The 59,021-nt window shown below is 34.5% G+C and overlaps 2 protein-coding genes across 2 annotated transcripts; both read left to right on the forward strand.

The window, feature by feature from the left end:
- The first annotated feature begins 5,386 nt into the window (after positions 1-5,386).
- LOC148175241 (chymotrypsinogen A-like) lies at positions 5,387-6,875 on the forward strand. The gene is made up of 8 exons (XM_088036967.1): positions 5,387-5,415; positions 5,484-5,544; positions 5,590-5,606; positions 5,676-5,749; positions 5,803-6,014; positions 6,063-6,468; positions 6,518-6,663; positions 6,711-6,875. The coding sequence occupies exons 1-8, from the start codon at positions 5,387-5,389 to the stop codon at positions 6,873-6,875; spliced, it is 1,110 nt and encodes a 369-aa protein (XP_087893093.1).
- A 20,043-nt stretch (positions 6,876-26,918) lies between these two features.
- On the forward strand, positions 26,919-48,027 carry Sox21b (SRY-box transcription factor sox21b). Its single transcript, XM_088036749.1, has 5 exons — positions 26,919-27,155; positions 31,604-31,845; positions 37,076-37,270; positions 43,209-43,363; positions 46,867-48,027. Exons 2-5 carry the CDS (start codon positions 31,617-31,619, stop codon positions 47,425-47,427), a joined length of 1,140 nt encoding a protein of 379 aa, XP_087892875.1. The 5' UTR covers positions 26,919-27,155; positions 31,604-31,616; the 3' UTR covers positions 47,428-48,027.
- Positions 48,028-59,021: the final 10,994 nt, after the last annotated feature.

Genomic DNA, 59,021 nt, shown 5'->3' on the forward strand with positions numbered 1-59,021 from the left:
AGTGAACAATTGGTGGAGTTATGGTGTGCTATAAATTTTTTCAACTGTAGCTTTTACGAATTCGGGGTTTGAGATAAATCTACAATTTAGTTTAACAAAAAAGTCATAAATACACACAAAATTGAAAAGTAAAATATTCAAATGAGATTTCAAATAATTAATTACAAATTAACCAAAAGTTTGTCCGAGCCGCCTTTCTCATGGTCTTTAAAAAACTCTTAAAATAATGATTTCCAACGCTTTTGCTCCACCCGGATTCATTAAAAACTTATTTATTCTTGTACGTTAATTAATGAGAGTCAACTTCGCCACCTTCCTTTTATGCCAATTAACTCGGCAGCTTTGATTTTAAATCGCATTCCCTTCTCTCGCTAATTTTCCAGAAGTTCCAAACACCCTTCTCTCGCCCGTTTTCAATAAAACGATTTCGAAAAACAATACTACAAAAATAATTGGCTTGGTTTTATGCTCTCTAAAAGCACTCGAATCTCCAATCAATTATTTTCACGCCGAAATATCTCTAATTATAAGTTCTTTTCTAACATTTTGGTGTCCTTCCAGCACCTGTAAACAGGGCTTCAAGCAGAGTTGAAATATAATTTCCATTGAACGTTGTAATTGCAGGCACCTTTTATAAAGTGCCATGTGTAACGTAGTCATTTAGTTTACAATAGATGAGTAATTAGAAAATGGCCGCCGCTCAACTCGCCGTCGCTAATTATCCAGACTCGGTCGGTAATTAAGTAATCTGTTTTAACTTCTGAGGGATCAAAGAAATTCCGTTAGTGCGGCTTTCAATATCGGTTTATGTTTACGCTTTTAATTATGTTCTTACTCACTCTTAATTTAATTTAAAAATTCTAGACTAACGAACGACGAAATTTTGCTCACTGTGTTAACCCAATTTTTCGTACTAATGAATTGTGGGTTTTACTGTTTATCGGTATTATCTTACACGATAAATAGAGTTGTTCTACGGTAATTTCCAACTGTACATGTACACCCTTGACAAACCGAAATTTTCGTAGGCAAACATTTACATTTTTAATGCTTTTGAGAATCCCACTAAACTCTCTGTCAATAATTTTTTTGTATTCAGTGTAACGTTAAGCTTCCACACTTACTATTAGATGTTTTCGACAAATATTTAATTTGTGGTAAAACGGTAGGCATAAATACCTACAATAATCTCGAAACTGTACGAAACAAACACATTTCTTAGCTACAAAAAATATACGTGACTTGACAGACGTATTTAAAATCGTTTTCAAAAAGTCCACCTTTAAGCTCTCAGAAGAAAAATTAGATCTACTGGAAGCTGATATAACCTTTTATCTTGAGGGAGCGACACCGTTGGGTGAAGGCGGTTTTGCACTAGCTGAATTACTGCGGTTATTCGGCTTGAACGGTACAATAAATGTAATGCATTATAAATACGTTCCTTCGACACAAAACGCATTAATTCTGTACAAATATTTATGGTTTTATTGCAGCAGGTGAGAGAGAGTATTCGGCCGTAAAGCTGAACAGGGCTCGCGACTCTCACACCTCGAATATTAATATTTATTATGACTCGTTCGGAGCCCCAGGGGGCGCTTTTACGGCTACTGCCCCCCCTTATAACCTCCCCGCAACTTATTCACAATAGGAATTCCACGTATGGAAATTACCTTTTAATTTATCACTTATTTTTCTATTGTCCATTTACATCGGGGTGTTAATTTTATTTATCTCCGTGATGGTCATTCCTTCTGATAGAGCTTTAATTTAGTTTTTAAGCTGGGCACGGAATTTGCTCAGGTTTCTGCGAAGAAAATTGTGATTTATGCGTCTTAGTTTGAAATTTCTACGATTTGTGCGTCTTTGAAATAACTGTATCTTTCGATTATGATTTATGAAGAAATGCATAATTCATGGTATAATAGTGTAAACAGCGAACACGGACTTACACAGTTGTAACTCTATAAATTTCAAAGTAACAAGACCAAAGACATGAAACGGCTTAAGAGGGAAAATTAATGAAGATAAAAAATTGTTCCGGTTCAACTTACTCGACCGGAGCTGTTACTTAATCTTCAGAGCGAGTTATGTAATTTCCTGCTGGAAATGAGGACATATCTGTCAAAAGTTTTATCTTGTTAAATATTTTCTTTCAGAAAAATGTCTTTGGACTTCCAGTGCCAAAACAAGCCGCATTGTACCTTTGTGAGAATCTATTTTCCAGTGTTTTCGAAGAAATCCTTCCAGGTGGCATTTGAAATGAAGACAGTTGACATCCGAGGCGTTCCCGACATCCTATTTCAAACAAAAAACATACAATTACATAACAATGGGCCATCTACGCCTACTAACAGGGGATACTGATGTCCCTAACACGGTCCAAAGATAGCATCTCTTGTATCTCGGATCTCGCTTTGAGCGCCGAAACGAACACCTGAGCCACATGAAACTATGCATCAGCTAAGAAGAAGAGCGGTTGATGCACGGAAAAGAGAATCAGATATGTTTAAAGTCAATCCACCATTATGCGCCGTGAATTGATAGACAGGATTCTTAGTTTCGATCCAAAGATTGCTTGTTCATTTAGCGAGCTGCGGCTACTAAAAAACTTCCTGACGTTTAATAAAGAGCTCGAAGTGGACGGATTCTAATCGAGCTTTTCGGGACACACCACCTGTGGATCGGATTTCTGACGGACATCCATTTTGGCCTTGAGCGGTCAGGGGCCGAGGAATTTTTAATAGCCTGCTCGAGATAAATCGAAAGGACATTTGCAAAACGCACGAGTTGCTAAAATGAAACAATTATAGATGGATCTTTGATAAAAATTAACTACATGAGCTAAAATTTTTATGCTTTTTGACTACGAAATGCTGTCCGTATCAGTTTCAAATTTCTAACCATTGGCATAAAATGAGACTCAAAAAAGTGGTTTTGACTAGATTTAAATGAAGGTGGCTATGAAAGTTTTTTACACAAAATTCCTGTGTTGAAACGGTTCCACTTTTACGAGTATTTCAAAAGATTTTTTATTTGATTTGGCGCATCCACCATTTTTGCAACAATTTTTCAAAGTTTGCATTTTATGAATTCTACAGATTAGAATTGAAAAAAAATTAATTAATTTAGATCTTTAAATGTAGCCTACTAGGGCACTCAATCAACCACGTCTTTCAATAAACACTATGTATATAATTTTCCAAGCTTGAAAAAAATGAATTAGAGCAGTTTCATCCTTGTATGCAGTTCCTACTTACAGAAATTCATGTGAATGATCATTTAAAAATAAAGAGCCCGTCATTGAAGTATCATTTTTGGACTGTAGGTATGTAGAACGGGAGTGGTGCTGTCTTCTTGCATTAACGAATACACCCAAAGAGAATCCTATCAAGAAGCAATATCAAGAGATCCATTGTAAAAAACACAACTGTCATCGTGTTAATTGAAAATATAATATGCGGCAATTAGTGAGCATGATGATATCGGTTCGAGGAATGCGTAGACAATAGCGGCCCCATGCAGAGGTAGTGATTGCTACCGTGTGCTTCGCTCCGCCGCCGCCGAAGCGCTGCCATCAAGTTCCACGTGATGCAAAACCCACCATAATGATTTGGCGCGATCGAAGAATTAATTAAATTTCAGGCAAAGAAACGTGGACGACAAGAATCGACCGCAACTTGGTTACAGCAATTAATCGGGGAGCCCTCAAAGCCCCATTGAACCCCACTTGAACCGGCCCTCGCTTAATCAATTCACATTCATATTATATTAATCATATTAAGCTGAAGTAAGAGGGGTGGTCGTCATCAACGCCACCAGTTTTCAAGGGCTTCGTGAAGATGTCCTGTTTTTATGAATTTAATTAAAATAAATTTCAAGCGCGGATTTAGCGACAAAACAAATCGTATTTCACGCGGTCAAACCCTTCTGATTATTGTAGCGAAATTATTGGAGCCCTTCTCTCAGTGCTAGTTTTTAGTCGGCTCGTTTTTGTGTACGCCAGATTAAATTAAATCTGACCATTGTGATGTTAAAATATGTTTGCGCTATTGTGGTTATTGTACTCGGTTATAACCCTGTCCTTTATCAGCTCTACATATGTGGACCCTTTGTTTTCCCTCATAAATGCACCGCCCATTGAAAAGTATGAATAATTTTAAATGAATTATTAGTTGTTCTAAACGTAACGCCCTAACAGTGATCTGCACATTGTCCATTTCCACAACACCTCATGTGCCTTTTTTGTCAAACTATAAAATAATTTTAAACTGGGGTCAATCGTTTATGTCGACAACTCAAAAGGCGGATTACACTAAACTCTAATCCAGCAAAAAACCCATGAATGCGTTCGCCTTACTAAAATAAATAGCACACAAAAGGAGCTACTTGCACATTGCCAACCTAACAAAAGTAGACAACAAATAACCAACAATGAAATAAAACACGCTCAATAGACACTATTAATCCGACCAGTAAACATCCGACACGTTTTGTGATAGGGGAAAATGAACCCAATACACAGTCAATAAATGGGTCTCTTTTCTTAAAAAGATCCTATCGAAATTAAGCGTTATAATTCCGGACCATATGCAACCAACTTCAAGTTTAATTCGTTCGGACAGTGATATTACACCCTCGATAAAAATGAACCTTATGTAAAAGATATTTAAGGGGGATATTCTCGAAGGGTCCCCTGCAGATGATAGTACATGGTGTTTGCATGGCTATAGAATTAATGTGCCATCACTAATTTGGGGTGCTCGCCGATGAGACTTGCAATATGGATGAGAAAGATTAATTGTGTTTACCGAACGCGGTTACTACGCATGTTGTTCCGACATTTTTCAATCACCCCAGGGAATTTTTAATTTCGTCTTACACACATATCTACAGGGTGGACGGCAATATCAGCTATGCAAAGCTGACAGATTTTCTGTTACAACTATCAATAATATTTATGATTAAAAATATTTTATTTGTAATTAAGTTCCTCCTTATCGATGTCACGGCATTCAATTCCATTAATATTATTCTTTATTTCGAATAAAATCTTTTATATTATAAATAACATATAATTATATTTCATGACAGTGTCATTATAAGACAGAGATTTATATCATCATTAACACAAATACCGCTTCATTTATTAAAACCGCAAGCACTGAATAATTTCATAATGATGACTTTCTTACAAATCAAACGAAATAAATATTGAGTATTATTCTCAACACCACAGCACTAGCTTAATTTACCATATATTTTTATACAACTAACATTTTTAGACAAGCATGATTTTGTATTTAAATTGGAACAGCATTTGTTGAATAAATGCAACAATTACATCACATATTAAATAACTTTGCATAACAATACAGATTTCTTAAAAATGATGAGAGGAATAAATTCACAATCATTGTAGTTGTTGCGACTAGAAAGTGTAATTATTTTCAATTTTCAGTATACAAAAAATTGTTAAATATTAGTTTATTTCATTTTATATTAACAATGATGAAACAAATATCTTATAATTGTATAAGAGACATCGTAAGGCATCTTCACCATTTTAAACAGAGACACGGATTTGTTTAGATTTCTTGTGCCTCGCCGTATCACAAGAAGAGATAAGTATATCTCAGAAAAAACTATAAAGCAGCACCAAGACCATTTTTACTCAGTAAACAGTTCTGCGTGCTAGTGCCTAAAATGAAGCTAGTTTATTATTACTACATCATAAATTCAATATTTAATGGTAAAGTAGCTTACAACAAACTAACTAAATTTTTTCCGAAGATTTTCTTGCAGAACCGCTCACCAACTTCAATGACGTTTTATTTATACCAGATCGAGTAAAACGGGAAGTGGTAAATATGGCACCAGCAAAAGAGTACGAAACGTATGTGAACGCCTACAAAAAATTTTTGAACAACATCCACATCTGCAAAGTGGAAAGAAAAAGTGAACGAGTTTGTAAGAAATATCGTTTGATTTCAGATAGGACAATGTTAATTATTGCGGTAAGATTTACTTCGGAAAAAGAAAGTTGGGGTCTATGGTAATTCTAGGGTGGTAGAGAGGCGCAAGACGAAGAATTTCCCCACATGGTTGCTTTAGGTTTTCATACCGAAGAAGGCTACAAATTTGGTTGTGGTGGTAGCCTTATTTCACCAACTTACGTTTTAACAGCCGCTCATTGCGTTCAAAACACACAAAAAATGCGCTTAGATATTGTAAGGATAGGCACAACTTTTGTCCCTCAATTTGAGTCCAATCTTACCACATTTGATGTCAAAGTGAAGAAGACCATCTGCCATCCAGAATACAACAGAACTACAAAAATCCACGACATTGCTCTAATTGAGCTACATCAGAGTGTCAAATTTGGCAAAACTGTTAAACCCGTTTGTTTGTACCCGAGAGACGATGATCCACAATTCATGGAAATCGTTGGATGGGGTGAAAATAATTTTGGTAAATCCTGCTAACATTTTAATTCAATTTTAAATTTGCTTGATTTTAGCCGGTGAAATAACTCCAAGATTACGAAAAGCCGTGTTGCCACGAGTTCCTAAATGCGACTGTGAAAAATTGTATGCAAGGCGATTGAAATTAAAAATTCAGCCGTGTCACATTTGTGCAGGAAATCATAATGTTAATATTTGTAAAGTATGGATTTTATAAGTGTTGTTTTTGGTGTAAATAAAACTTTTCAGGGTGACTCTGGAGGACCTTTGCTCGTGAGAAATCAAGATGCTGTTTATCTAGTTGGTGTTGTTGTTCATGGAGAAAAATGTGGTACGAATACTCCTGGAGTTTTTGCCCGGGTTAGCAGTTATTTGGATTGGATTGAAAAGATCGTGTGGAATGATGAACACTAAATTTTTAAAGTGTTTAAAGAAATGAAGAAGTTTTAGAAATGTAAAATGTACGAAATTTTAATAAGATTGATCACGTTTTTTATATTTTTTTACATCAAAAGATGACATCTTTTTGCTTAATGACTTAACTAGAATCCTAAAGAAACTAAACTGAAATTGTCGATAAAACAAAGTTGCGGCTAAAACATTTTAAGTTTACTGGTAAGTGAAAAAAAAATAGTTTTGAGAATTTCTATGAACGGTATCAATTTTACAATTATGTGTGAAGTTAAAATGGAGTACAATTTATTCCATGCATGTTAAACTAACTGATTACAAGATTTAATTATAGCAACAATGCTATTTAATTTAAACCGTTAATATTTTCTGATTACTTTTCTTTTTCTGCAAACAATAAATTTAGCTAAGCAAATAAACATAGATATATGTATATGAATAGACTTAATTGTAAAGTTTTAGATAGGAACACCTGAGAATGTACCATTTAATTAACAATTAACCTACAAAACACATGCGAACTTCAACAAACAACTTGGCTTTTCTCTCGCCTTTCATTTTTAACGTCAATTAATTTGTAAATTAAAACCTTGATAGTTTTATTTAATTATTGGTATGGCACTCGCCCATTCCGAAACGAGTCGAGTTCAACATTCACCTTCTATTTTCTAAAGAAATTACGAGTTTTTCCCCATTTTTGTTGCTTAGAATCCGGTTTTTTACATACCTACCACAAATTAAAAAATTTAACTTTTTAGAAAAATATACGACCCAAACTATGTAAATTTAACTCAGTCAATATCTAACTAATTTGTGGAACAAACTTAAAGTTATGGACATAATCCAAAACTGTTTCAAACGTTGGGTTGTAGCCAAACAGCAAAATTTTTTATATCCCAAATTCGAAAATTCAATTTTACTCCTGTAATGCTGTTGTCAATTTTACCGTTATCTTTCCAGCAGAATCCCCTTAAATTTACCATGATAGGTCCATTCCCATAAATCCGTTAAGTCGCTCGTAAACAAAAAGCAGTATAAACATGTAAAAAGTAGTATTTAAAATGAGCGCCCTCTTGTTCTGCCAGATCAGTATTTACGTCGTTTTCTCTTCATTGTTAGCGCTGTCTAAAAACATTTAAACGAATGAAAATCCGAAAATTACGATCATCCATAAATAGAAGGTAAATGCATGTGTCAGGCTGAGCAGTAGATCAAGGCATAGGTGGCACAAAGCGAGAAGGGAACATGTGTAGTAAGTAAGTGGGCCCCGTAGAATGTAAAATGTCCACTCTCGAGAGTCATTGTAGTTGCTTTGGAATGTAAATTGAACAAGTCTTATCTGACTGGCAGCAGCACTTCACTAATAAACCATTGTTGGTTCAGTAACCGAAACCCCATTGTTCTGTCATAAATGCCAACTTACATGTGTCAAGTTTTAAGAGATGTGCGATGCTGCACGTGTCCGCGCCCGATCCAAAAAGCCAGATTTTAGCTACTCTCCGTAATCACACCTCAATTCAAAAATAAAACAGGAATTCATTATTCTTCAACAGCATCATTTTATCGAAGAACGGCAATTTGTATCAATTGATCGTGGGTTATTGCTCCTTTTCTTTCCCATAAGGACATCCATCAAACATGTCCCGTCAATCTCTTACCTTGTCCGTCGATAATAAATGAGACAGTGTATCCATGAATGAACCATCTTGAAGCATTATCATAAAAAACATTTCGGAATTTTTGGAGGGAAACGTTATTCACAGCCACCTGCATGTCATAAAGGAAAAGAGGGTGTTCCGAAAGGGCCTAGACATGTCGGCGCCCACAAATTCTGTCCGCCAGACTGCACGGCACCCGAAGCATTCCAAGAATATCCAAGATGATTTTATTGGCTCCGTTGCTTCCATCATAAAATAAGGTCCGTAATAAAAGGCAGTTGCTTGGCCACCGGCAGCTAATGAAGAATCTTAATTCAAAAATACCCAATTTAGCCTTAGAAATAATGTTCTTTATTAGCGATGTGCTGAATCACGCCACATTAGACACGGAAAGGATCCAAGTTGAGCATCAGCATTTATAAGCTAAACAATCCGCGGTAACAATGTTGTCGGTGAAGAATGCAACAACAATAAACCGGAAACCCTTAAAACGTGTGAGAGAAACCATTCGATGTTACAAAAGGTGTGGTCAGTTTTCACAGAAAACAAAATATCTCTCTTCAATGCGCGTCTCCTACCTGCTATAACATTCCATTGGGAGTTGCCATTGATACAGAATGTTCTTTTTTAGACTCGATTCAATGCCATTCTTCTAACACGGCTTACAGAATGGAACGCTCAGTATTTGTCACAGGTTGTAAGAGACCTCCATTCAGAAAAAGATCTGATTGTAGTGGGCTTTTATTTAATATTTTTCGGTACTTGGCGCGGACAACGAGGTCTTCCTCTTCCGACACAACGAGGAATTACGATAGAAAAGCTCCAAAACCACTTCAAGGAGCCGCCATCATGTTTATCACATTGGAAACGGAATTGTTTCTTCAATAAATGCCGACAGATTTCTACGAATCCAACAATAATTGAATGAATGCCATTCCTGATGTTACCAAGTATAATCACAGCGGTGTTATTTTCTATTTTCTATCTAAATTATCCGCGTTAATTCCAAAACCGTTGTATAACACTTAATTCTGGGATTTTCTCGAAAGAATTTTTTACACCGTCTTGCACAATTAAAATTTTATAGTGCGCAGGTGTTACTGTCAAAACGTGTCGACCATTGTGATTTTTCGCTCTTGGTTCCTTTTCAAAACATTTTAAATAATGGGGGCATCAACATAACAATTCTATGTAAAAATAGAACTAGATACTCGTCATCAAATCCTAAGTTATTACAAGCAACAAGTTATAACTAGAATGACTATCTCGTGTAAATAAAATTTTACCAATCACATAAGTTGTAGGATAAGTAGCATCAAACACATTTCTCTTAAAAAATTATCATAATTTAGTTCTTAAATTCTTCCTGACTGTATAAGTAAGTGTTTAAATAAATAGTGAATTATGACTATTAATCAAATGATTATGATAGATTGAACAACAAGTAAAAACGTCACTTGCCATTTTTACTTTTAAAAAATAATAATAAATTTCAAAAAATGTGAAAACACCACTAAAATAATATGAGAATAATCAAAAGTTAATTTTTCAAACATGTAGTGGTCAGAAATTACTCGGTGAAGTGACAAATGTGTGAAACTTACCTATTGTGAGAACCTGAAATGAATTGATTTTAAATGTTTCAAAAACCTAGAAGTTTTAAATAGGTGTGGTTTTCTAGTTGCTTTAAAAATATTTTGAAAACTGTTGAGCAATTTCTTAATAAGTACAAGGTGTTTATAAATGTTTCTAGCATCAAGAGTAGCTCTGGAATTCCTGTCGTACACTATTGTGCCGCTTTGTTTTCATTGTGAATATAACTATTAGGAAAATTATTTATAATAATACTTACTTCAATGACGTTTTAGTTACGGTTTTGTGTCCAAGTTTTTGATTTTTATGTTTTAAACCACAACTAGAACAGTTTATTTCCTAAAACTTACTTTGCTTCATGTTTGAGGTTAACTGCAAATGTCAGTTGACAAATCGAAACCCACATTTGTAATGACCAGCAAATTTCTTTGACATTTCATAGCCACCCTTGATGCTAGAAACATTTATAAACACGTTGTAGACACGATGTGGTCCGAAAGTGAAATTCTTTAAACATTTGCAGATTTTTCTATCAAAATTTTACAATTTTTGCCAAGTAAAGACATAAAAGAAAAAATATTATACAGTGAACATTCGATATAGTCACCTTCCATATAAGAAACATTTGATATAGTCAACTAATTTAATAATAATAATTTAATTAATAATTTTTTACCATTTTCCCTCTCTTTGCTTGTATAGATGCTGATTGGGTACCGCCAGAAATTCTTTTCTGATTCTTTCAGTTTATAGCTCTTTCGATATTGTTAATGCTCTTTACTTTGTCCCACATTTCATAATTATTTATTATTGATTTTTCGTTTCTGTTGGTAAATTCTGTGGTTATTTTGTGTATATCGGTGTATAAAGTGGCTATTTTTTATCTTTAGTTCATTGCCTAGGCAAGCTCTTTTGTCCTTTCTGTTCTGCATATACAAGGTGTTTATAAATGTTTCTAGCATCAAGGGTGGCTATGAAATGTCAAAGAAATTTGCCCCTCATTACAAATGTGGGTTTCGATTTTTCAACTGACATTTGTAGATAACCTCAAACATGGAACACAGTAAGTTTAGAGAAATAAACTGTTCTAGTTGTGGTTTAAAACCTGAAAATCAAAAACTTGGACACAAAACTGTTGTTGAAACTTCGTTGACCTAAGTAACATTGTAAATAATTTTTAAGACAGTTATATTCACTATGAAAACAATGCGGCAAAATAGTGCATGACAGGAATTCCAGAGCCACCCTTGATGCTAGAAACATTTATAAACACCTTGTACATAAAGATACTAGAATATTATTTTTAAAATATTGTCTACCTATTTCGATATAATCAACATTTTTGATAAAAGCAACTTTTAAAAAAAAATGTTTCCAGACAGGGTGACTATATCGAATGTTCACTGTAATTTGACAGAAGAACGAAAATTCTGTGATTTTTCGGTAATTTCAGCGGAATTATCGAGTTAAAGGAAATTAGGTCTAACTAATAACAACGCTACAAAAGATTGACTGAAACCAATATATTATGTTAATGTAAATATGTCTTTAAAATTTTATGGTAATTTGGTTCACAGCATTCATATGCATGCATAATTTTAAACATATTGTAAAACAATAATATACACATATTCTTCTAACGGTTATTACGACTATAATAGCACATTGCTTCTGTCACATTGTCAGGTCGAATATCCTTGCTTTGAGCAATACTCGGCCGGAACAAATCCCCCACGACCATTTTCTCAGCCACACACAGTCTCAGTGTTTACGATTTATTTTGAAAATTGCTCGTCATAATAATGCAAATTTGTTGCAGTATATTTCCCTTTCTTTTCTAAAAACGTATCCGATTGTCCAAGAAGAATACATCCCTCAAAGCAGCTTTCAAACAGGCTCCTTTGAATGGCCTTAATACGTATGGACATTTATAGCCCACTGCTTGACGCGGCAAATCACGAATTTGCTTTCTTTTGTTGGTCTTTTGTGAAGATAAACCCGTAACTGTTGGCATTTATAACGACTCTAATGGTTATAGTTCCTGTCATGTATATCCCCAAGCTCTTCGCTTTTTATTGCACGCAGTTTGCATCACAATAAATAAATTTTTATCTTCCCGAAACACTGCCCACGTAATTAATAAAAAAAACCGCGACGAAAATTCCTCACCCTTTCCCATCAAAGCAGCTTGCACCCTAAAGTTCGATAAAGCCCATCAATAGCTGTTTCTACCACTGAATCGGCAGGGATGCTGGGAATGTTTGCCACCATGGTTTTAATTCGTTTCGTTACGATTGCTAAAGGGGATGACCTATTCCTTTCATATCAAAAGTCAGGTAAAATGGCTGTTGTTTGCACGAAGGGTTGCTGTGTTATTTCACAATTAAAAACTTTTCAACGAGACTGCTGAGACTTATGGGTTCACGGCCATGACTACGAAGAACCCGAGCTCAGTGGGGGTGCTGAGACATTCTCAGGTGTTGGTATGTGGGGGCCCGTCGCCATATAGTCTGTCGTGAGGAGCGAGGTGAAACTATTTCATTCATCAAAGTCAGAGATTTTTGAACGCGGCCGAATTTTGAAACCTTGTCAAGATGAATTCACATTAAAAAGTTGGACTCAAGAATGGAAAGCGAGGACAATGCTTTCGGGGTCAAATTCAAGGATTGTAATAAATCTTCGATATGAAACTTGGTAGACAGCACCAAAGAAAAATTCTCGCTAAGTAAAGAACGTTACATTTCCAGTTTATTACCCCAAAACTGGAGGTCCTCGCATGAATGGCGGCTACCACGTTACCCATTGAATGAAGAATTACCATTACCACAAAAAACTCGTTATTATGTAAGAGTGCACATGAAAAGAGCCGAGAATTTCTTATCTCCATAGCATGGAGGCGACGTTCTGTGTTTTATTTTACATAAATAAAAAATGGAGTAAATTATCGGGACGTCATTTCAACTAAAGAACTAAACAGGTTGTGGTTCACTACAATATTTTATATTTTATTCGAATTATATATGCACATACATTTAGCCTTTGTAAGCTGCCGCTTTTAAAATTGGGCACACTATTCAAGACTAATGGAGAAATGGTAAGCTCAACAAAGCCGCACAAGCACAGACACAAACAACATTTCCATGCCAAGTGTGAATGAATTTTAATTATTTGCCAGGACTCGATCATTAATTCGTCTGTCGGATAAACAACTAGCGGTTATAAAATAGAAACTGTTTCCTGGAAAGTAATTTGCAGGAAAGTGATTCCGGTAGAAGATGACTATAAATTTAAAACAATTTTTAACTTTTTTAAACTAAATAGTTATTAGTTTAAGTTTAATTAAGTTGGTAAACGGTTAAAGACAATTTTTTGCAGCTTGTAATTTACATTTAACAACTCATCTCCGCCACGCATAATCCGTGTGTAACAAGCTCATATCTTTCCGTTTTATAAAGCTGCAAAAAACGGCCAAACAAATAATTAAGCGGATCTCCCCAACAACACACCGTCACATAAATTCCAACTTGCCCCCTTCACACAATGCGCAATTAGCGAACGCCGCAGGACTAAAAATAAATAATGACCTGCACCACTATATAAACGTAATTCATAAAATCCGAAAAAATGTCCGAAAGAGCACCGGTTAGTCAAATAACAATGGGCAGATTACAATAGACAAAGTACCATGCTTACTGTCACGTCACATTAGTTATGATTGATTGTGCTTTGCGGGTAGCAAAAGTGGTCCTTATCAGCATCAGACGTAAGATTCTCTCTTGATTGTGTCTTTGGGTTCGTGTGAAAAAGGACCACGCGGTTTGTGCTTTGAGACAGCGTGGCCCCTTGTTGCAATGAATTTTTAGGGTTTGATTTTTTGTAAACAGTCATTTTTATTACTGTATTTTAGTTTTATTGCAGTGAGGACTGTTGTTTTCTTTTTGTGCTTAAACAAGCTCATTGTCAATGATTGTAAGGGATGGTCGAGGTGGATTTTTTGCATTATGAATAACCAGTTGTTTTACTGGGTGCGTAGATATAATATAAATAAGATGAGCGGAAGATATGTCTCCCCTTTACAAAGTAACGACCACAGAGGATATTTTGATGCAGTCTAGTTGCCTAGTTTAGACAACCCAAAAAAATTAATAACTTTATTAAACATAGCGGTACCGATTCAAATAATATAACAAATAATATAATACGTATAATAATTTTGAACCCGGATTTAAAGAAATTCACTACCGATTATTGACTTGGCAAGCAGAGGTTAACTCCGGAGTCCAAACAAGTTCTCAAAAATTTATTGGGCAGTTTTTACACGTCGTACTTAATTCGTATTAAAAAACGTCAAAACGAAAATATTACCGGTAGTTTCGAAAAACTTAATAAGAATTCTAAACGTTAATTGCCACCTCGTAAATGTCCAAAAACAACTGTTAGGCTAAATGAATTTATGGTCCGTGAAAACTAACGTTTTCACTGGATGTTCAAATAAGCCGCTTCGTAATTATTTATTTTACATATTTACATCAATAATTCTTTTGGTGTTGGGTTTTTCAGTTTATCTTCCGTTTATTATATTGTAAATTTTTATTTGGCGGAAGAAGAGTTTAAACAAATATTCCATGAAAGGTTCGTTGGAAACTGAAAAGTTTGTAAAAGTTCCAAAGATATGTAACACAGCGCGTTATGTAACAAATTACCGAGTAGCAATGTCGTAATCTCATTTAAATTTTTACATCCGAAAAATGGCGTCTTCTAATTGATTTCTTATTATGTTATGTATCTAATCTTCTTTCTGGCACAAGCAATTTGCGTTCCTGTTGCCTTCCGGTGATTGGTATCATCTTTGAGAACCAACAATTCTTTGTTGTAACACCTGTCCACAATGCTTAATTTCATACGAATTTGCTCGGTTGAATGAAATTCGACGTAAATGGCAGCGACCTGAATGAAGTATCGTCTAACCATATCATTGGTTTTAATTGTTGTATAAATATCTCTTGATTCATTTGCAAACACAAAAGGATGATTTAATTGTGTGAAACCGGTGGGGTCTTAACGGTTTCAGTTCAAACTTTGTAAAAATCCCAAGTTTCAGTTAAATCGTAATTGATACTTTATTTGTCGATAATTCACGGCCATGTGTTCGGAACAAGGGCATAAATGAATATTTAATGCGGAAAGTCAAACGTTGAGGCCATCTAATTCGCATTACAGAGAAAAAAACATGCATGTGCGCACGCCCCTAAATCCTTTCATATTTTAAACCAAATCGAAACGGTCTGATTCGCAATTCAATCGCAAATATATCGATCAGTATTATGGTAATTGAGATTTGTTATGCCCTACAAGATCGTTTATGGGAATCTGTTCTTATAAATCATGAAGTAAGGGTCGGTGTGCCCCAAATGAATTTAAAATTGGGCCGCGAAACAGTTTCAGACGACAATACTTTTGTTACCCTTTAGGGTTATGACTTTATATCGACATTTTTTCTAACAATAGATTTTTTGATGCACTATTCATTGACGTTTTTTATGACGAAATCCTTTTCTGTTAGGTGTTGGGCGTACATTTTTAATATACGATTTCGGTGCATTGTCGTTTCGCAAGACTTTGAATGTGGTGTTAATGGTTGAATTGAGACGTTAAAATTTCAAGGTTCGGTGTGCTATTTCATATTTATGGCTAAATTGATGACAGAGGAAATGCATCTCCAGCAGCTGAATGATTTCATAAATTCCAACATGACTCTACTAAACGGTTTCTCTTTCGGAATTTACATCTGAATAACACATAATAAACAAACTTGTCTTTAGTGGGTGAGCTTCCACATAGGTGCCTAAAATTGTTTGCCTTAATTGACGTAATGCTTTCAATGTGAGCTTTTACCTCGCAGCTTTGTCGTAAACGTCTCATGAATATTTAAAATTAGGCGGTAAAGAAATTCTTGTAGGTTGTAACAATAAATTAGAGGTCCTGTATAATTTCAAACACTCTCCAGACGGCCATGGTTTATTGGAATTTTCACTTTTATGTTTACAACAGGGACGTGTTGAAAAAATACTCAGATTCTATACCTACCCGAACAGATGGTCTGATGAGGACAATCAGAAAATAAAAAGAATATTTTATTTGGATGATGGCATTTTTCTGAAGAATAAATGACACTAGTTTTAAAAACCGTACAGCTCAAATTTTTGTTTTAGAAAACCGCTTTCCCACGAGTGGAGATTAGCAATTCGCAGAAGCGAAGGGTTGGCGACAAGTAGTCTGTCCCAAAACGTCGGTATTCCCCAAAACAGCGTGTAAAACCGTGCTCCAGGTGCTATTGATTGGACACCTGCACCAGAACAATTGACTCACGTTGCTAGGAAACAGACCATTGCACGACAAATCCTCAGATTTGTCAAATCTGCATGCACAGCATGCTTTGAGTACGAATGCCGCTCATCTTTGCAAAAATTCTAGGAATTAAGACGGTCGATTGATTCTAATGTGGATGAGCAAATTCGACCATGATTAAGGCCGTTTTGTCCAGGTGGTCATCTAAGAATGTACCGAAATCGCGTTAGTTGACAGAGGACCGCACATGAGGACAATGGGAAAAAATATGGGCCTCTTTGTGGGGACACATTGTTAAGTGCGAATGGGCGACACAGTTCAGTTAGCGTGAAAAGTGATTCTCTACATTAGCATGGGCTGGACCGAGTGCCCTCCGATTTATTCACATTTTCCACTTTCCTTTTTCAACGGGTTGCAGAGTCACGGTATAAAAATCTTAAGTAAATCCTCGTATCTTTGGGAAGAATCAGACGAGGGTCAAGCGAGGGGAAATTCGAGACAAGTAAACCGACAATGTGACCATTTTTTGCACACCCTTCGTCATCTTCAAATTGCTTATCAGATCGGGATAGAATGGTAACATAATCCGCAAAATCCTCGAGAGTCCTTTGACTATAATCGAAAATAAATATCTCATTGATAATTGTGGGTATCGATACGCGGAAACCTTTTTATTCTTCTTGCATTGTGTGTGTGTAATAGGATTTTACACGCGATGGATCATTTCTTTCAAGACTGGTTTCGAAAAATAACAGTTTGTCTGCAAACCTGGCGGCGGAAGTAATGAGTATATTGAAAGATTAGGAAATCTATTATGCCATATTTTAAACCGTGGGCACCGTTTGATGTTCCTCAAGCTCAGCAAAAAACTCAACCGTCAAAGTACATACACAAGTTTCCAAATAAAATCTCCCAGTTTAAAAAGAAAATCCGTCTACTCCACCACTCAACGTCACTAGTGAAAAATCGGTGGCAATGTCCTGTTCCTTACATGTAGAGGGTCATAAAAAATGAATAATAAAACGGCAATAATCTGCAAGGGCCCCTCGCAATCCAGTGGGGACGCGTTGCCACCATTAGCATAGCTCGAATGCGGATTTAATAATTACCTTATAATGCTCATTGTGATGATAATTGTAACAATAACGTAATGATAATGTTGAATATGCGACACGCTTCGTCAATGGTGCCAATGCAACAAAAGTTCGTCTCACTACACTAGAGAGGTTAGAAAGAAAAAGTCTCTGCCTTTGTTGGATGAAATATCGACAAGTTAAATGATGCGATTTAATGGACGCGTGTAAGTAATATGTTTTGCTAATTTAATCATTACTGGAGAGGGATGCGATTATTTCGGTTTATAAAAGCAGAAATTTTCGTTGTTTGCATGGCACGCGATGACAATCCGTGTTATTTATGATGGGTTTTTCATGTGGAAGGAAGCAATTTACCATGGTGTCAATGTAAGGTCTAATAAGTCGTAAGTTATTGTATGTAAATACGTATTACACAAATGATAAAAAGTCAAATGACTTTCCTTGCAAGCCCACGCGAATAATTTGTAAAGTGTCTTGAGTGCATGAAATTTGATCGATGTCCAAAAAGGTTTTTAATCTATGTCCAATAATAATGCTTCGTTTAGATACACACCTCCACACTTACAATTCCAAAAAAAAATTCTATTCGATATCATAAATAGTTGGTTTTGTTGTCAGTTTTGAAATTTAAATCTTTTTCAAAATATTGGTGTACCTATTCTTCAAATTTTTCGTTTTTTTTTAGATCATTTAGATTCTCTATTTTTTTATTCAACTTTTTCAGATTCAGTTTTGTTCGCTCCTTTTGGAATCGTTTCTACTCTTTATTTATTTATTTCTTATTTTTATTCTAAAAAAATTGTTAGTTTTTTCCAGAATCCTCTACACTCACCAATATTTCTTTGGTAATTTCTTTTTGATAATTTTTTAGTTCTTCTTTCTTCAAATTCCTTAGATTTATTTGTTTAGACCCTGTAGATTTAGTGCTTTCTTTGGACCCGTTAATTTTTTTAAGACTATCTGATCTTTGTCAGCTTTCGAATTTATATTTAAGTTTTTAGACTCCCAAATTCTGAGGTTATCCTATGTGTATGCTGGTTACCAAAGGTTCAAATTAAAGACATAAAAATCTCGATCCGGGAATATAAACTCTCCAAAACTATTTATTTTATTTAAAAATTACAATGACAATATTATCATTGTAAAATAGATGCACGAATATCCATTAAAATAAAATTTTCATAAAATCCCTTTCCACCACAAGAATTTAATTAAAATTGTTACTAATTTTACGATTGCTGAAATTTGATTGATGGAAAAACGATCACATGTCACTTTCACATGATGAATTTATTCAAAATTAAAAATTTAACTCAGTTCAAAAATTATATTTTAAAAAATCGCGAAGTGAGAATTATAAGGTTCTAAGTGATTTTTTGTGAGAATTTAAATTGTTTTACGATTTTTTTTATCATTTTCTATCAAGTATAAAAAAGAAGAAAATGAATACTTTAACAAGCCAAAACGATCTTAATTGATCCTGTCTTTTTTTTTAATAAATACTTAATAAATTAAAGAGGTATTACTCTCGTGAACGCTGATCAATTTAATGCAAATGTTAGAGCCTTATAGTTCTCACGTCTCAGCGAAATATTAATAACATTTTAGTAAGACTTGCAGACATTCTTCCACAAGTGCCTCCAGCCCATGAAATTCGATCGACTTCCCCAACTCAATGTTTTTTATGCTTCGTCAATTGAGCGGTTTTGAATGATAATAGCCCATTTACCTGCACACACCTCCACATTGAGATTTCCCGAAAATACGTTTTGGTCGCCTATTTCGTACTTCCTTCTCAACAAAAACACTGAATGGGTCCAACACTGTTGAACAAAAGGACAAAACCTTTCGGCATTCGCAACGCGTGTATATTTTAGCAAGGCTTTTGTTGAAAATATTGAATAGAATAAAACTGTACAGCAGATTCAATACGTTGAATAGCTGATATAATACATTGTCATATGGTCTTTTCGTAGTGACAATACGTTTGTGTGTGGCATTAGAGAATAGGGTATTACTCGGACAAAGCACTGCCACCTTCCGATTTATGAGACCTTCTGACTACCTGGTATTAAGTCCAAATTCCGGTGCACGCCACTGATGGAATACTAGACATTTTTCTTGTTTTTTATTTGCATTTCTTAAATTAAAATGTTTCCAGCAACTTAGTGTGGCGGACAGATGTTTACGAGTGTAATGTGCGAAATGCACAGCTGATGTGCACTTTATTGCTAATATAAAATCTTATTGTCGCTGTAAATGGACGCTACGGTTGTAAAATTTTCAAATAAACTGCACAACAGAGCAAAATGTACCTTATGTTTTCAATAACTCTCCTCTTTATGGTACATCTATCTACAAGAGCTGCTTCCTGTATTTGGTGCTACATACCACAACCAAAGGTAAAATGTTCGTAATTAACACTCGAATTTTCACGCTTTCTCCAAAAATCGCCAAATTTTTTGAAAGTATGTAAACACATCGATTAGTCTCCACAACCAAATTATTACATAAAAATCTCCTCCAAGTGAACGGAACAATTTTTCTCTTGTTTTTACCACTCAAAATGTACCGTTTCAACCGTTACATTTTTGAGGGCAATTGTTTCACTTCGTTAAAATAACCCACCATGTAGAGAGATTTGGAAACGAATTTGTAAATCCGCAGCTAACAAAATTTGACAATCTTTTGTATTTATCTTTCTTATTTTGGAGTGTATCGTTTCAATTATCGTACCATTTACAAGTGATGGATATCACGCTACATACAAAAGGATGAAGGTGGAACATCCAACTCTTTTTTAAGTGTCACCGTGTATAGCTGGATGCATATCTCGTATATTGCTGGACTGCACCCACCAAAAACTAGAAATTATAGATGAGATCTTAATATTTTCGGTACTTTATTGTAAGATTTGAATGCATTGAAAATAATCTGACAATCAAAGAGTTCGTATTTAATGATTTTAGAAATGTTGGGTTACATTAAAGTACATTTTTAAGTTGATTAAAAATTGACCAGGTGTTAATGCAGTAACATCGAAGAAAATTTAAATTTCTCATCTAAATTTAATGTTTTTAGATTGTTTCTTTAAAATCAGTTGACGCTAATAACTTCATGTCTTCATGTTAAGCTTATTATCGCGTATTTAATTGCTGTATAGTACCTGCATCTGATCAAAGTGATAAATGAAAGTAAATTAACAGGTAACAGATTATTGTCACAGTGATTAATTGTAAACATGCAGACTTATATGCAATCAGAAAGTAAGTGGGTAATGTAGATTGAATTTTAGATTACTTTATATGCTCATGAACATGTCAAAAACAGCAGATTTTATTTAGAGTCGTCGTATTAGTGTCTTGATGTATGTAGGTTAAAAGAAACGATAAGAATGTCTGTATAAGCTGTACATAATTACGAGACTGGTTTTCAAGGTTTTACAAAATTTTGTGACTATAGAAATACATGTTAACGATTGAGGGTCTTCAAAAATCTCTTATTATGACAGAAACAGTTTAAACCATTCAAACATCAACTTTTCAGAAGATCCTCTAGAAACCATCTCGAAAAATCGCCCTCCGACAGGTGCATCATCTATAACGCGAGAGCGGGTGCATTAGTGTTGAATGGCAGCCAATGAAGCTGTTATTGACCAGTGGTCGAGAGTGGTTTTTTATTCCGACAAATCATTGTTTGCGACGGCCTGGGTTTTGATTGAAATATTATCAAACTTGGAAAAATACACAGCCGCTCCATCGCTTGCTTATCACAATAAATCGCTAATGTGCTTTGATGAAACGTCCATAATGGTTTTTTACCTTTTGTAACAACATTTTTCGATCAAAAATGATTTATTTCTCGTTTTATCAGAAATCTGTTTGGAAGGTAATGTAATAAATGAAATCTATTACTCACAGTATTTGCTTTCAGGACAATAATAACAGATTTATTAAGGTAAAAGCGGACATAACAAGACGTGGTTAAATGGAGTTTGTTTATAATGCACATACATTTTTGAATTTTTTACCTAAAAATCTGTTTTCCTGAGCACCCAGACAGCAAGAGTGGAATTCTCTGATCTGGAGAATCCTCCAATTGTGGCTGTGCTCTCAAACTTTCGAACTTGTCATTGATTAGGCGTTGAATTCGCTCCATTTTCGCATGAAAACGAAGAGAGATGTCACTTACGCGCCAGGGTTTCGCGTGCTAATGACCGTCCTCAGGGCGTGCGCCATGTCACTTACATCCATGCCACACTTTGCTCTGTTATTTACATGAATAAAGACTCCGCAAAGCGATAATAGGGATTTTTACTATCGCATAAGTGTCTGCAAGTGGATTTATTTGAATAGAACGAAGGGTACACATAGGGGAGATGTGTAATCACCATCACCGACAAGATGCATGTTTGTTGTCTTCTTACTTATGAGGTGTTGGCAAAGAGATTAAGTCGAGTGAATGCTGCGCTGTTTTACAATTGTCCCATTCTCTGTTTGTGATTTTGATTATCTTGCGAGTGGTTATGAAATGTTTGCCTACATCTCCATACGTTTTAGGGGGCGGTTTTGTTTGCTAGATAAATTAACAGCTTCCTAAAGACAAAATTATCGATCGATAATTGACCCTCGTTTCCGCTTCTCAACTAAATTTAATTAAGAAACACCTCTCCAAATACGATAAGCTGACATGGCGTAAAAAGATTAAAAACTGGTTTGCCTGAATTTTTTATAAGGAACTTCCCCGCTTTTCTAGATTACATCCTAAACTATCGTAACACGAGCTAAATTCCCTTTATGTCAACGGGGGTGGTTATTTACTCAGTGTCGATTCCGCCCAATCAATCTCGACCACTTTAATTAGTGACGCGTAAACACAATTTTCGTCGTGGGGCGGTAAAATGACCACTTAAAATAGCCTAAAAATTGCAAAAAACCTTCTTGGAATACGTAACATCTGCACCCGACAATGACACAATGGTGCTCTTTCAGTTAAAAAGAAAATGGAACGAAACTCTTCTAGTACTAGGGTTGAGTATTGCTTGCAATAATCGTTTCTTCTCGTGAGGGTGGTTTATAGGGAGGAAATCGGATTTTTCAAGCCCACTTCCATTCGCATAATGCCCTTTTGGTATAAATACCGTGTATACAATGTTATTTTTCAAAGAGCTTTCAGGCTAAACCAGTATTCTGTAAATAATAAAGTTCTGTTATTGATATTGGCGTAATTTGGTGAAGGGTTAGATGGAGGGTGTCGATAGAAATTTGTTGTAAATTTATCGCAAGTGGGGTGTTTGAAACGTAATGTTTGCTTAATTGGAAACACAATATTGCTCTGTTTTTCAACTTTCTTTTATTTAACGGTTACCTATATTTTCATGTTAGTTTACAAAGGTGGTTGCTCGCCACTCGATATAATCAAAACACATTAGAAATAAATAATTGTTACTTTCTTTTTACACAAAAGAGATCCGTTTATTTGCATACAAGGTATACAAGGTATAAAGTAATGCATTATGTATGTACCAGTTTGTACCCTTTTTATTTCAAGTATCAATATGACAGGTAATGGCGCGTGTTTTTTTCTGTGTTTAATACGATAAGTTGCGAGCAGTGTCAGAATTAAATTGATGGTTTTTATATAATCTTCTACAATTATTAAAAATTTAAACAAATAAAAAAGATATAATTAAACAGGTATCCATTCTCAAAACTACTGACAATGTTAATATTAATGGCAATGTCTAAACTTTCAAAAAATGCAATTTATGAATTGAGAAATTTGTAGTTTTGCAATTTAACCTAATATAGACACAGAAATAATCATCCCATAGCCTACCCTAATCTGAAAACTTTTTGATAACTCGCTACTAAGATTGGAGAAAATAAAACATCCAAAATGTGAGAGATGTAACTAAAGTCCGTTTTTTTCTTTTAAAACCACCAACACCGCAATCCTTCCCTGCATTACAACCGGCAACGTTACTTAGGGAGATTTTTGGTGAGAAAATAATTGTCAAATTTTTGACATTTCTGAAAATTACGCACTGTTTCCGTTAAAAACGTTTCTTTTACACCCTGTTGGATTGCAAATCAAAGGATTAAATAGTGAAAAGACTCGACACAGCCAAAAAGTCACCATCGACGACGTTGCCGGTTGTAAAGTGGTGAGAGAGTGCGGTGTTGTTGGTTTTAAAAAAAAAACGGACTTTAAATAGGCAGTTGACGTTTCTGATGTCAAAAGTACAATTTCAAAGTTTTAAATTTGACTAGCATTTTACTTTGTGCAAAAAAATTAAAGAATAAATTGATGATTTTTTCATTTAAAGGTACTAACTCTATCTTCAACACTTTCCTTAGATAACCTACAATAAAATAAATTAACACCAAACTTCAAAGCACAGTTTTAAAATTTATGCACATCTTCAAGTAATATTTATTCACCAAACATTAAAATGAAATTACCTTCGATTTTTGGTAAATCAGAGTGTATTTGGCGAGCTCTCTGTGGGACTGTATTTCGAAGTTCCAGTTGATACTTACCAATGTAGAAATTATTATCAATTTCTCTTATTTTTCTCGCACAAAGTAAAATTCAAGTCGAATTTGAAACTTTGAAACTGAACTTTTGACATTAGAATTAGAAACGGCCATTTAGTTATCACTCTCGCCAACTGTCACGATTAGGAAGTTTTGTATTCGCCAACCTTAGTAAGTTTTATGTTTTGTGAATGAATATTAGTACACTCATTTACCAAAAATCTAAGGTGATATTTATGTTTTGTGAATGGATATTAAACTGCCAAAAAATTATTAAGAAATTGGTTGTATGTGGTCGTCTTTAACAACAGTTTAAGTGAACCAAAAGGATAATAACTGTTCAAAAATGCAATACATTTTTTTTTAATTTTGTCAAAATTTTAACAAATTTGGAATGTCAAAACAAACATCGTCCTTAGAAATTTAAACAAGAAATCATACACATTTGAACATCTTCATACCCTAATTAATGCCTGGCAAACATTGAGTATACACAATTCGCATTTAATTTTTTTATAAAATGTCTTGAATATTAATTCCAGTTTTTTTTTGAGGAACATGAGCTTAAAGCAGAGTATGCAAAAAATTATAAGTAATCTCAACGAGGTGGAGATCATACTAAATGATTGATTTTTTTCTTATTAAGAGCTAAAAACACGTTTAATTATTATTTATTTTTGATTTAACAACAAGATATTCAAGACGTACATAATCTGTAATCTTTTTTTCTTTAGAGAGTAAGTTTACATTCCTATCGAAAATATAGAGCTTCCTGCGTTGTCCCAAACTTATTTCTGCCTAGGGCCCGTCACCGACCTTCACTCGTTGCTATAATTGATTAGAAATATTGCTGCAAAAACAATTTCCTGGTTATCTGTACACCTTTCTGCACTGACCGTCATGTTGAATAGAAAATCGAGATTTGAAAGTGAAAAAGTGTCTTTTATATGGGTAAGTTCATGTAATCTCAACACTTCAATTCCATAAACCCATCTTGAAATTAGACATAGCTGAAAAGTGCCTGAAGTCAGGGCAATCTTTAGCAGCTTATTCCAATTCAGTCTGATACGATATCAGTGCAATGGTGCCGTTTTAAAGACTTCAAATGTGCGAACTGCGGTAGTAAAAAGTCATTTCTATGCTGAAAACGCTTTTCTATGAAAAATAAGCTTTTTGCATAGTTTTGGCTTTTAGTAAACAAAAATACAAACTTAATTTTTTTTACATTTTACCTAATATTTTCAATAAGTGAAAGCATCTTCTTAACATTTAACATTATCATGTAAAAGAATAATTTTTCTTAAGTGGAATTCAATGTAGACAACTATCTCTATTCATTTTTGAGCAATTTATTAAACACTGATCTTAAAAATTTTATCTAAATCCAAGACGATCAAATTTAGATAAAACCAATTATTATTTTGATTTTCCAATAGTCATTTGAAAAACTTAACCACTATCAAAAACAATACAAAATATGAAATTAACGAAAGCTTAAAATTTACATTTCAAAACAGTCTAATTACTCCACAATCTAAAGATTCTCTCATGATTCTTTTTAGATTCACAAAGGTCTCCAAACTCTGTTCGAATTTTTTTTAATTCTCTGCGGTTCTTTGCGGTTCAGGAGCAATTGTCAAAAATCTTACAATAATTAAACCAATTTTTAAGAATTATTAAATATCTCATTACCACATTATTTAATTTACATTTTCATACTTTTGGTAATAAAAGGAACATAACAGTTTAAGTTTGTCACCTATTTCTTAATTTTGATTTTTGAAAAACGTTGTTTTTGGCGTTTAAATCTCATATAATTATAGATTAAAACTGATTACTTTAATTTGAAGCGTCCCGTTTCCTCTACAAAAAAAATGTTTTATTGCTTCATAATTAATAGCAATTTTCAATTCTTTTTGGATTTTCTAGATACTCTTTCGACCCTTTAGATTCTTCTTAGATTTCCATTAGACTTGCTAAATTCTTTTTGAATTTCCTTTAGACTCTCCTAGTCTCACCTTGTGCGTGGGTAGATAGATACTTAAAGTGGTGATTAATTCTTTGGATTCTTTTCCCGTTTTTTTTATATTGTATTTAGGTAATTAAACAACATTTTGAATTCAGTTCTGTTCGACTAATTTCTAAGATATTCCTATTTTTTTTTTAATTTAATTAACATTATTAAAATTTTACATTTTCTCTAGATAGTTGAGATTTTTAAATAAGTAGGTGTACGTTCTTTTTTAAAAATTTCTAGTTTTTTTTAATCCTGCCGACTTTCTTTCAGATTCTCTTTAAATAATGTAAATTCTCCTAATTTTTTTAAATTTTTTGGATTTATTTTCTAGGATAATTTCTGTTTTATGCACTATTTAAAATTTGGCAGAATAATTTTGGCAATAGATAAAAATTTTGTTTTAATTTGAATCCCATTTCTGAATGAAAATTATCATTTTCCCATGACGATCTCTCTAAAGCAAACTAATTAAAAAGTAGCATAATACCATGAAGGCACTCCAGACCATCCCAACATTCAACTTTTGAAACTGACACCCATTGATGATGCGAGTGTAGAGAAGAAGAGGCTATTCGCTTCCATGCCCTTTGTCAACAACATACACACAAAAAATAGTATACTCAGCACAATTCAAAAACACCTGTATAAAAGAATGAGAGACAAAAAATTAACATAACAATCAAGAGGCGTTTCCATTCAGCATTGGAACCACAACTTGTGTAGATAATGCCCTAGTCTCCGCCTACAGTTTCCATTGGACGTCTTCGTCGACGTCCTGAAGCGCATGCCTACTTCTTTCACACCTCAGGATCATGCCACAACTGCATAGAGTTCGGTGCTTTTCGGTGGGATACACGCATTTACACCTATGCCGTCAATGTTACCATTATTTTTGACAATAGAACATTGTAATTAGTGAGATTGTGTCGTGCGTCGGGAGGTTATTGATACAGTTTTGTGATAACGTTTAAGAACTGCTTCAAAATTGATCTCGACCTACAGAGGCAGGCCTCCAACGGCCACTTCATCAGGTATGTTTTGTAAACAGCGCATTAAGTTATATTGTCAATGTTTACTTTTGGTCATGCGGATGTGGGTGAAGATCGAAAAATTACAGTGCTAATTTTTTTGAATAATGATGCCAACATATAAAACAAACAGGATGAGTCTGATCCTGCTCAAGGATAATGCACCTGAGAAAAAAAAATGACCGTATCTGCCAGTGACAACCTGTTTTTATCGATCATTGACTTATTCGACCTATTTTTATCTCGAAACGTGACTATCGATAAAATCTCATCTCAATTGTCTGATGGCTCTTTCACCATAATTTTTAGAAGATAACCTTTAATTGATCTTCTAACAAAGGTGCCAGATCCTGTCAAAATCTAATTTTACAATGAGATAATGCTATCAAGTATTTGCTAATTAAACAAAATCCGCAATCATGATAATCATTATAACAGGAAATGCGTTTATATTTCATCCGAGTATGTCAACACTCAATTACTTCAGAAGCACCGTTATCTAATAACTTAACACTTATAATAAGCAGCTACTTCACTGATTCACTTTAAAAATCTTTAACACACTTTTACAGCGCTTCGAAAAAACAGTTCGTGTTTGGAATTCTATAGAAAATCCTTTCAAAAGTAATTATGATCTAACCGAGCAAAAGCTTTATTCCTTTTCAAGAATAACTTTTCTTGTGAAGGTCGAATTAAAAGATTTACACGCTTCATGTATCAGGAAAAAGAGCTATTATGCCATTAAATGCATGTTCAACTTGGTGTGAATTATTCCTTAGTATCTGTATTTTTTAAGCAAGGCGTGCACGTTTTACATTGTAATATTCATAATCTTCTCAGAGCTCGAATTTGGTTCGTCATGAGTCTGACACTAATTTTTTTAAAGTGGCGGAAGAGTGGAAAAGAAAATGCATTAAAATTTTAGGTTAAATAATGTGTTCTTATTTTTAAGCCTAGATCGACAGATACTCTACTCTAATAACCAGATAACAATAATTTTCAAGTTGTCATTTTTTAATGGTTTTTAGTGCAAACAGCAATAAAATATGTCGCTGTTTACTCAAGTTGTGTCAGTGGGCAAAATTTAATTCGCTTGGGTATAACATTTTAATAAAACATCACATGATTATATGAATTATGCAAATTTTGAATGCACGTGGATGGAAAACAAACTCACTTAGGTTATAAAATTTTTGCCGACAGTACGTCAAATGATCCTAGTCATAAAATTTTCATTAGCGAGTACAATTTTTCATTAGGAAAATGTTAAAAACTTGAATTTACAAACGAGTTTCTAGAATCTCTTAATAAGTGTACCTAATTAATATTAATTAATATATTATATATAATTAATATTAATTAATATACTTACTAAGGTAATTTAATAAATTAATTATTATTAAATTTAATATATGAACAGAAAGGTGAGCCATTAAATAAGCAGCCTGGATCAAGTCAAAATTTTTGATGTAGGTACTTTTTAATTTTTTTTTTGTTTCTCACCTGAGATTACAATAAAATAAATTACAATAAAAACGACATAATATTTTATTTTAAATTTAAATTGGCCTAAATTTTGAGTCTACGCAAAAACCTGTATTTATCATAAGTAATTATTTTATAAAATTAAATTAAAAATTTAGCCTCATAATAAAAAAAAGAAATTTAAAACTAATTTCCCGATAATAAAATCCCGGCTACATTTTTTTGCCTAAACTTTAACTCTACCTCTGAACTTTTGATCCCATGACGCCACTGGTTTTGATTATGATCCAAAATTTCTCAATAAATTAAATTTTACGCCTATTATAAAGCTACTTTTGCAATTAAAATACATCACTCCATTAATTAAATGTAATTAATACAATTATGCCTATTTTATAGCCGCGACAGCGCAATAACAATAAAACTATTTTGAAATAAATTTATAAATTTAACCAGTCGCGTTTTCTATAATAAATTTATGGCCTCACTAAAACATTCTTTATTATGTAGTAACACCACGAATGTGTTCTTAAAATGAAGCGTAACCGCAAACAAAAAGAATGCTATCCATAAATCAAAAAATCACTCCTTAGTTAAATATGCTAATTTCCATTTATGTTCAGAGGATGCGTGTCTAATTCGCTGCTTTTTTACATTTTATAATGCCGATTCAAATTTCCGGCTGAAATTACAGAAATAAATGTTTTCATTGTTCACAACCGGCAAATACAAGGCCACATCACACCTGAAAAAATTACCTCCACTTCATCAGAAAAATGAAAGAATCATGCACACAACCGAAACTTGTGATTGTGGATTAACAACATTAATCTTTCTTATCTACTTATCTCCATAAATTTTGTGATTTATACCGGTCGTAATCAAATTTAAAGTTACCCTTAAGAAGTAAATCATAAAGTAATCCGAAAATACGGTGAAAAATTTCAAAACAAAGAAGAAATCACAACAAAAAAAGATAACGTTGTGTGGCAAAAAAGAAGTTAGAGGTCGTGTTCTTGTTAAAATAACTCGATAACTTTGTCCAGTAGCTCCATAATAATCCCGCAGCGGGAAGTAATCTCCCACTTGGCCGGACAAGAGGCCGAGGGGTAGTTTTGACCCTTGTTGTTGCCGCCGCTTTGGCCGCCAATAGATCTTACACCGGAACAATTTCGGACTTAATTTAATAGCCGCATTTGGCTTTAAAGCGGCCAACGTTTGGTAATTTGTTCAGTATTACAACCAAGGGTCAATGTGATTAACTTTTTTCGAATTCTTTTTGGATATTTTTAAATGCTTATTAACCCCCACTGGCTTCTGTTTCAAAGTGACTAATCTTTCTTTAATTACTTTACCTCCAAGTTTTACTACTCAAACACCAACCGACTTTTGCCTACCTGAGATTTGCCGTCGGCAACCAACTCGGTGTTTTATATTCGATACTCTGACAGCTCTATTAGTTATTTAAATTATTTGACGTTTAATGTCCTCCCTCATTTATTATAAATTTCAAAGAATTAGCCGTGGTGCGTCCGAATCAAATTTTTATTCTCCTTAATCCCCCAATAAAACAAATTCGATTAAATTATTATTGTTGCGCCCAGGAAAGAGCTTTCTCTTGGGCACCTAAATTTATAAACAAAGCCTGGAAATAACATCCACGTCTTCACAGATAATTTCGCGTGACTAATATTTAATATGATTTAAACAGACCTTAAATTAAACGGTGATGCTTTGAATAATGCAGCCTCAGACTACGATCATTCCATATTCATAAAGAGATCCACAAAAGGCACAGAAGATCTTGAATATTATTAAGAAAGCTTTTATGTTTGACTTTTTCAAATATTTTATTTACTTTGTAAGGTATGTTTATCCCTTTTTTGTTTGCACGGGACTTATTTAGAGGCGCGTGGGAGATGTTGAAGAGAAATTGTTATTAGAAAAATTTGTGCCTGAATTGAATGAATCAGATAAGAAAAATCAATACACTTAAGTGGGTAGATATGTAATTTATTGACGTAGTTTAGTAGGAATTACAAAGATTTATCGGTTTATATGGTTTTTAATTTAGGATTACGACCAAGAACGTCAAACTAGGAACATTAAAAGAAATTTAAATCACACGAGTCACAAATAATATACTTAAAAACTATGCAAGTATCTGTCTAGATTTGTATAAGTCACTAGTGAGTAAATATACGCCACCTTATACCACTCGAAAACTATTATTATTGCTATGTTGTCAAGTAGAGAGACAAAATCAATAAGGAAAGACAATCGTATCTTTTTAAGACAAACAACTATAAAATATAGTAGATATCTCTCTTTTGATTACGGCTATATTTTAAGATTCCTACTTGAAATTTATTTATGCTTTTGCAAATTGCTATAAATTTCTCTAATTACAGACATTGATTAGATGGAGATGACGCAAAATGACCAAATCGACATCTCCCATCGCATTTATTCCTTACACAATGCTAATAATAAATTGCTTTCGAAATAGTACCATTCCCAACAACTTTCTTATATATTAGAAATGATTTAACAATCCAACAATCACGACCATGTTAATTATGGAAAATATGATATTCATATTTAACAACTTGTATAATAACAGAAACGACTTCCTAAAAACTCTCAATTTCGATTTTTCCGAAAACAGGAAATTAAAAGAAATTACTGCTACTATTAAATACATTGAAGTTAGAAATTGAGTTATTCACAAGTTAGGTGTGGCACATTCCTGCTGCGGCGGCATTTATAGACATCTATTATAGCACAATAGAAAAATATTCATTAAATACTAGACCCATTCAACTCTTCAATAAAGTTTTTGATGTTTGATCTGTGAGTCAAATGTGTAAGGCGGCTTTAGAGATAATTCCACGAAGACGATATTTTACATAAAGCTCATTTACTCGACCCTAAACTTTTTATTGATTTCTCTCCTGATGTTTCAGATCTGTGGGTCAAATGTGTGAAGGCGGCTTCAGTGCCGCAGAGGGACTCTCGAGGATGGCTTCCTTAGGGGGAGCCACCTTGGGTGTCCCTCAAGGTCTTCAAAATCCACAAGCAACGAAAAAACAAGAGGACCACATCAAGCGACCCATGAACGCCTTCATGGTCTGGTCGCGCTTACAACGGAGGAAAATTGCTCAAGAGAACCCAAAAATGCACAATTCGGAAATCTCGAAAAGATTAGGTAACGTACTTTGTCAATCCATCGAATAATGCGCCTGATTAAATATTGACGATGTTTTCTTTGTAATCATAACGAAATATTAATTGTGTTATTGTTGGTTCGCTTTGTGTTGAAATCAAAATGTTTAGTTAAGAAGAAATAATAATAAAGCTGTCCAGTCGTGTTCATATAAAAGGGGTTATTGAATCGGACGTTGTATGAACCTAATAAATGCGATATGAATTTTAAAACTTTATAAAAACCTCGCTTAGCATATGAAAAGAGCTCCTCCACACATGTATCCTGTAAACGTCACACTTTAAATACATTTTCCACCCTAAATGGCAATATGAGAGCATATCATAACACATTGTAGCAGTGTAGTGGGGGGCTCAATGTATTATTCATTTTTATTATTCATATCATCTAGGAAGGCCCTGATCGACAAGTGACAGTCAACAGCTGCTGTTTCACGGCACTCTGAGTGTTCAAGTGTTTTTATATTCATTGCATGTCTTCATGCCCAGCTCATTCGATTAAATTCGTCAAAAAAAAGGCAAAAATACCACCTGGTTCAATGAAATAAATATCCACTCCTCCACAATGCACAAATCGAAAACATCAATATTAGAAGAGAACGGTTGGTATAAAGCGCTTATATTTTGCTATAGATTTCGAGTTCAAACTGTTCTTTTATTCGCAACAAACACTTTGAATGAGACAAAAGCGACAGCGATGTCTCTTTAGTTGGCATTGTTGGAAGACATTGTTCCCAGAATGGATATACTTCAAGTTACATCATTGCAAAGAGATTGTCTCCGATGATTGCTTTATCTTATAGCTCTACAACAGACCACAATTCGTAGAGTGCGGTTTCTAATGAATGATGAGAAATATTTTGGTAATTCACTCAAGTGTGACGATTCAATAAAAAGAAAGACGATTCTTGATAAAACATTGGACGTATTATCGAGTAAAAGATCTATAAACTTGCATAATATCCATTCGCAAGACATAAAAATCAAGTTGTCTTATTAGATTTTTGGTAAACCCAAGTGCACTAGACAATTTGCATAAATTGAATTTTTTGTAAAACTACTTTTAAGTTTGTTGTCAATGACCGATTAATTTCTATTAATGTTGTTACCTGCCAATGTAGAAATTATCAACTTCCAATTTTTTTCTGCCACCAAATAAAATTCTAGTTGAATTTGTAGGTTAAAATTGAAATTTTAAACAGCCCATTTAGTTATTACTTTGGCCAGCTGTCAACGCTTTAAATGTTTTTCTTCAGTTTAAATGCGATAAAATATAAATCAAAGAATTTTAATAATTTGGAGAGCACAAACAAACAAACTTCCATCTATGTACCTATGTTTCATTCGTGGATATTTTTTAATCCTAAACTGTTCTAATTCTTCTCATACATCAACAAACAACAACCCGCCATTTAATTTAATTTAAATCTATTTCGGTCGATATCTAGCTTTTACAAGATCCGAAAAGTCGCGTACCACCGTAACACTGAATAATCGGGTAATGTTATAGACAACAGAAAATACGTTAAAACAATCTTTCTTTGATTTTTCAAGATACGGCATGTCTCAAAATTCGGGAATTCAGACTTTAGAGCATTGTAGAGAATCACTTTAGTAATTCAAATATGAAAAGAAATAATATAAGATTTGGACTCACAAAGATACGATGATCTGAATGTGCGCTCTTTGAACTGCTTTTTCTTCAAGTGCAGGCTAAAAATTCCAGTGGTATTGTTATTTTTGGTGTAGATGATTGTGGCTAATAATAATGTAAAACAGTTTCTAGAAAAATTTCTAAGAAAAATTTGTTCTTTGATTATTTTACAGTCGAAATTTGCAAATTTTCGCAAAAATTCATGACTAAAACTGATATCGATATCTCGCTTATTTTTTAGAGTAAACCTAAGTTATTTACATCAGTGTAACACAGAATTTTCCGCAGATTCCAAATCTGGGATCTCAATTCAGATCCGACAACAAATAACTGAGGTATGGCCGATCAAAGTTTCGGAAAGTTGATTTTCATTTTTCTTCATTTTTCCTAATTTTTAAAGTTAAATATCTCGGAAACTATTTAGGATATTGAGATGCGGTTTGCGCCATTCGTTTTCTCGGCTCATTTTACGTTAGAAAATGTTGTCAAAAGCCCAAAATTCGATGGTCGATTTTTCGCGAAAAAAAATTGCGACTCAAACGATGAAAATTTTTCATTTTTTTTATTTTTGGCCATAACTCGTAAACTATTTGTCCAATTGATCTCTAATTTGGCCAGTAGATAGATTTTGAGCTCCTCTTTTGAATGATGTATAATTCAAAGCTATTAAACGTCGTTTTCATTTTGAAAACATTGATTGAAAATCACCTTAAAATGACGTTTCCAAAGCAGTTTTTGGCTAATACCTCGTTTATTTATTAAGGAAACTCAACAAATTTCACGCTGAATCCAAAAATATGATAATTTTTTAAAATTTGTCAATAAATAACCGAGTTATGGCCGTTTGAAATTTTAGGTTGTCGCCAGAGGGTCAAATTTTCGAAGGTTCGAAATAATTCATGCTCGATATCTCGGAAACTATTCCAGATATTGGAATGCGGTTTGCGGCATCGTTTTTCCCGCGATTTTTTACATAAGAAATCGTTTTTAGATTTTCCAAAAGTCGAAATTTGCAAATTTTCGCGTAAATTCATGATTAAAACTATACCAAATTTCTCATATCGATATCTCGCTTATTTTTTAGAGTAAACTCGAGTTATTATACATCAGTGAACGCAGAATTTTACGCAGATTCCAAATCTGGGATTTAAATTCAGATCCGACAACAAATAACTGAGTTATGGCCGATCAAATTTTCGGATGGTTGATTTTCATTTTTTCTCATTTTTCCCAATTTTCAAAGTTAAATATCTCGGAAACTATTAGAGATATTGAGATGCGGTTTGCGCCATCGTTTTTCTCGGCTCATTTTACGTTAGAAAATGTTCTCAAAAGCCCAAAATTCGATAGTCGATTTTTCGCGAAAAAAAATTGCGACTCAAACGATGAATTTTTTTAATTTTTTTTATTTTTAGCCATAACTCGTAAAGTTTTTGTCCGATAGATCTCAAGTTTGTCCACTAGATAGATTTTGAGCTCCTCTTTCGACTGATGTATAATTCAAAGCTATTAAACGACGTTTTCATTTTAAAAACTTTGATTGAAAATCACCCTAAAATGATGTTTCCAAAACAGTTTTTGGCCAATACCTCGTTTATTTATTAAGCAAACTCAACAAATTTGGGTTTCATTTTACGTAGAATTTCACGCTGAATCCAAAAACATATGAAATTTCAATTTTCGTCAACAAATAACTGAGTTAGGGTCGTTTGAATTTTTGGGTTTTTGCCAGAAGGCCAAATTTTTGAAGGTTCAAAACAATTCGTGCTCGATATCTCGGAAACTATTTCAGATAGTGAGATGCGGTTTGCGCCATCGTTTTTTTCGCGATTTTTTACATAAGAAAAAGTTCTTTGATTTATCTGCAGTCAAAATTTGCAAATTTTAGCACAAAATCACGACTAAAACTATGCAAATTTCTGATACCGATATCTCGCTAATTTTTTAGAGCAACAAATAACTGAGTTATGGCCGATCAAAGTTTGGGAAAGTTGATTTTCATTTTTCCTCATTTTTTCTAATTTTCGTCAACAAATAACTAAGTTATGGCCGTTTAAATTTTTGGGTTGTCGTCAAAGGGCCAAATTTTTGAAGGTTCGAAACAATTTGTGCTCAATAAAAATAAGATGCAATTAGCAGACTTCGACCTAACGATCTTGCAACACGAAGAAATTACCATAATTTTCCCTAACCTGAAACTTGCTTAGACAGTCAACTCGTTGATCGGACAAAATATAGTTTTTACCGTGGTGGCGCCCTTGAACAAACAACCATTTTAGACCGTAGTCAACTTCATACACAGGGTAAATATTAGAGATACAGGGCCCAATTAGAACACCAACGATAATTTTGTCATTACAACACTGAAGAGAGAAGCTCACATTCTACACATGTGTACAAAAGAGCGAACTTGAAGCAGGTGTATCCTTCGATCTTATCACTAACAACCGAACAACTCTTAATTGCTTGAGTTCGAACGATTTTCTTTATTGATAAATCAAGGAACCGGTGGCATCTTGGAATTCTTCGAGGGGTGGATTCTGGGAGGGAGCTAGCATTAAATTATCTTTGAACGAAAATGAGAATCAGCAAGTGAACAAAGCTCCATCATGGCTTGTAATTAATTCTTATCTCGCTTCAGGAGGCAGACACAAAAGGGTCTACAGTAGCGCCGTACAAAGTTCTAGACACAAAATGACAAAACACTGAACAAAAACCAGTGTAATGTAATACAGCGTCTCTATTGGACGATCCAATCGACTGTTTCATTGTTTCGTCCAATAGTAGAACAGGTGCAAGCATCCGCAACAATGTTTCAACGTTACATGGTTTGCGGAGAGGAAGTGGATCGGATGCATTTGTCTAGAGTTTTCTTTAATTGTGAAATGAGAACCTTCACTGTTCAAAAATCACTGAAAAAAGAAGAATTATCATTCTTAATTTTTTAAGTAGGTGTGAATAAACCCAATTGGTTTGTGACGCAAATCTCTAGTTCAGTATTCCCATGTTTAATTTATTTGTGGTTTTTGCGAGAAAACGAAGGTGCCAAAAATGGATTGGACTCGTATGTAGTAGACAAATTCACAATTTTTATTTAGCATGATTTTAATTTTTTTATAAACAACAGTTTCGTCAACACTCTCCTCCACACTATCCTTTTAACACTTATTTTAGTCTTCTGTCAATTATTGTAATAAAGTTATTACCTCTTTCAAATAACCCAAAAAAATTTACAACGCCTCTTCTAATTTTCAAAGCAATTACCACCAATATTATCGTGCAAGAAAACATTTTCTTTGACTCTTTGTTTAATTATACAGCAGATCTAAAGATAAGAAGCCATTAAACACACATCCTTAGGTATGTGTGAATTAAAGTTGCATTTATTATGTTTACAAAACATTAATTTTGTTATCTTGTTTATTTAACATTACCTTTAGAAAAGATCAACGTGTTTTAGACACAGTAAAAGGAATGACTTTAAAAGTGTTTAACCGCATGCAAAAACGAATAATTTTGCGGTTTTTTGATAATTACAGTGTCATTTGTTTGATTTCAGGTGCTGAATGGAAACTTCTAACAGAGGACGAAAAGAGGCCTTTTATCGACGAAGCGAAGCGGTTGCGTGCAATGCATATGAAAGAACATCCAGACTATAAATACAGACCTCGACGTAAACCCAAAACCTTACGAAAAGAGGGCTATCCATACTCAATCCCATACCCATCAGTGCCAATGGACGCGCTAAGAGCTGGTGAGTTTCCCGTCGAAAATTGAGTAAAACAATAACAAAATTTCGGTAAAAATCGACAATGCTGTCGCTTGAATATCCGTTTTTCGAATGTGAATGCGAGACAAAGCCTATTCAGAATTAATTTTATTTTCTGTATAAAAAGCCAGCGTTGTATTTCATTGAACGAAATTTAAAAATTGGATTTTCCGTCACGAATCGAATATAAATCAGGGCGTCCTTACAACAATACGTTTTTGTAAAATAACAAAATCCGAAATGAAATTAAATTCGGTCCCAATAGCATGGTGGAGTTAAATATTTACACAATTTCTGTTCACTCCACTTTCCCATTAAACACAATGCGCATGAATAAATCCGGTCGCTACCTGGATATTATAAGAAAACAGACAAAATCAAATTTCAATACTATTGATTGAAAAGCACAATGCCAGGATTGTATTCCTCGTATTGTGCTGCCATTCTCATTCAAAATGAAGATTAAGGAACTGTTCGCTTCGATTTTAACGTTACAAATGCCACCTGGTCGATATGTTATAATTAATACGATTGTGTTCAGGATAGTTTTAATCAAGGATAACGGAATGTTGTCGGACTTCTTGCAGGAAGCCTAATTGCATTATATGAAGGCGTGAACGATGTCCTTTTCTGGACTGCCAATTTTTATTTCTGGATGAATCATGCTGCTTTGTTGATTGCCTGTTCCACTGCCGATAGAGCTACTTTAATCACCTGCAAGAGTTGTTTTTCTTGTCATCAATTGTGGTCAGTAAATGCTAAATGAAGAACATTTATCAGATTTTTTTAATAAATCTAAATTCCAGTCAGATTAGGTTAAAGTTTAGAGTTGATAACGAAAAAATAAGACATTTCCAAAAACTCGTTAATTCCTGATTTTCAATCAATTGACGCAAATTTGTTTCTCATGCAGATCAATCACATCAAGAATTGTAAAAATTCAGAGTTTAAGAAAAGAAAGAGTGGCCATTGATCATGATCACACTTTTGGTAATCTATCACTATCACTGTCATTATAGTCATTGTTGACACATCTCACTAACTTTTGTTAGAATCCTCAAGATTTGAGTAAAATAGTGTAAACAATGAAACCAACAATGCCAAATGCCAACAATAAACAGGACATGTCAAATCCCAGAAAGAAACAGTTTTTACCTTTGCTTCTGTAGGGAAACAACAATACAACTATTGTGTCAAAGTTGCGATAAATATTACACTATAAGATTCTCTAAAATTAGGGGATCTAAGTGTCAAAATTTGAAATGGGTCAAATCCCAAAAGAACCGGTACCTTTCGCTACAGCGAGAGGCTTAAGATCCAATTAGGTGACAGGAAAGAGTTTTTGTACGAGTATGTAATACCATTAATGTTTAACTTCAAACGGTACAATAATAAATTCTTGGAGGAAATTCCTGCTGTTTGCCGCTCCGGCCCGGTCCTGGTCTGGATTCTTCGGAATCTCAAATATGTATGTAAAAAGCGGGGGTCCGTGTGATATCTTGGCAGGGCCATGATATTCTGACCGCGGGATCTCACACCTTTTTGGTCCAGGTGTTATAACACACACTCGACTGGACATCCCCACATGTGAATGTGTGAGGAGAGGTCTTATTTTCAACATGAATCATCCGTTCAGACGGATCTGTTTCTTTTTGTATCGATTTAACATCGTTACCGATCGTGTTACGGATGATTTAAAGACGGCGATTTGTAAGGATTTAAATTTTAATGTTTTCCGACGTGTTTGCCTGATTATGGACTCGACAAAATAGCATGTGTGGACGTTATTTCAAACGAGGAGTATTACTGCTCTTATAAATTGACTCGTTAAGTCAGGATAAGAGTCGGAGAAATTAATGAACAAGAAATAAATAACCGTGGACAGAAATTCTGTTTGGCAGCGATTCGCGAAGAAAATTTGCAGGCGCTCCGTACTTAGCCATTATTTTTTCTAGTACTCTTATAGAATCCAGAGACTTTATTTAATTTTCCACCCGTCCATCTGTGGAAACAGAATCGAGGCTCTAATTTCTTGTGAAAATCGCAAACAAACCTGATACCTTGTTAACAATAAAATCAATAAATAAATCTTACGTTTTGCTGTTAAATCATATGATTGTCTTACCGCTTGTCAACAGCTGAGTAATCAAACTTTAAATACGAGCTTTGTTGAAGAAAAATAAGCAATTAATGAGCGACCATGAACCATTGTTTAGTGGTGGAGTGTAGTTCCACAGTTTCGTCACCTTGACAGTAATTATCAACGCGGTTAATTTAACGCTTTTGCTCAAAGTTCCGTGTGAGTGCCGCTTTAGTGTGATCCTTCCATGAGTGCCACGCAAGGAATTTGGTGTCTTGATAGCGCCCCTTGACGCCTCCTGGGGGGCAATCCCATCACTTCTCGTTGCCGAATTAAACACATGCTTTGACAACGCGCTTTTTGCAACAAGTATTTTATGACGGCGATAAATTATCGATATTTAATAAATCGCATTGTGAGACTTAAATAAATCGCAAAAATAAGACAAAAAAGTAGAGTTAAACCGGTAGCGAAGTGATGGGTTTTATGAACGGCATAAAAAGTGAATTGCTAAGTACAGTTAGCTGGAATTTATGGATGCTGGGTTGTTAAGAAAAATTAAATAGCTGCGATAATTTATTGGGAAGCAATTTAAAAAAGTTTGCTAGTGCAGCAAACCTTAATTGTTTTAAAAGCAAAGAATTCATAATTAAAAATCCAACAAGGGAATTACCCTTATGCTAATTTTTCCAATAAAATTCTCTCGGGTTTACCTTCCCCATTTAAACTTCAACCTGTTTCAAGTATTATTAAATCTATTAACATAAAAAAATCTTCATTGCATTCCAATATTTATGCACAGATTCCAGCATTTCACTAAACCGGTAGCGAACCTGTTCAATTTTATGAACAATAACAAAGTAAATTGCAGGGCAGTTAATATGTAAAACACACTAAGTCGCTGTGTTTATGCGCCATATCTTGACTGGAGGACCATTATCCGTTAAAATACTGGCGACATAGCGTGTTCTGTCCATACTTGTCATGCCTGCTTATTAAAGTTATTATTTACTGAACATCTTGCCCGAATTTCCTCATTGATCAACGAATATATTGTACACACAACCGCACAATTTCGGTAACGAATTCATCGCATTAATTTTAGCAGAGGCGATCGCTCTTCGTTGCCGACAAGATAAAAAATGAACAGCTCACTTAATTTAATTTACTTTCACGCCTATTAGTCTGTGTTTTACACTTTGCATGGGCGTGTAAAATTAGATGTAGATATAAACATACCGCCAGATGTTGAACCATCTATATGGGGCATCAAACTCACCTAATCCGGTCCTTTTAGCGTAATGCAGCTTGTATGACTTTGTACTCTCACTAAGGGGAACGTAATCTTGACGTACTGTCATGAATTTTGAAATGGGAACCGGAAGCCGTGCGATTTCGGCGGCTAAAGTTAAAAATAGTATTTCTTCAAATGTATAATTTATTTAATTCGGCCATTGTTCTCAGGAATAAATCCATAGCAAACGAGAAGGTCGTTACTCATAAATTTCATATCGAAACTGGTCATTCACTTAAGGGAATATTAATAAAGGGACGAAATGTAAACATTGAGGTGTGTAATTTAGATCTATCATTAATATTTCGACTTTGGCTGTAATGTAGTCACCATTGTGAAGAACAAATGTTCAGTTGGCATCCATGGCAAAACGATCCATTATATGTTTGTGTCGGTGCGTGCGCGCCATAATTTATAACAGCGAAAGCACGCGAGGTCATTTTCAACACTAAAATATTTGAGCTGATGTTGCTGGCAGATAGAAAAAACGACAAATCCTGAGTTATGACCCGCTACATCTTTTGGGTTCGCTCTCCAAAGTTAATTAAAGTTGAGGAAAGTTGTAGCGCCTCCACACTATACACAAGTGAAAAACTAACTTACCCTCCACCATACGGTGAGCAAAACCGAAACGAATTAGAAACACACTGGTTTCTTCGTGACCGGCATAAATTCTTTATATTACGATGTAAATTGTCTTGCATAAATGCTACAGTTTTGTTCCGCATCAATAGTTAAAGTTATTGCGAAATTAAATCACAACGATTTACATAAATAAGCGATCAAGTACTGATAAATGAGAATTTTATTCGAGCGTCATTAACCACAAATTGTGACACGGGCATTAATTTCACTGAAATAAATTGAGACGTTAAATGACAAAATTACTGGTAATTTTTTCGAGGTTTGTATCTTTTTAACGGAAAATTTTAATCATATCCTTCACACCACAAAGGGAAAGTTCAAAAAATATATCTGGAAGTATAACTGGTTGCATAAACCAAGCAACAAAACATTTTATTTCTTGTAATTTGGGTGTCCGTAAAAATGTGTTCTAACACCAAATTGACCCTTGCAGTCCACTCGATCAATAAAAATCAAATCAGATAACCCAAACACCCAAAAAGGTATTAATCACATCAATTACGTTCGAAGGAATGAATGGTAGAGCTCAAACTGGCATTCTCCAAGAATAAAGTCATCATTTTTAACCCGTGCGTAATCATACATTTCAGATACAAAATTATACACACACATCTGTCACTTACAAGCATTTCTGTCTTCACTATTGCTGTAATATTATAAATCACTACGTACACCAATCTCACCTGTCAAATCTCTCGTTCAAATGAGTTGTGATTGACGCGTAAATACGCCGTCTCATACCTACATCTCGGCCGTTGTAGCTTTTATTCCTCTTCTTATTCACACTAAGGTTTTACGACTCCGCACCAACCTTAATGATTTTTATAAAGTCTTTCCTAATTGGAAAATATAGTCGTTTAGCACGGTAGCGTCAAATTTTTGTTGTGTAATGGTAATGCCCTCGCGCATTAATTAAAACGCATGAAAGAAGAATTTTTCATTGTGCCACATTCTTAAGATGGAGTGAGTACAATACGGGATGGAGACTCATAAAGTTTCCGTTCACTTTATTGACACACGCCGATACAACAACTGTTAATAGATCGTTTAATTTGATTATTGTATCCAAATCTGTTGTTTCTCTATTACAAGCTTATAAATTTGATTACATATACAAAAAAAAAACACATTTTGGGGTCAGGTCAAACACTTGGGAAGGTTGCTAGTATTTTTCTAGACGTATTACTTCCACCAAAAATACCACCATAAGTGGCCAGAGTTCCCTCCTCTCTCTTGAGCGCAACCTTACCCAACGATGACAATTCAACAAAGTGATACCTTCAATAAAACACTTGAAACAGAATCACCTTGGCAAGAATAACGAAAAACATTACTCGGCCATTTGGTGTCACATTTATCAAACATACCCATTTCTTAAGTGTCAAGAAAACATTCCATCCTATTGTTAAAGACAATTAATTTATACAGGGTGAATCAGCAAATTTGAGCTGACACGCTGAACCGAAAAAACCTTACGTTAATGATCGTATTACCATCAAACATAAAAGAAAAATTACAGTAATTTAAAATTTGATTTTCTTCAAGTGGCAGCTGGCGATTAGAACAATTTTTTAATTACATAATTCTACATCTAGGTCTAAAGTCTTGCTACAATAACTTGACGTGTTTGTTTAATAAAGAATAGATACAAGTCGCATTTGCAAATATAGATACAAATGAGGTTCATTAACATCCTTGTGTGGGCAGAATGGAGGTCAATAAATCAAAACATACAATGAGAATGTGGAACAAGTTTCGTTTAAATTAATAATATTCTTGACTGTGTACACAGAAAAAATTCTTATCGAGTGTAAGATAAGTAAACATTAACAAGTAGCCTCTAAAATGTTGCCACTGATTTTCTTTCACATTCTTGAATTAATAAAAACCACTTTATTTTTCAGGAATGGCAGCTAGTAGCATGGGTCAATCCATGGCATCTTACTACAACCCATCTGCCGCCTACGGATCATTAAGTGCAGCGTCGATGGCGGCGGCGGCGGCAGCAGCTCAACAATCAGCAGCAGCAATGTCAGCGGGACTTACAGCACCGGCTCAGGTAAACACAATTTATCAGAATGAATATAAATTTCCGAGGTGACCAGTCACACCTGGTTCATCCCATACCGTGTCCATCTGAATGGTCGGTTCACCATCATCATGACTCCGCGTTTCGACCGATAAAAACTGGTGTCTTATTTCTCACACTTCGTTAGTTACAGTAAACATAAATTGTCCATGTAACTTGGGGGATTACAGACTAAGTAATCATCGATTTATTATCTTTTGTATGGACGACATCAATTTTGAGGCCGCTCGACCGGGAAGATGGGGTTAAAAAGTGCACTATCACAGTTAAAATAAAAAGCGACAATCGATATTGGTTAAACGAGCTTGATTCGAATTATTGTAATGGGGTAGAGTATTTGTTTTATTAACGCTAGAAACTAGTATTATAGTCCCTTTTGTTCCACTTAAACTTAAAAAAATGACCCACAGAAACAAATAGAAGAACCAAAATAATACAGTTTGACAAACTAGCATAACTGGACCTAAAAATTAAAAAGGCAAATAATCTAAAGAAAGTAGAACATAAAAAAAAGAAATAAGAATGAAGCGTAAATTAAATGTAACCATATTAATTAAACTTTTACTAAAAAAGGTAACCAAATTATATTAGATCTGTTTGATAACTAAAGTCCCTTGCTAGCTTCCATTAATTGGCATTTTGCGTATTAAAGTGTCACAAATTTAATGGATCAAACTGAATTGAAAAATCTCATCAACAAGTTCGCGACTTCGTGACGATGGCTTTACATTGTCGCCTGAAAGATATAAAGAATATTTCCGCACGATCAAATTTACTCGATAAAGCGGACGCAGGAACTAGTGCAAAAAGAAACATTCTGCTCTTTTGTTGAAGGAATTTTAATTCAGACTTTTATGGCACTCAACGTTAATATTACGTACCTACGTATAAATCTCGAAAAGGAATGAGATGGTTTATTTAAACCGTTCGTTCTATACGATTTACGCAGCACGGGTTCGGCAGATTTTGGAGATCAAAAGTGAATAAAAAAGCACAAGGTTGCGTCCATATGTGGAGATACTTTAACTTACTAAACTAGCTAATTCCACCATTTTTATGGTTAATTTCGACGTAATTCCCTAAAGAACAAAAGTTTTATTGTTGTCAGATTTGGGCTTAAGCCAAGTAATCTCATTTCGTGGAGTTGTTGTCACCTTCGTATTATATTTTAGCCCGATGACTATCATCTCTCAGTGTACAAAGAAGTTGAGACAAGAAATGGTCGATATTTCAGAGGATCTTTCTTTGGAAAACATACATTGAATCTTGTTATTAAAAATGAAAAGCTGATTGTGATGCAAATTCCTTTTCGGGTACGTTACCGAGAGTGAGTTGTTGGCCATTTGGCTGTCAAAATTCCGCGTAACAAATTGAATGAGCGAGCTTTAAGGCGCTCGGAGCTTAAAATGTCAAACGCCGGCGTCGAATTAAAGCAAAACAGTGAAGAGGCCGTGTAAAGATAAGATAAGTAAAAGCAACAACTTAAAAACTCTCAATCCGCGTCAAATCACAATATGTAAATACGGCATAGAACAATTTATCCGCTCGTTGTGATGCAAATGAGAGATGGTTAGCGAGGGAGTTTGTACCAGTAAAGGCATGATTGGAACCGCTTGCTGTCACCGAGCTTCGGACAAAGATTATTAAATCAGGATTAGCGGTGTGTTTGTGACTGGTCTGGAACCTTTTATAAGAAAAACAAGCATTGATTTGTTGGCCGTGGCAGGAATGTCGAGATCATGAATACGAATTAACAGCCACCAGATGTAGGGTGTTCGATTGTAAAATGCTGGGTTTATATCTACAAGTCTTGTTTGTGGACCGTAAAACCAATGAAGAGTATGGTTTATCACTTTCGGACGACTCCTGAAGTAGCCCACTGCTCGAAATGTAAATGGTCTTAATCAACCGACCTCCGGAAAAATATACGCGTCATATGCTAATATGCACTTCTGGATAATATTCATTCTAAAATATACAACGGACCGGACGAGTAACTAGATTCGAAAAGCGAACAACCTGAGATGTTATGCTAAACAGGTTGCCAGGACTATTATTAAATTTGTTTTTACTGTCATCGTTATATTATCACGACCAACAACACTAGAAATTCTTGGAAACTTTTTTCGTTATTCGTGCTCAACAATCTTCGGGTCTGCAATTTTTTTTTAAAATGATCGTTGTGGACCAGGGAAATGCAGTTTGAAGGTGTTAACTCAGTCATTTAACGAGAACTACTGGTTGGTTTCTGTAAACAGTCCCAAATAAATACTCGTAAATTTTAAACGTTTTTTGTGGTACACATAAATTTCGTTGTGTGTTAATCTGTATTTCCGTATGCCTCAATATTGAAAAACCAAACAGTTTGAAAACCGGTGAACAAAAATGACATTTGTTCCATCGTGTTTGAGATGAATCCTCGTCTCGAAGGTGAAAATTAAATTACTGTCCAGACGCCTTGTTTTCGTTAATTGTGATAATTGCGTCGAGTCGACAGTCTAGCCTGTCCCACTAATGAACAATAATGACATGTTTTATTTAAACAACATCTTTGTTTACCACCTAAAATTTTTAGTGCAACCCTATATCTTGTTCGGTGATGTGAAATATGCATTGAAGAAATAAAATGATTACGCGTAACGCAGGCGTTTGTTTAAATCGTTAAAGCACATTGTGTGGGATGATATATTGTCAGTTTTGTCCTGCAAGGTGCTGCTTTACGCGGACACAAAGGAATAACGTATTACACCGGTTCTTTGTACCAGACGTACGGAATTTTCAACCCGCTTGACATCGCTCTCCTAGCGTTTTTAACGCGAATAAATCACCGACACCGGAACGCTTTGCTGAAATTATTAGTGGATAATTTTCCTAAAAGAAGAAGAGGATAATGTGGTGAGCTTTCCGACCTGAATTTAAAACACCTGTTTTTTATTGTGCCTCGAATTTTGGAATTAATTGCCGCGAAACTGTGAAACAAGATTCAGATAAGTTTCACCCTTTTATTAGACAGTGATATCATGCGAACGCATTTCACATTTTGACAGGAAAAAGGGTAAAATGCTCTACCTGCAAATTTTGTAATTAAATTAAAATCAATTTCGTCTTACAAATTTCACCAACAGAAAAATTATAATTACAATGGTAAAAATTGAATAGATTTGTTTTCACCGCTCGTACCAATTTTATATTGTAGAGTATAATAATTACATATAACTATATTTTTCAAGTGTCAGATTTTAACTGTTAAATATTAGTAAGTGTTGACCATATATGTACTGTTAAACAACTCCACCATCTGTTTAGTGTCTAAATAATTACCCATGTCACATTATTAATTTCTGTGTCAACATAGAAGGAATAATAAAGTGCACTTTATTCTAGTTGCCCCCGACAACTTAATTAACACTTGAAAGTACTACGATTTTTCAAGTCTACTAAAAGAAAGCTAATTATATTTTTTTCTCTTCTAGGTGGTAAGTTCCATGGATGCCATGAAGTACTCCATGGAAGCCGACAAGTACCGTTCCCCTTACATGCCCCCTTCGACCCTCGCCATGTCGATGTACTCCGACCCCAAATACATGGACTCTTCCTCCAAAAGCTACCTCGAACGGGGCTACCTGGACTCCACTTCAGCTCTCACAAAAGCCTACTTCGAATCCTCTAAAATGTACATGGACAGCAAGTACAACCCGGACCCATCGCGATCTTACCCTATCGACATCGGTAAAATGTACTCAGAAACCAACCCCAGCCAACAAATCCCAGGAAACTTAGGCTCGCCAAGATCTCCAGAATCACCGGACGTAAAAAACAATCAAGAAAGGCAGGATGGAGCGTCATCGTCTAGTTCTACAACGACTTCTTCAGCAGGAGCTTCACCTGGAGCTCTTCCTGGGTATTATCCCAGCAGCGGCATGCAGCAAGCACCGTCAGTACCAGGACTTCTCCCGATGGCACAGTATGCGAGTCAGTACCCGACGCAATCACCTGGAGGAGAGTTCCGAAGACCTCTCACAGTAATATTTTGACCAGATCGGTTGTGAATGTGATGTGGTTTTAGGTGCGGTCGTGTATATTATCTCTCTTTTAAATATTATAGCCCATGGGCCAAAATAGACGTAATTGTATGTATATGTAGTTGAGCGTGTAAATACAGGGGTGAAGTAAAGAGAAACCAAGAAATTGTGAAATTTTATTTTGTATCAAATCGAAAAGATATTGATACAAATTTTTAGTCAACGGACTAAAAATGCAAAGTGTTGTCCAGTATTTTATTTTGAGATTTCTTCGACACCCCTGTACGTCTAGAAAATTTGTTTAAATCCAGATTATTTATTTATGTTTTGTCCAAACCTTAACAATTGTATAAATGTAAATAATTCTTTAGAGTGTACAAATAGTTGTGCTTAGTTATGTATATTCATGCAACAGACCTGTTGTCATAATTTAAACATGTACAAAGCGCTTGTTTCCTCACAAAAATTTTCGTTCCTATTTGTTTGGTAGCTCGAACTTATCCACACATATATTGTTATAACGAACTTACCTTATATAGAATTACTGTAATGGTATGTTATTGAAAATCAAAAAATCTCGAACAATAAACTAGTATGTCATTGTTTCAAAAATGTGTTTTATTTTATGATTTGGTGTGACTTCCTGTGGAGTCGATTAATAAAAGCCAATACTTATGGGAAAGCGTTGGAGTAACGCGTACAGTTTTCGCTTCGATTCGACATGCTGTCTTGTGTAATGATTTATGAACTATTTAATAGTTTATTACCCTTTGTGATATAGTGAAGTGTCAGTTTTGTGTAATTCGAAAATAAACATTTCGCATTGTTAGGAATGGGTCGTGAATGCTATCGGGACCATTCACTGCTTGTAATTACCTAGCAGGTTTTTAAATGATTGTGTAGTGCCACGTTTTGTTGGAAACTACTGTAGGAACACTCAATTATACCTCAAGCATTCTGTAAAATCGTGATTAGCAAGATTGCAAACATGCGATTAGAGTATTTGCAAACTGCGAAGTGCAACAAAGTATGTAATCAGTTTTAACGAGCTTTCTTAAAGAAATAAATCCATATGAAGAAATACAGTCAGCAACCAGCAATACACGTAATTTGTCGCCGGGCCGTACAATAATTTTCATTAGTCTTATCGTAATAATAAATGAACAAATATCGATTTTGAAAATTATGCGGATGGAATTTTTAAAAGCTCAAAAAACGATAGAATTTTCCGCCTCTTTTGTTGTCTAATTTTATAACACCGTCGCAAACTCGAAAAATGCAAATGTGAACCTTCAAACCAATTTTTCTCTGTGTGTCTTTTCTTTAACAATACTTTATTAATAAATTGTACAAATATTTAATGCACGAGATGGTAATTAATAGCTCGATTTGCGTACTTTGCAAATTTGCAAAAATACAAAGTTCCACCGCTGAATCATAGTTTATCAATATGATTATGTCGTCTTTGAACAATATTGACTAAACCCAACAAAACCTGACCCAATATTTCCTTTAATTTTGCACACTTTACAAATTTCCCCTTTGATATAAACACCAACTACCGAAAATCCTTCAGGTATTGTTAAAATTCAAGCTTTAACTTTATTGTGACCCCCATGTTACTACTAGGCCTCTAGTCTTCAGTAGCAACGCGCACCACAATACACCACACACTGAGACCAATCCCGAATCAATTGAATCCCGAATCACTACCGCTCGATGACTCTACACTTGGCTATTGTCTGTCGTAATTGTAGCCTCTGGAGTAGTTGGCAAGAGCTCCAGGTGGTAAAAGGCCACTTTGCACGAGCCGAACACTCTCCCTTCTTTATATGGGCCGAGAAAATAATTACTCGCCGTTGGGGCGATACCATACAATAACAAAATATGTATTATATCTGCAACAAAGGGGCTGTGATTTTTTAAACGTGAATAAATCATCCTGAAACACGGAGTGGACACCAATTTGCTTAAATCTGTGAGATCTTCGCTTCCAGTATTTGCCTCATCACGCCTCGGTCAATAACTGCCTATAATTTCGGTCCGATTATAGTGAGGGTATAAATTAAGATCTTTGTCGAATCAAATTTCCCCATACAAATCAGTGTTGTTTAGACACCAGTAATAAAACGAGGGGCGATAACTCGATAAGCTGACAATGAAAAGAATTCACGTGGAACGGAGTTCTCTAGAACAGAAGCGACTCGTGGATTTCTGTAATTTTGTGCATTACCTTCCGTCCTAAAAATTCAAAAGTTGCAACTTTTGGAAGCATGTAGAGACATCATCTGACCCAGAAACCATAGAATTGTTACACAACGTAACAATTACAAGTTTTAGTCGCTGATTTTGTAACTTTAACGAGCCGCCCATGTCCGGGCTTATCTCTCTACTTGTTACAGGCCACTGTATTCAATTAAAAGGAATGAGTGGTGGTTAGGTGTTGGATAAGGGGCGTTCCATCGCCTGTTAACATTTTTCAGTAACAAGTCGACTATTTTTTTATCTGAAGTATTGAAACAAAAATAGAGTATTGTATTGTGGTGTTCGGGCCATTCAGTTGTCTGTTTTAACACTTGACATTTGATTATACAAATTACATAGCATTAAGTTGTTGAAATACGATGATTATTTCTTAAAAAAGCCACGAAATTATTAAATTAGGATTATTTTAATTCTTGACCATCATGTTTTTTACTTCCAAGGCTTTATTATGGCATTTTTCTAATGAAGTGACCGACACAATATGATAAATAGTCAATCGTTTAATTGAAATCTGCTTCGAGAGAATCGTGCGTTGTTTATTTCTCTATTGATTCCGTTTGTTGATTTACGTAAGTTGGACTTATGCAATGCATTGATGTAAGATAATTAGTCGGAATAAGTGTGTAATCATATTATTCTTACAATTATCTTATTTTGTAGACGATTGTATTGTGCGCGTGACAAGGATGTATACGCAATGTTGAACAAAATGTCAGAGCGTTAATTGGGAATTGGCCAATTTGAACAAATGGATCATAAAGAATATTTTCCATTTATTTTTGGAATAAATCTAAGAATAACAATATTATAAATTGCAAAAAGACTTTATCTAAGAAGAATAATAATTGCATGTTGTACTGTGAGATATTTCTTCCTGGAGCTTTCATAAAGAAGGATCTGTTGAAAGCAACACGTCCAACCTGCAAGGCCAAAAGAATTTGTATGGTAAATAAATATTTACATCACAAAAGCCACCATTGATAGTAATTACGAAGAAGAGAGCTTATTGTTTAAACTTCACTACAGACTTCTGTAAAAGTAAAAATTAGCCATCATCGATGCTTCATAAAAGAACACAGTGAAGCCAGTATTAAGCCAAACAATCAGTTTGACGATTAAAATTCAACAATAGTCTACCCAGGAGTCAAATTACACCTGAATGACGAAGACAATACAAGAAGGCTCTATTATTCTATATTAAGATCGTCCTTCATTGTCGTCTGTAAAGGCGTCGCGTTTTATTAGCAAAATTAGACGAGTTCATCAAATGGTAAATTTTTCGGTGGTAATTGCAAACTGCATCAGTTTGTAATTTAAGACGATGAAAAATCCTATTATTTTCTCTTAGGGAGACGTTCGACGAATATAGCCAACTCATCGAGACTCACACGTTGATATTGTTACGATTGCAGAGTCATTGTGGGCGGCCAGTTGTATTTTCCCTTGGATTTTTTATGGATTTCTATTGATACTTCTTTGATTTGTTGTAGAGTAGCTACGCTGTATAATGAATATTTCTTCAATTCCGTTTTGGAGTCGGAGAAAATAATGAGCGCTGGGTATTCTAAATAACGGCTACCGTGAAATTTTAATTTTATTATTTTTGTATTATCACGTTTGCCGCACAATGGAAGATACCATTGTCTTATTATGTGATGGAAAATTACGTGACGGAGGTATATAAAGTGTAGCGATGGAAACCGTTATTAAACTTTGCACTGTGCAAGAAGGTATAATGACAACTAGGAAATTACTCTCAAGAAGTATTGTAGCTCCTAATCATTTTATTTGTCATTTTCAGAAGTGAATTAAGTGTTTGGTCAACGTAACTGTAAACGCTATGTCGTCTAGTCAGCAAATCGAGCTTTTGTTTGTAATAAGTGAAAAATACTTTTCTTGCAATTTTTGCGAAGGAAACTTTTTTGAAAAATGTTTTTCTGCGTCGTCAACCACCCTTCACTGAACAAAGCCGAAACTTTCTACTGGTTATAAGAGAGGAGTTCTTAGCGAATGTAATTCAATTATTGCCATTTTTAATTATGACTTCTTGAGCCAAACCGAAACATAATTATAATTGTGTCGCACACAACTCGGCATAATACATTGTTTGGGGCTAACAAAGCAGGTCTTAACAAAGCAGGCAGGTATAGTATGGCTGGCAGCACAATCAACGCAAGTCTGAAAAGTTTTAACGATGTATTCTGCATTAATAACTTGTTGGAGCACCTCGCGATCAATATGTAACAATGTGCCAACATGCAATATCAATGCAACATTGGTGGATTCGTTTTGGTGTAATTGGATCTGGAGTTTACTCCAAGTCAGTGTAATTGTTGCTTCTTGATTGTGGTCAATTACATTTGGAAGAGTTTCAGGTTGTTATATGTGTTCGGGGCGGGTTGACCCCGGATCAAAAAAATCCGACCCTTATCCAAGATCTCGAGCGAAATCACAAAGTCTGTCGTTGAAAAGGCTACAGGACACGATTTCAAAAGAATAACTGATTGTCAGCGAATAAAGAAAGTACTCGATGGGATCGCTGGTAAGCGGAACACATAACATGTCGAGGAAAGCAGATAAAATCCCCCTTCGAAGCTGACCGTCTGCTAAAAACGGCGAATAAATCCCTTATAAAAAGACTAAATCCATTTCTTGTAGCCAGATCGCTTTCAGATGAGATTGACCAGTGAATAAAAGCTCCATTTGTAATGAACTCAAGCCCACAAAGCCTCCTGGATGCTATAAGTGACTGACTTTTTCCGATTTTTTCCTAGTTTGTCTCATTACATCCTCGCTTTCAATAAAGCTTTGCAGCAATGAGCTTTGTCGCCTACGATGCGAATAATCACGAACGAAATTTTAATATCGAAGCTTCATTATCTCGTTCCGTCTCTTATAGACCTAGACGAACAAATATAAAAAGCTCAAAAGCTGTACATGTGCTTTTCATGCAAATGCGCTCGTTTCAATGGCATTAAAACTCTACAAAGGAAGTACGTATCACACTGTCAAAGCTGCAACTTTTAAGAAACAAGACCCTTTTCAGCATAAAAATCCCTCAAAGAATTAAACCATCAAACAGGAAACGCGTTTTCCATTTTCGATCCGAATAATAAAAAACGATTCGCATTAGCATGGCAGGCACAAGCGACACAATTCTTTTCGATAAAGCTTGTCCAGTGTTATAAAAGGTGGAAATATTTACAGTGTATATTGGAAAAAAAGAATTTACATAGTAGAAAAGAGCTATTCGCATGGAAATGCGAATTCTATGCAGCATTGTCGACTGCCGATAAAATATAAGATGACAACAATAGATGTTAGTTGGAAACCTCGCTAGAAACGTTTGCCATTTGATGTATCGCAGAATGGGGTATTTGGCTCGACTCTGTGTATGCTAACGATTCAGGACGTCCGGTTGTTGTATTTTACCATCAAGAATAAATAAACCATTAGTTCTGTTTACATTTTATTTGCCTAATCAATTGAAGTGATTTATTGATTATATACCATTCATGAAATAAAAAAAAGTTAATCAAATCTGTCTTAAAATGGTATAAAAAATTATAGCTTCATAGAGTTAAAAAAAAAAATAAGTTTTTTTATGTTATAAGAACCATAATAAATATTAAAATTGAAAAGTGAAAAAGATGCATTATAACATCTCAGGACTACCAACAGATTTTATATTTCAAACACATGGAAAAAATTTCTTTCAAAAACGATTGGCATTTCTGAAATTTGTCGGTTTTTCCTGTCTAGAAATTGTTTTGTCATCCGTTAGCAGCAAATGTCATTAAATTATCTGTCAATCAATAGAAAAAAATCCATCCTCCTGAGTATTGGTTAGTCGCATTCAGAAGCAATCGCATCCTTGCACACGTCCACGAGATCCGACCCCGACGCGCGGAAGTCCATTGTGTTCGCTATTTTAATTTACAACACAATAAAAACACATGGGAAAACAGTAGACGCCATTTTAGTGATTAACTAGGGATCCAGGCAGGCACCGCGTTTTGTCCATATTGCTTTTTGTTTTAATTGTGTCTTTTGTTTCGAGTCGGATTGTTTTTTGTCTGCTCTTCGTACACGAGGTGAAATTTTAATTGGGTTTCGAGTTATTCCGTTTTTATTTCCGATTCATCACGGTCTGATTTAATTAAATTGTCTACTTTTCCGAAAGCACTGGTGCGGACGCCATTGACTATTGTTTCAAGACAACTCATAATCTCTTTGTCTTTTCATTGTCTTACCGATGCTCAAATTTAATTAATTCAAAAACAGGTAGTAGTAAACACGTGATCAAAACCACCCTCTCTTTTGCAAAAGTCCCATGTGACACGCATGACCAACCCCATTGGTTTTAATAGCTGCAAACATATTGCTTAATTCCACGCTAGTTCTGACCGTGAATGCACCCTTGCAATGCAAGAGGGTCTAAGTACCCGCTAATAGCACTTCTCCCCATTACCCCGTGCTTATCCCAGTGATTTATATCGACTTGAAAAAATATTATTTCCGCTCCTATGACTTTCAAATAATTGACATGATTTACTTTGTTAATGTGATCTCCTTTTTTTTTGAGAAACCATCCAGCTTTTTGTATGTTTAGGGTCGTAAATTAGGGATGCTGGGCCGAAGTTTGATCGTAAATTATAACTCGGATGAAGACTGTTGAAAATGTCGCGATATAAAAGAATGTACGGGGACCAAATAAAAATAGGTTGGCAATTTTTTTCACAAAGAATCACAGTTTTATTAAGACGATATTGCAAGAAAAAATTCTACCTCTTTATATTTAGCATGTTATCAATAATGTAGTTGCTCAATAGACAAACCAAATATTGCATCAACGGCTGAATATTATGTGGGTTTCTAACTATGGAAACTCCGTTGTGCTAAGCTTCTCCATTTACAGAAATATGCAAATGACAATTAGAAATATATTGTGATTATTTAGAATATTTTAAAATATTCAAATACCTACATACTAAAATTTAAAAAGTTTACACTTGTGGGAATACTGTTAAAAATTCTAGAATTTAAATAAATACCTAGATAATGTATAAGTACTAGAATTTATATCACAAAAAGTGGTTTGAATGTGATCACTGATCAGTGCGGTATAAAAATAATCTCTTCATTTAAGCTGTTAAATATACTAGTTAATAAAATACTTTACTAAAGCTAATTGCAGATTATAAATCAGACAGATGTTGATATAACTAATACACAACAGTTAAAATGCAGTTTCGTTTAACTTCCTTGCTCGTTTTAATTCTTCAAACGCACCACAGATTAAAGCAGAGGTTGGCATACCTACTATACAAGATTACTTTATAAATCAGTGATGTATAAAAAGCATTAAAAGAGGCGGTTTACATGGGAAGTACCCAAGCACTCGACGTATGCGGCGTCTCTCATTAAATGCTTCAAGTAGCAATTAGTTTTATGTTATAAAGTGAGCTTGCTATTAGACGGGTGAGTTTTTACCCACCATTTCTTTAAGGTACGCCACCAAATTAAATTTCTTTTGGAAGCTATTTTCAATAGAATTATTTACTTCTTTTAAAGTTAAAGTTAAGCAATGCTGGGTCGAGTTATCAAGTTAAAACCCACAATCGATTTGTGTGTCTAATCTCCACTTTGATACGTTCCAACCCCAATGGTGCTACAATTTTAGATAGGGGTGTCAGCGAACAATTGCCGCAATCATAATGGGAATTCTTTACCACCACCTGAATAAATACAGTCCTCATTTATAACGCTAACACAATAGGAGATATTCATTATGTTTGTTCTTCTTCAGACTTTTTAAAAGCCACAAAAGCTCAACACCCTCATTACGTAGTGAAACCTAGACAAAACAAATTTTATTTTTTATGTAAACTCTTGCGGTTGCTATATCTAAACTAGATATAAGAACCATTTCTTGCTACGAGTCTCCGCCATATTGCGGGCGTGTGTTGTTTTTTCCAATGCTGCGTGATCGTCCCGCCTCTTGGATGATTCATGAGGAGAGTTTCTTTTTTTTAGTAGGGGGGTTGCATTCCTGCTTATATTATCTTGGTTTTGTTTCATTCTTGTGGTGTCGTTTTTGACAGCAGTCAATTTTAAATTGTGCGGCTTTCATAATATTTACTTGGGTATTTGTTAAAGGTTGTAAGAAGGAAATTACAGTCTTATTGTGCAATTTATGAACAGGAAGCTTCAAAGTTTTTTTTCAAAAAAAAATTAAAAAAATAACAAAGATATCCTAACAAAAAATTTAAATATCAACCAATATCAAAGATGATTATGATTTGATTACTTTCATCCAAAATCAATAGACAGGAAAATTGAAGATTAAATTGATGATAAAAATTTGCATATTACATACGTACCTAACGGTAGATTAATTTTGCTAAATTACTAATTTAATTATTGAAATAATTTTAATAGGCGAAAACTAAAGAAAGAAGTAAAATTTGTGGTAATTAGACGTTTACCACAATTTTTTTTTAAATTTGGACCGAGAATTTTTTGATTGCCAATTAAATTTACTTTTAAAGTGAAAAGAAATGATCAGTAGCGTACTCTGGAGTGCAAGAACTCCAACCCAAGCGTAGCAAGAACTGGTGTACTCTGCGCCCTCTTGTATGGAATAGGGAAATGAAAGAGTACACGAAGAAGACAGATTTACAAATGGTTCTGAATAGATATCTAAAATATTCAAATATTAGCCCTTCTACCAATGATCTTTGAAAACAAAAAGATTTCTATGTAAAATAGACGACTCCAAAGTAATTTTCTTTAGTGAAAACTACTTGCAAGGAAATGTGCACCATGATTTTCATTTGCATGAAATCTACTTATTTTTTCTCTAAAAGAAAATAATCCCTAACAATATTTATTAAAATTCCCTTTATCCTTTGATAATGCAAAGATAGAATATGCTATTACAATGTTAAAATTGGGTCTAGCAAATAAGTTCATTTTAAAATTTAAAACATTTTTTTAGAAAACGCGTCGCTTATTATTGTTTCTTTTAACTTTTAATCTATTGTAATTTTAAGTAAGACTAAAAAATACCCTCAGAACAAAAAAATATATTCTGACAAAATAGCAGCAAACGTATCGATACAAAATATGTTCTATGTATAAATAAGTATAGAAATCAGTAAAATATTTAGTATTTAATCATTTCTGTATTTGCAAACTTTCTGTTATTACGCAAGAATATAAATCCACCAAGAATGCCACGATCTATAGAAAATAATAAAAATAAGCAAATATTCTCCCCAAAGCAAACCTACAAAAAATCGGCTCAGTGTTTACAGAAGAAGAATCGCTATGTGGCGTCGTTCTCGAATTATTGAGTCCATCAATAAATTCACGTATTTAGGATTTGTGTGCAGTGTGTAAAGCGACGCTCGCAGTTTGTAACTAAATCCTTTCAAATGGTATATTGGATCCTGAATAGATGCGAATGTGTGGATCTTTATAAGGATGCGGCACCCACTCTTTTTTTTCTAAACCCTCTAAATTTTAAATTCGAGCGAATCGTTTACATTATTCTGTATTATACCAGTTACTAAAAAACCAATTTTTCTGCCCATGTGAGGTTCATTTCAACAATAAGTTTTGAAACAGGTCGTATTTTTATAACAGAACAACCGAGTGGCTAAGGGCTATTTGACGTTGATACTCGTGATTGACACCGTTTTGTTGACACTGGACACACGCAACCACATTATTGCTGCCTCCTGTTGATTCATTCTTTCCAGTCAATAAGGCTTCCACCAATATTTGGCTATAACCTGGCCCAAAGCGTTTAACCATTGTGCTTTTCAACAGACTGATCGGGGATTTTGTTGCCAAAAATATTACTTTTTTTACTTTGAAGGCACGACTGTTATGTAACAATTCCGTAACAATTACTTTGAAATGAGAAATAATATCTAAATGAAAAACTTTTGAATCAAGTTAATTATGTAAAATTTTGTAAACCCCGCAAAAGTTTTGATTTGCGTTTTAAAGAAGTTTCGATGCTCAAATGATAATAATTAGAAACAGAAGAATCTGTGCTTTTGCCGGTAATAAACGAGTACGCTTCGCGCGGTTAACAAAAAGAAGCCAAAAGCCCAAATCCGCTTTCAGCCGACATAAAAGTCACAATTCCAAATGGGATTTGTAAAGTTTACGATATTATTCCTGCGCCATTCTCACTTATAGAAAGCTTTATCAAGATCTCGCCAAGTTTGGCCTTTCAAAAGAAACCATTCAAGGAGTATTGGAAAAATTGAGGCAATGTGAAAAAAAGAGAAATGGTAGTTATAACGCCATCCAGATTTATTGTGGCTATTTAAATGCAGGACCTTTCAGCCTTATCATAAAAGTGGCAACTTGGACGATAATTGCCTCCTAGAGCGGTCTTATTCATTCTTTACATAAAATGTGCAGTTACAGGTGACGGAGATTCCAGTTATTTATTGAGGACAAAGAGGTTATTGTTGAGTTATGTTATCACAACAACTTTTTATTGCAAAATAATACAGAAGTATTATACTTTATAAATCATAAATATTTGCAAACGAGTGATCCCTAGAAACTGATTTGTATGTTGTCACTGAGAGATCCGTTTCATTTTGCAAGATAATTTTTTTTTTTAATTTTAATATAATTATTTTAAAGCAATTGCCAATTTAAAAAAATTGACATTTCTAAGTCACAAAATTTTTGGAAAAAAACTAAATCCCTCTCTTGCGTCCCCGCCCGTTCCAATTACACTGCTGAACATTTTGATTTTTCAATTATGTGCTCGCAAGGGTGGAAAAGGGGCGATTGATCTCAATGCATGTATATCGTTCGTCTATGAGAGATCCACCCTTTACCGGTCTCGCCGATTAAATAGGCATTCAGGACACAATGGAGCCTGATTGGTGAGACAATTGAAGGTTTTTGCGATGTCAATTTGTTTTTGTATAGTGTACAATGCAGTAGGCTGTGACAAACAGTGCAGCCCAGTGACGACAATTTACAACCATTGAATTGCTCCCACACGAACGGAATTTTGATTTTGCGTTATTTGTTGAAAATATCTGATTATTTATAGCCTTTGTGTGGAACGTGTTCAACAGCTAACGTTGTTACAGCTTGTTCGTTTTAACCGCTTTGTGTTTGTGAATCGTTCGCTTTAGGGTTTAATTATATTAGGCGTTCGTTTCTTAATGGAAAGAAAGCATGAGAATCCATGTAAAAAATGTCAGGAGATAAATTATTGATAATTGTGTTACTGAGAATTAGTGAATATCGATCATGCTTTATTTAGGTGGACAACAACGGTAAACAATTTGGAATAA

Source organism: Gnatocerus cornutus, chromosome 5 (assembly GCF_029298725.1).
Source record: "Gnatocerus cornutus isolate USDA-ARS CGAHR chromosome 5, icGnaCorn1.1, whole genome shotgun sequence".
In the NCBI taxonomy this organism is placed as follows: domain Eukaryota; kingdom Metazoa; phylum Arthropoda; class Insecta; order Coleoptera; family Tenebrionidae; genus Gnatocerus; species Gnatocerus cornutus.

What these genes read in the sequence shown, in the direction of transcription:
- LOC148175241 (XM_088036967.1), top strand. Translation starts at nt 5,387, where the DNA reads ATGATGAGAGGAATAAATTCACAATCATT. An exon ending in GGAATAAATTCACAATCATT is followed by an intron (nt 5,416 to 5,483) that starts GTAGTTGTTGCG and finishes GTTAAATATTAG; the next exon opens with TTTATTTCATTTTATATTAA. An exon ending in GGACAATGTTAATTATTGCG is followed by an intron (nt 6,015 to 6,062) that starts GTAAGATTTACT and finishes TGGTAATTCTAG; the next exon opens with GGTGGTAGAGAGGCGCAAGA.
- Sox21b (XM_088036749.1), top strand. Translation starts at nt 31,617, where the DNA reads ATGTGTGAAGGCGGCTTCAGTGCCGCAGAGGGACTCTCGAGGATGGCT. An exon ending in GGAAATCTCGAAAAGATTAG is followed by an intron (nt 31,846 to 37,075) that starts GTAACGTACTTT and finishes GTTTGATTTCAG; the next exon opens with GTGCTGAATGGAAACTTCTA. An exon ending in GACTTACAGCACCGGCTCAG is followed by an intron (nt 43,364 to 46,866) that starts GTAAACACAATT and finishes TTTCTCTTCTAG; the next exon opens with GTGGTAAGTTCCATGGATGC.